We start from the raw sequence: 54,167 nt of genomic DNA, 5'->3' as shown, positions 1-54,167 counted from the left end.
CACGTATGGGGGCACAACTGGGGGCTGAGGGGGGTCTGTAGCAAGCGGCAACAGTGAGATACTTATTTCTGGAAAGGTGGATTTTTAGAAGTAGAAGCTCAAACTGTTTGGGCACAGACCTGGATCGTATGAAAGAGCTCTGCAGGCTATCTCTACAGTAGATTGCAACTCCGCCCCCTTTGGCAGTTCTATCTAGATGGAAAATGTTGTAGTTGGGGATGGACATTTCAGAGTTTTTGGTGGCCTTCCTAAGCCAGGATTCAGACACTGCTAGAAATAATAATAATAAAAAATATAATATGCCATTTAGCAGACGCTTTTATCCAAAGCGACTTACAGTCATGCGTGCATACATTTTTGTGTATTGGTGGTCCCGGGGATCGAACCCACTACCTTGGCGTTACAAGCGCCGTGCTCTACGGCGCTTATTTCCCTCCTTAGAACATCAGGGTTGGCAGAGTGTGCTAACGCAGTGAATAACTCAAACTTGGGGAGGAGGCTTCTGATGTTAACATGCAAGAAACCAAGGCTTTATGGTTACAGAAGTCAACAAATGATAGCGCCTGGGGAGTAGGAGTGATACTGGGGGCTACAGGGCCTGGGTTAACCTCTACATCACCAGAGGAACAGAGGAGTAGAATAAGGATACGGCTAAAGGCTTTAAGAACTGGTCTTCTAGTGCGTTGGGTACAGAGAATAAACGGGGCAGATTTCCGGGCATTGTAGAATAGATTCAGGGTATTATGTACAGACAAGGATATGGAAGGATATGAGTACAGTGGAGGTACACCTGAACATTGGGTAACGATGAAAGAGATAGCATCACTGGAGGTACCGATTGAGCCGGTCTCCGCGTGTATGGGGGGTGGGACAAAGAAGCTATCTGAGGCAGGTTTGAGCGGGACTGGGGGCTTTACAGTGAAATAGTACATTAACAACTAACCCAAACAGCAATAGGCTAGGCATATTGACATGGGAGAGAGGCATAACGCAATCACAGGTGTTATTCGAGAGGGCTAAGACAACAACTGGTAATGGCGACGAAAGTTTGGGCTGAGGCTAAACAGATAAACAGGATGGGGTACCGTGTAAAGGAACAGTCCAGCGGGCATCAGATGTGTAGCTGAGCTGAGTGATCATAAGATCACCGGTGGGATCGTCTGAGACTAGCCACCTGCACAGCTGATGAAACTGAATAGTATTTTTATCTGTAATAAAGCCCTTTTCTGGGGAAAAAATCATTCTGATTGGCTGGGCCTAGCTCCCCAGTGGGTGGGTCTATGCTCTCCCAGGCCCACCCATGGCTGTGCCCCTGCCCAGTCATGTGAAATCCATAGATTAGGGCCTAATTCATTTATTTCAATTGACTGACTTCCTTTTATGAACTGTAAAATCTTTGAAATTGTTGTTTGTTGCATTTATATTTTTGTTCAGTATAGTTGCGGTAATATGTACATGTAGGTAGGGGTAAAAGTGACTAGGCAATCAGGATAGATAATAAACAGAGTAGCAGCAGTGTGTGTGGCGTCAATATGCATGTGGGTGGGAGCGTATGTAATGTGTGTGTGTGTTGCGAGTGTCAGTGTAAGTATGTGTGTGGGTAGAGTCCAGCGAGTGTGCATAGAGTCAGTGTAAGAGTTGATGCAATAAAGGGTCAATGCAATAGTCCGGGTAGCCATTTGATTAGCTACAGTGAGGGTAAAAAGTATTTGATCCCCTGCTGATTTTGTATGTTTGCCCAAATAAATGATCAGTCTATAATTTTAATGGTAGGTTTATTTAAACAGTGAGAGACAGAATAACAACAACAAAATCCAGAAAAACGCATGTCATAAATGTTATAAATTGATTTGCAGTTTAATGAGGGAAATAAGTATTTGACCCCTCTGCAAAACATGACTTAGTACTTGGTGGCAAAACCCTTGTTGGCAATCACAGAGGTCAGACGTTTCTTGTAGTTGGCCACCAGGTTTGCACACATCTCAGGAGGGATTTTGTCCCACTCCTCTTTGCAGATCTTCTCCAAGTCATTAAGGTTTCGAGGCTGACGTTTGGCAACTCGAACCTTCAGCTCCCTCCACAGATTTTCTATGGGATTAAGGTCTGGAGACTGGCTAGGCCACTCCAGGACCATAATGTGCTTCTTCTTGAGCCACTCATTTGTTTTCTTGGCTGTGTGTTTTGGGTCATTGCCATGCTGGAATACCCATCCACAACCCATTTTCAATGCCCTGGTTGAGGGAAGGAGGTTCTCACCCAAGATTTGACGGTACATGGCCCCGTCCATCGTCCCTTTGATGCGGTGAAGTTGTCCTGTCCCATTAGCAGAAAAACACCCCCAAAGCATAATGTTTCCACCTCCATGTTTGACGGTGGGGATGGTGTTCTTGGGGTCATAGGCAGCATTCCTCCTCCTCCAAACACGGCGAGTTGAGTTGATGCCAAAGAGCTCCATTTTGGTCTCATCTGACACAACACAACACTTTCACCCAGTTCTCCTCTGAATCATTCAGATGTTCATTGGCAAACTTCAGACGGGCATGTATATGTGCTTTCTTGAGCAGGGGGACCTTGCGGGTGCTGCAGGATTTCAGTCCTTCACGGCGTAGTGTGTTACCAATTGTTTTCTTGGTGACTATGGTCCCAGCTGCCTTGAGATCATTGACAAGATCCTCCCGTGTAGTTCTGGGCTGATTCCTCACCGTTCTCATGATCATTGCAACTCCACGAGGTGAGATCTTGCATGGAGCCCCAGGCCGAGGGAGATTGACAGTTATTTTGTGTTTCTTCCATTTGCCATGGTGGAGATTTTGGAATCTGATTGATTGATTGCTTCTGTGGACAGGTGTCTTTTTATACAGGTAACAAGCTGAGATTAGGAGCACTCCCTTTAAGAGTGTGCTCCTACTCTCATCTCATTACCTGTATAAAAGACACCTGGCAGCCAGAAATCTTTCTGATTGAGAGGGGGTCAAATACTTATTTCCCTCCTTAAAATGCAAATCAATTTATAACATATTTGACATGCGTTTTTCTGGATTTTTTTGTTATTCTGTCTCTCACTGTTCAAATAAACCTACCATTAAAATTATAGACTGATCATTTCTTTGTCAGTGGGAAAATGTACAAAATCAGCAGGGGATCAAATACTTTTTTCCCTCACTATATTTAGCAGTCTTATGACTTGGGGGTAGAAGCTGTTCAGGTGCGTTTTGGTCCCAGAATTGGCGCTCCGGTACCGCTTGCCGTGCGATAGCAGAGTGAACAGTCTGTGGCTGGGGTCTCCTCTGACACCGCCTGGTATAGAGGTCCTGGATGGCAGGGAGCTCGGCCCCAGTGATGTACTGGGGCGTCCACACCACCCTCTGTTGCGCCTTGCGATCGGTGCAGTTGCCTTACCAAGCGGTGACGCAGCCAGTCAAGATGCTGTCAACTTTTTGAGGATCTGAAGGGCCATGCCAAATCTTTTTAACCTCCTGAGGGGGAAGAGGCGCTGTCGCACCTTCTTCATAACTGTGCTGTTGTGAGAGGACCATGTTAAGTCCTTGGTGATGTGGACACCGAGGAACTTGAAGCTCTCGACATGCTCCACTAAAGCCCAGTGGATCGGGCGTGCTCGCCCCGCCATCGCCTGTAGTCCACGATCAGCTCCTTTGTCTTGCTGACGTTGAGGGAGCGGTTGTTGTCCTGGCACCACACTGCCAGGTCTCTGTCCTCCTCCCTGTAGGCTGTCTCATCATCGTCGGTGATCAGGCCTACCACCGTCATGTCGTCAGCAAACTTGATGATGGCATTGGAGTCGTGCTTGGCCACAGTCGTGGGTGAACAGGGAGTAGAGGAGGGGACTAAGCACACACCCCTGAGCGGCCCTGTGTTGAGGGTCAGCGTGGCAGATGTTACCTACCCTTACCATCTGGGGGCGGCCCGTCAGGAAGTCCAGGACCCAGTTGCAAAGGGATGAGTTCAAGACCCTGAGCTTAGTGACGAGCTTGGAGGGCACTATGGTGTTGAAAGCTGAGCTGTAGTCGGTATTCCTCTTGTTCAGGTGGGATAGGGCGGTTTTTCTAGTGCGATGGCGATTGCGTCATCCGTGGATCTGTTGGGGCGGTAAGGTGGAGGTGAAATGGCCCTTGACTAGCCTCTCTAAGCACTTCATGGTGACAGAAGTGAGTGCTATGGGGCGATAGTCATTTACTTCAGTTACCTTAGCTTGCTTTGGTACAGGAACAATGGTGGACATCTTGAAGCATGTGGGGACGGCAGACTAGCATAAAAAGATTGGATATGTCCGTAAAGACTCCAGCCAGATGGTCTGCGCATGCTCTGAAGATGCGGCTTGGGATGCCGTCCGGGCCGGCAGCCATTTAAGAGTTAACAGTCCCTGCCATGTGCGTCTTGTGTCTGAGCCGTTGAATTGGGACTCCACTTTGTCCCTGTACTGACTTTTTGCCTCTTTGCGGTCATACGGAGGTCGTAGCTGGTCTGTTTGTACTTCTCCATGTTCCTGGTCACCTTGCTGTGGTTGAATGCGGTTGTTCGCGGTTTCAGTTTTGCGCAAATACTGCCATCTATCCCTAGCTTTTGGTTGGGGTATGTTGGAAATTCTTTGCTGTACACACAGAAACATGATATCATAAAATTTTAACCACGGTCAAGCCCAACACTGATTGAAGTACCTAACATTATGGCGCCATTGGCCATATGTGTTGATTCAAGAATTAAGTATAATGTTTTGGTTCGACTGAGATAAGGGAAACTCAGTCCCTGCAATGATACAAAAATAACCAAGTCAGTCAGCACAGAGTCAATTTTGTATTTCATTTCAACAAAATGGTCATACACTCACATAACGTGAAGTACAGTACTTTTATTGCACAAAACGATACATGACATGTAGAATAACTTTTCTCACTATGGTAACACTTTACATTTTCTGTAAATCTGGTATCCTCACTTTGATAAAATATGTTTGAATACTTTAGAAAAGGTACAACATTACATTACACACATCTTCACTACTTCTTGTCAAGTAAACATTAATTAAGGCACTATCATTATCTCACTATAAAACACCAGTATCAACCTAAAGGGACATGCAGTCAGGTTAGGGTTGGACCCATCAATGAAGCATTTTTACAGACGCCATCACACCAACCATCACGATATCATCTACTCTGCCTCATCATACTCATTCTTTCCTCAGTTCACCTCATCCAGTTCCCTACTACATCCAAAACCAACAGAATTAACTACAAACAAACTAACTAACTAGTACTACATTACATATCGCTATACTCTATACATGGGCCGTGTGCATTTTCTGTTGGTGTATCCTAAGGTTGCTCCTCTCTGAGAACCTCATCCCGCGGTGTGTGCAGGTGAACGGCCTCTCTCCCGTGTGGACCTTCAGGTACATCTTCTGCTGGTGGGAGAACTTCTTCTGACACTGGGGAAGCTGTAGGATTTCTCCTCTGTGTGGACCCTCTGGTGCCTTTTCAGGTTGAACGAGTGGGAGAAACTAGCCTGGCACAGGTGGCAGCTGAACGGTTTCTCCCCCGTGTGCATCCTCTGGTGCCTCTTCAGGTTAGAAGAGTCAGAGAAAGTGGCCCGGCACAGGTGGCAGCCGAATGGTTTCTCCCCCGTGTGCATCCTCTGGTGGATCTCCACCTGTTTGGGGAAACTGAAGGCCTTCCCACAGAATGAACACGGGAAGCGCTTCTCTTTGGCACTGCCACCTTTACTGATTCTGTCTCTCCTACTGTCATTTGTCAATGGGCTTGTGTTGCCATTTAGTGTTGAGGCACTGGCATTGTCTGAGGTCTGGTTTAACATTAGGAGAGTGTGAGGAGGATGAAGACCAGGGAGTGTCTGTGTTGTCGCAGGGTCCATGTTCCAGTTGATAGATCCTATAGAAGGCAGGCTGAAGGCAGCACCTGTTAGGGGGTTAACCTGAGGCGCCATCAGTCTCTCTGAATCACAACTATAGGAGCAGGACGGAGCATCGCTAGCCGAGTCTGTGTCTGTTGTTCTCTCCCGCCGCATACGGACACCTTCCTGTCCCCGCGGACCAAATCTACACCTCTCCCTGGTCTCAGCAAGTCTGTTGTCATGGAGACTAAGTTTGTTTGTTGTTTTGTGTTCGACTGTCTGTTTCTGGTTGTGGTTAACAGTGTTGTTCCCCAGCCCAGAGTTGAGGGCGCTGTCCCATCCACTGACCTCCACTATGTCGCCTCTGGTCCTGACCTGCTCAGTGATGATTTCCCCTGGGCCCTTGGCTACACCGGTCTGGGTCTGGAAATCTAAGATGGCTGCCCAGTCTCCTCTGTTAGCCTCTAGCCAACCACCTGCAAAAAAGACAACAAACATGGCAGAGAAAAAACTCCATATCTAGAGTTGAGTCAATTACCTGGTCAAGTTCATACTAAAACACACACATTATAATGTAACTAAACATACGTTGTATTCATTTCATTTTATGAATGAAGAAACTAAATAAATAATAATAGCCAGGTGCATCACTATTCCCATTGAAGATCTATTCCTGTATGTAGGCTATATGTATTTCTCCCTTACCTTGCTCCCCCATCTTTAGTCCACTCAGCAGATCAATGCTCTCTGGTCCATCTTCTATTGTCTCCTCTTTGACCAGCAGCAGATCAGGCTTCCCATCCTCCATGTCTACTGACTGTAAGAGGTACAGAGTGAGAGGATGTTGGATCAAGACATCTGATATGAGCACCCTGCTATGGAGCATCTTCTGATTGGGCAAAGAGGGATTGCTATGAGTACTATGCAAACATGTTAGTCGATTTGATTAATTGACACTCTTTAATGGTTTGATCATTCGAAAGGCATGGTCCCACACTTAAGACAAAACGAATCAAGACCTGGGTCAGTATCCACAAAGAGTCTCAGAGCAGGAGTGCTGATCTAGGATCAGTTTTCCCTTTTAGATAGTAATGAATAAGATGATATCCTAGATCAGCACTCCTGCTCTGAGAGGCTTTGTGGATACGGGCCCTGACCTAATACCATTCAGACAGTAGTTCACAGTGGGCTCACCTCAGTGAGACTGTGTGTGTTCCTGTGCTGCTCAGCTGGTTCCTCTGTGGGTTCAGGAGGAGGTGTAGTCTGGTTGTCCTCCATGACCATGGTCCCCTCAGGGTTCCCCAGACCCTCCTCACACCCCTCCACCTTCATCAGCAGCACCTCTGGACCCTCCTCCTCCTGGAAGAGACAGGTGATGCAGATTACACAGACATACACTCCCTCAGGTACGTACACACAGATAATAAACACACTTTTAACATGGAGTGTTTACCCATCCCACTATGTCTGAGTCCTATACAATTTGTAAGTCGCTCTGGATAAGAGCGTCTGCTAAATGACTTAAATGTAAATATACGATTTCACAGAGTCAAATTCCTGTACATGCAAATGTAACTGCAAAATCATTGGCAACCTTGATAAAGATCAGGGAAAAATACTATACTGAACAAAAAATCATTATTGTTCATCTTTATCAAGTGTGTCTAATTTAGGACCGCATTGTATATGCATTATATACAGTATATATAATTAAGTAGTTGAATGGAAGTAATTAAACGCATCATACATCCTACATACAGTTCAAACACTATGTAATACTTTTAAGGCTTATATATGCCTTATAAACTCAGCAAAAAAAGAAACGTCCTCTCACTGTCAACTGCGTTTCTTTTCAGCAAACTTAACATGTGCAAATATTTGTATGAACATAACCAGATTCAACAACTGAGACATAAACTGAACAAGTTCCACAGACATGTGACTAACATAAATTTAATAATGTGTCCCTGAACAAAGGGGGGGTCAAAATCAAAAGTAACAGTCAGTATCTGGTGTGGCCACCAGCTGCATTAAGTACTGCAGTGCATCTCCTCCTCATGGACTGCACCAGATTTGCCAGTTCTTGCTGTGAGATGTTACCCCACTCTTCCACCAAGGCACCTGCAAGTTCCCTGACATTTCTGGGGGGGAATGGCCCTAGGCCTCACCCTCCGATCCTACAGGTCCCAGACGTGCTCAATGGGATTGAGATCCGGGCTCTTCGCTGGCCATGGCAGAACACTGACATTCCTGTCTTGCGGAAATCACGCACAGAACGAGCAGTATGGCTGGTGGCATTGTCATGCTGGAGGGTCATGTCAGGATGAGCCTGCAGGAAGGGTACCACATGAGGGAGGAGGATGTCTTCCCTGTAATGCACAGCATTGAGATTGCCTGCAATGACAACAAGCTCAGTCCGATGATGCTGTGACACACCGCCCCAGACCATGACGGACCCTCCACCTCCAAATCGATCCTGCTCCAGAGTACAGGCCTCAGTGTAACGCTCATTCCATCGACGATAAACGCGAATCCGACCATCACCCCTGGTGAGACAAAACCGCGACTCGTCAGTGAAGAGCACTTTTTGCCAGTCCTGTCTGGTCCATCAACGGTGGGTTTGTGCCCATAGGCGACGTTGTTGCCGGTGATGTCTGGTGAGGACCTGCCTTACAACAGGCATTCAAGCCCTCAGTCCAGCCTCTCTCAGCCTATTGCGGACAGTCTGAGCACTGATGGAGGGTTTGTGCGTTCCTGGTGTAACTCGGGCAGTTGTTGTTGCCATCCTGTACCTGTCCCGCAGGTGTGATGTTCGGATGTACCGATCCTGTGCAGGTGTTGTTACACGTGGTCTGCCACTGCGAGGACGATCAGCTGTCCGTCCTGTCTCCCTGTAGCGCAGTCTTAGGCATCTCACAGTACGGACATTGCAATGTATTGCCCTGGCCACATCTAATGCACGTTCATGCAGATGAGCAGGGACCCTGGGCATCTTTCTTTTGGTGTTTTTCAGAGTCAGTAGAAAGGCCTCTTTAGTGTCCTAAGTTTTCATAACTTAATTGCCTACCGTCTGTAAGATGTTAGTGTCTTAACGACCATTCCACAGGTGGATGTTCATTAATTGTTTATGGTTCATTGAACAAGCATGGGAAACAGTGTTTAAACACTTTACAATGAAGATCTGTGAAGTTATTTGGATTTTTATGAATTATCTTTGAAAGACAGGGTCCTGAAAAAGGGACGTTTCTTTTTTTGCTGAGTTTATATCACACAATGTCTGGATGCAATATTCTACCCAGGAATTTTCAACACTGAAATATGTTACTCTCGTTATTCCAAATGTATCGGTGGATCTTTTCTGCTGACAACAATGAAAATAAATCTTAGTCTTTAACGTAGGGTTTGATCTAAACATAAGAAGCTATCGAGTGGAATGGTTACTTTCTATAGCTAGGTTTCCATTTAATTGACGACAGATTTTCAATCGAATATTCAAAAATCTACATAAAGTAAATATGTGCATTTTCCCACCAGTGGTGTGTTTCCACCAAACTGACTTGTTGCAGATACAAATCTGTGTGTGATGAGGTAGTGCACACGAAATGTACTTTTTCGCTTACGTTTTCATGTACCGAATAAAAATCTAAAGTTCAATGTGTTTCCATCACATTTTCAAATGTGCCTACTCTGGTCTTGGCACCTGCGCTCTAGCCAACAGTTTGCAGATACAGTGCAGGGAGGCTAGTCTACTTAATGAGATTATTATGGATAAGAGCGAGAATATTTTTATTTGTCAAACAGCAGTCAAGCATCGATCATCATGTCACCAGAATAAGACCTTTAATATTTCTTTAAAAATGAGCATCAAGATCACTGTGCACTTTCACCACCCTGTGAAGTTTATAAGTTATTTAATCTGTACCCTAATAAACTGCATGGTTTCCCCGAGTCGTACTGGGAGGACCACACACCATGTCATCGCGTGACTCCAAGTTTACTTCGATATGATGGTTACTATATCAACATTTGCACATAAAGGAGTTTCCACCACCCTTTCTCGCATAATTAATTTTACAGATGCAAAAAGATCCCACCATGTCGTACTAACAAATTATCTGTCGGCATTTATCAAATTGTACCGAAACTTCCTGTTTCCATCACAGCTGCCGTGATTTTTTTATTTATTCAGTATGACTTTACTCACATTAAAACTGTGGATGGAAACGTGGTTTATGTTATAGAGTGGAATGGTTTTTCTGCTGGTGTATCCTGAGCTCGCTCCTCTCTGAGATCCTCTTCCCGTACAGGAGAATGGCCTTTCTCCCGTGTGGAGCTAGAGTTACATATTCAGATGGTGCTGGTGGAAGAACCTCTTCTCACACTGGGGGCAGCTGTAAGGTTTCTCCTCTGAGTGGACCCCTGATGCCTCTTCAGGTGGCCAGTTTGGGCAAAGCGCATAAGACACTGGGTACAGCTGAAGGATTTTACCCCTGTGTGGATCCTATACACTACTACTATACTGGTTCCAGTCCTCTCCAGACAGATCAGTCTGTGTCTCTAAAACCAAGGGCAAGTTGCCCGGGTCCCGATGGGATTGAATCGTCCTCAGGCTCGGGTTAACGTAAAGTAAACACTGAGCTGGGAGCAGGAGGACAGCCCAGTGGCCCCCAGCACCAGTCTCTCTGGGTCTGATCTGTGGTCAGATCCTGTGTGTAAAAGCCTTTGTGTTACAGTTAAAGTCTCTGTGTCTGTCTCTGACTTGAAGACGGTGTTCGGCGTTCCACTGACCTCCGTGATGCTGCATCGGGGCTGGGGCGAGGTGGCGAGGTCCCCCGTGACTGAAGAGGGCGCCATTCCAGCCGCTGCTCCAGTCTGGATGTCTCTGCTGTGTCGTAGGTCCTCTCCTTCAGACCTCTCTTGCTTGACCCCAGGACCTCTAGCCTCGGCATCTGCAGACTGACACAAGAGGAGACAAGGTTATTATCGGTACATGAGTTAAATTGTACAACAATGTCGTAGGGAAGTCTCACAAACTCCCCTATGGCAGATAAATAAGGATGTACATGAGTGAATAGCTGAGGGGAGCCTTTCTGAAATAAACGGGCCACATTTGATGTACTATAATTTACTTTGTTACACTATGACACTAACCTCTATCACGATAACATGCTGGGTTGAGGTTCCACTCCCCTCATCTATAGCTATAGGTTGGTCATCTCTCCACGCGTTGTGTCCCGCTGGCTTCACAAAACTCCTGTGGCCTCCAGTGAGATGTCCTTCACCTAAGAGAGTGATTTGGGGAAAAGGGGTGGTTAAGTTAGGTACTACTGTCAAAGCTCAACACAATATTGTACACTATTGACACCGTCTACAATTGGCAAGGATGTAAGCCGGACTACCACATCTGGGGACCTGGGGCACCTACAGTGGGATCCGTAATTATTCACACCCTTGATAAAGATGAGCTAAAATATAAAGGTATACATTATATTATACTAATACAATTGCTCAGAGTAAGAGATTTTGTTTAACAAGTTTTTAAAAAATCTAAAAAAGGTAAGGGTCTAAATTATTGACACCCCTGTTTTCAATACCCCACCTTGCAAGGATAACAGCACGGAGCCTTTAAAAAAAATGTTTAATGAGTTGGAGAAGACATTTGGAGGGATCTTAGACCATTCCTCCATACAGAATCCTTCCAGATTCTTGATATCCTTTGTCTGTGCTTATGGACTGCCCTCTTCAATTCAAACCACAGGTTTTCAATGTGTTTCAAGTCCAGAGACTTGATTTTGTAGCCAATTAACCATTTCTTTGTGTATTTTGATGTGGGCTTGGAGTTATTGTCTTCCTCGAAGATCCACTTGCGGCCAAGTTTCAGCCTCCTGGCAGAGGCAATCAGGTTTTTGGCTCAAATATCCTGGTACTGGGTAAAGTCCATGATGCCATTGACCTTAAAGGGCCCCAGAACCAAAGATCCACCACCATATTTTACAGTAGGGTATGTGGTTCTTTTCTGGTCATGCATTGTCATTTCGACGCCAAACCCACCACTGGTGTGCGTGGCCATAGAGCTCTATTTCATGTCATCCAACAAATTAGGCTGATTAATTAGGCTGTAATTCACAATTAATTGGTATATACAGCCTGAAACTAATGCCTGCACAATTGTGTAAATGTACATACTATACATTTAAACTTACTCTAGCAGCTGTTTGTGCAGTTTGTCCGTCAGCTGCTCGAAATTTGAGACAAAATATAGACAGAAAAGTATTGTTTACACTACTTTCTAGAGAGCTGGTAGGTATATGGTTCAGTTTGGCACCGAGGTAAAATTAGTTTTATATTGGATATTCATTTTTCATCGTCAATAGCATTTGAACCAAATATGCCAGGACAATGAAAATGGTATATTCTGAATCAGGGGAAGGTGGAGAACAATCCAGTTACTACCCGTTGATATTACGGTTTCCATAAATTAATCTTAAATGGCGCTTGCTTTTTAAATGACTGAATGTGAGCAATTAGGATTTGTTATCTGTAATGGTTATGATAAATTAGGCATTGTTGCGATCTGTTGGCATATAGATAAATGCACACATTTTTTCCAGTGCGGGCCTTATGTTCTAAACATATATTTTTTCCCCCCTCATTTGAGTACTCAGAAAAAAATCATGGGAACACTCCAACAGTCAAATGTCAATGCCCATCCCTGTTAGTTTCAGGCTGTATATACCAATTAATTGTGTATTACAGCCTGATTAATCTGACTACCAACAAATGTAAATGCCTGGAGTTTGCTTAATGGCATTGGCACTTGGATTGGAACCTGTGCTTTGGTCAGATAAAATGAAAATAGAGCTCTTGCGTGCCAGTTAGGTAATCCAGCCCTGGATGTAAGGTAACACTTCTCATAGCTTGTTGATATTTATTTATTGATTATGTTCCATGCATTACTTTTTTTTTATTGAGTATGACAATGGGACATTCGGTAAATAATATTTGTGCAAGATTAATTTGTTCTTAATTGACCTGGCTGGTTAAATGAAAAAATATGTGCAAGATAGCCAAGTAATCAGGAGAAGTATGGTATACTATCCAAAAACTGACAAAGACCCAATGTTGTAACAAATCTGAACACATGCGCAGAGGGGAATGGGGCGACAGGCCCCGCAGCCTTCTGCAAAATGTACCTCTTGTCATTCCTCTGTATCGGTCCAGGATGTTGACACTACTAGAACGACTGGCGAGAACGCGTTCTCTCGTTGTCCTCTCTGCGCGCTCCCGTGCCACCTTCAGTTCCAGTAGCTGTAGTTTCCTCCTCAATGCCCTGTTTTCTTTCTGGCTTTGAGTTATTTCCAAACGAAACACTGCATAGTCGTCGTCTACGAGTTTACAGAGCTCTGCCACGGCTGCATTCGCTAGCACCTCCATGACAGAGGCTATTTGAGTGTGAAAAACCATTTCGTTAGCCATTGTTAGCAGCTAACTAGCTAGCGTTATCTAGCAAGATAACATAAATTAACCAATTCCTGTCTCCAGCGCGAATTAAAGACTACCTGAGGTAAGTATTTGATGCTGTGCAGTTAAATGAGTCATATTTTGAGTTCCAGTGTGTTAATAAACGTCTAGATAATAAAACGCTAACGTCGAAATCGTTCTTGGTCCCCGTTCCCTTCCGTTTACCTAAGAGAAAGGATCTTATTGGTTGGCGTCATAGATGGAAGGGTGTAACGTTCGTTAAATGAAAAAGGTGTGCGTGCTGTTCTTTGAAATATGGTACTGCTTATTACATAACACATCAAATACCTATGATCAGTATCTTTTAAGCTGAGCAGACGTGTTTATAAAGAACAGTGTGTTAGCAAGAATAGAGTAGAAAATAACATCAGTAAGGTAAATATTCAACTGTCCTTGTTATAGTCTGACCGACTCAGTGGCCTTGTGGTTAGTGTCTGCCCTGAGATTAGGTTGTGAGTCAATCCCTGGCCGAGTCATGCCAAAGACTGTAAAAATGGGCCCTGATGCGTCTCCGCTTGGCACTCAGCATTAAGGAGATAGATTTGGGGTAAGGCCCTGCAATAGACTAGCGTCTTGTCCAGGTGGTGTACTTGTACATCAAGCTGCCTCAAGCTACAGAAACAGGAGATGAGGTTTGTGCAAGGCTACTTACTTGTTATAGCCTATGTTTACTGTCTCTATAAAAACAGTTATTTACAAATGACAAGTTAACAAAGGGTTACCCCAAAACACTTCACATGATAACTATATATATAACAGCTAAAGAATGGTTCCCAGATATCCCCTGCGTACATCTCAAGCCACACTGCTACGATTTATTCCCATTGTGGACACTCCATGTCTGATAAGGTTACTCAGGAAGGAGAGACTCTTTTAAACATAGTTTGCACTTGAAAAGCCTCTCCTTGAGGCAGCTGAGGAAGGTTAGACCCAGGTCCAGGCCCTTCTATGAACTCTCAGTAGGTGACTGGATCCTGAAGGAGAAGACAGACTTCCTGATAGACTACCACCAGAGGGGTCTCCCGCCACTCCCTGTGAAGGCTAAAGCCCAGGGTGACCTGCTGTGTGCATCATGGATACTGTGGTGTTTGTATCATAGGAACAGGAGGGTCTATCTCTATCAGCCCCAGGCCCTGCTTCATCCCTGCACTGAGACTGTGAAGAGAAGGGTCTGGGCTGCAGACTGGATCCCTGACTGGAGCCTCTGTCTCTCTGATGACCACCAGGACTGAGGTTGTTCTGTCCGCTGGTTGTGTTCTATGTAGTGGTTGTGGTGAAGTCGCTGTCCCTCGCGGTTGGGTCCTGGTTCCGACTCGGGAAGGAAGAGCGATGGCTCATGATCCACGGTTCTGATCCAGGACCAGGGTTTGCGACTAGCTGCTTCTGAGGTCCAGTCTCTCCCACCAGCAGGTCTTCATTGACTGCAGACTGCAAACAAAGATTGTACAGAAAAGCATAAAGGTTTATATAAGAAACTCTTTACGGTACGCAGAAACATGACATATTATAAAATGTTAACCATAGTCAAGCCCATCTCTAACACTGATTGAAGTACCTAACAATATGGAGCCATTGGATTTTTTTTAAATGTCAAAACTCTGTCCCTGCAATGATAAAAAAATAACCAAGTCAGTCAGCACAGAGTCAATCTCGTATTTAATTAAAACAAAATGGCATTACAATGACATTTATTGCACAAAATGATGTGACAAGTAGAATAACATTTCTCACTATGGTAACACTTTTTCTGTCAATCTGGTACCATCACTTTGATAAAATGAATTTAAGGTTTAACATTAAATTACACACAGCTTCACTACTTAATGTCAAGGAAACATTAATTAAGGCACTATCATTAATGCATTATAAAACACCAGCATCAACCTAAAGGGACATGCAGTTAGGTTAGGGTTGGACCCATCAATTAAGCATTTTCACAGACGCCATCACACCAACCATCACGATATCATCTACTCTGCCTCAACATACTCATTCTTTCCTCAGTTCACCTCATCCAGTTCCCTAGAACATCTAAAACTAACAGAATTAACTACAAACTAACTAGTACTACATTACATATCACTACACTCTATACATGGACTTTGTGCATTTTTCTGCTGGTGTATCCTGAGGTAGCTCCTCTCTGAGAACCTCTTGCCGTACAGGCGAACGGCCTCTCTCCCATTTGGACCTTCAGGTGCATCTTCAGCTGGTGCTGGTGGGAGAACCTCTTTGTGGACCCTGTGGTGCCTCTTCAGGTGCCCAGACTGGGCAAAGCGCATGTGACCCTGGGTACAGCTTTAGGATTTCACCCCTGTGTGCACTCTCTGGTGGATCTCCACCTTTTTGGGGAAACTGAAGGCTTTCCCCCAGAACAAGCACTGCCACTGATTCCATCTCTACTACTCTCATTTGACAATGGGCTTGTGTTGACATTTAGTGTTGACACTGTCACTGTCTGAGGTCTAGTTTAACATAAAGAGAATATGAGGAGGACGAAGGCCAGGGAGTTTGTTGTGGCAGGGTCCATGTTCCAGTTGATAGATCCTATAGAAGGCAGGCTGAAGGCAGCACCTGTTAGTGGGTTAACCTGAGGCGCCGTCAGTCTCTGAATCACAACTATAGGAGCAGGACAGAGCATTGCTAGCCGAGTCTGTGTCTGTTGTTCTCTCCCACCACATACCCCGTCCCCGCGGACCAAATCTACACCTACCCTTGGTCTCAGCCAGTCTGTTGTCATGGAGACTAAATTCGGATGTTGTTTTGTGTTCCACTGTCTGTTTCTGGTGCTGGCCTGCTCAGTGACGACGTCCCCTCATCTGTTAGCCTCCAGCCAACCACCTGCAGGAAGAGGTTACAAAATAGACTTTACAAACATGGCAGAGAAAACTCTACATATGGAGTTTTTTGGTCAATTACCTGGTCAAGTTCATACATTATAATGTGTGTTTTAGTATGTAAACATAAGTTGTATTGATTTGATGAATGAAGAGAAAATAATAGCCAGGTGCATCACTATTCCCATTGAAGTATATATATTATGTTCTGTATATGTATGTCTCCCTTACCTTGCTCCGCCATCTTTAGTCCACTCAGTAGGTCAATGCTTACTTGACACTTTAATGGTTTGATAATTCATACAGTTAAGACAAAATTCATCAAGATCTGGGCCCGTATCCACAAGGCCTTTCAGAGTAGGATTGCTGATCTAGGATCTTTCCAAATAATCTTATTCATTATGATCTAAAAGGCAAAACTGATCCTAGATCAGCACTCCTACTCTGAGATGCTTTGTGGATACGGGCCCTGACCTAATACCATTCAGACAGTAGTTTACAGTGGGCTCACCTCAGTGAGACTGTGTGTGGTCCTGTGCTGCTCAGCTGGTTCCTCTGTGGGTTCAGGAGGAGGTGTAGTCTGGTTGTCCTCCATGACCATGGTCCCCTCAGGATTCCCCAGACCCTCCTCACACCCCTCCTCCTTCACCAGCAGCACCTCTGGACCTTCCTCCTCCTGGAATAGAGAGGTGATACAGATTACACAGACATACACTCCCTCAGGTACGTACACACACACAGATACTAAACACACTTTCAACATGGAGTGTTTACCCATCCCCACTACAGTATACTAGAGTCCTATACTGTAGTTACATAATTACTTCATTGTTGTTAAACCCATCATGGTGGACATTTAATATGATATGGGTAAAAACAAGTCAGGTATGATAAGTCAAAAGTAATTATCGGGCAAACCTGACTAAACTATTTTGACGTGTACATTAGGTGTTTGTTAGTGTGTGGGTATGTGTAGGTATATTTAGTGTGTGTATTGTAAAAACTGCTAGCTGCCTCATCCGCTAGTAACTTAATGCTGACTCTACTTAGGTCTGTCCCCCTACAGGCGGTCCGGCAACAACCAGGCAGACATGTCCATATCCAGTGTTTTATTCTCTTGCTTACCACCACACAGTTAAACACACACACATTTTACATCAGATGTGATCTTGTGGTTTATTGCAGATGAACGCACAACACTTTTAGAATAAACACTGAAAACTTGGTCTTCTGTCAACGACTAAAACACTGAGCTAGAGTGGGTGGAGCCAGAGTCCAAATGTCCACTCAAGCACTCTAATTGGCTGGAAGGCATATTGGTTATAAAGCACTGCCTGGTGTTTTCAGAATAGGGTGAGATCAGATGTGATACACTAAACATAATCTCAATTAATGAAAAGTCCTATTTTGTGTTTAGTAAACAAACATTGAATCCAAGATGGCATAGCAGTGCGGTCGTGTTCTTTGTTGTGTGTCTGTGTAAATAGCCAGTTCTCTGTATTTTTTGTACATATTTCCCTATCACACTTTTCATCCTTCTACAAAATATACTTTCCTGCAACCCGCCTCACTCAATGTGGAACGGATTCTATTATTGACTTACCTTTTATCTAGAATCTCCAGTTGATACCAGCTAGCCAGCTAACTAGCTACTTGCTATTAGCCACCGTTAGCGGTTTTCACCCAGAATATCGGATTTTCTGCCGGAATAACTGAATCACTGGACATTAACACCGGATCGCAACTAGCTAGCCGCAACCGAATTGGATGTTGCTGTTTGGCTAATCACCACTGCCCCTGAAGCAAGCACCAGTTAGCCTTGAGCCAGGGCCATATCCCGGCTATCTACCTCTCTGTCTACCGGACGGGAGTAGCCAGCTAACTAGCTACTTGCCATTAGCCCCTGCTAGCGGTTTCTCACCATTGTCCTGCACTACCTACCAGCCAGCTCTAGCCTGGACTATTATCCGCCAATCTGCACTGTCTGCACAGCGCGTTATCGACCCAGAACATATAGGTTTTTCTGCCAGAATCACTGATTCACTGGACCTTTAACACTGGATTATCGTAGCTAGATAGCTGCAATCAAATGGACGTTGTTGTTGGCTAATCAGCCTCGAGCTAGCCGCGAGCCAGGCCATCTACCTCTGTCAACCGGACGGGACCTCCTAGTGTTGACACGGAGCCCCGCCGATCCAACACGACTGGTCTGCCGACAAAATCGTCTGATTTGATTACAACAGGTTTCCCGTTACGACGTCGACCTCGAAGATCCATCTGCTAGCCCCGGCCCGCTAGCACACGCTAGCCGTGGTCTCTTGCTCGCTAGTGCTATAGCAGCCCCCGAACTACCTCCGAACTCTCCTATTGCTGTTCACCGGACCTTATGATAACTCAGCTATACAGCTGATGCCTGCTGGACTGTTCCTTTATACGGTACCGCATCCTGTTTATGTTTAGCCTCAGCCCAAACTTTGTCGCCATTACCAGCTGTTGTCTTAGCTCTCGAATAACACCTGTGATTGCTTTATGCCTCTCTCCCATTTCAATATGCCTTGCTTATTGCTGTTTTGGTTATTTCTTATTGTACTATTTCACTGGCATAGATGGCTCCTTTGTCCCACCCCCCATACACACGGAGACCGACTCGATCGGTGCCTCCAGTGGTGCTATCTCTTTCATCGTTACCCAACGCTTAGGTTTACCTCCACTGTACTCATATCCTTCCATATCCTTTTCTGTATATAATGCCCTGAATGTATTCTACAACGCCCGGAAACCTGCCCCTATTTTTCTCTGTACCCAACGCACTAGAAGACCAGTACTTAAAGCCTTTAGCCGTATCCTTATTCTACTCCTCCTCTGTTCCTCTGGTGATGTAGAGGTTAACCCCTGTAGCCCCCAGTATCACTCCTACTCCCCAGGCGTTATCATTTGTTTACTTCTGTAACCGTAAAAGCATTGGTTTCTTGCACGTTAACATCCGAAGCCTCCTCCCTAAATTGGAGTTATTCACTGCGTTAGCACACTCCGCCAACCCTGATGTCCTAGCAGTGTCTGAATCCTGGCTTAGGAAGGCCGCCAAAAATTCAGAAATGTCCATCCCCAACTACAACATTTTCCGTCTCGATAGAACTGCCAAAGGGGGTGGGGTTGCAATCTACTGTAGAGAGAGCCTGCAGAGCTCTTTCATACTATCCAGGTCTGTGCCCAAACAGTTTGAGCTGATTGCCCCCCATTTATCCTCAGAGTTCGTACTGCTTGGTGACCTAAACTGGGATATGCTTAACACCCCGGCCAACCTACAATCTTAACTAGATGCCCTCAATCTCACACAAATTATCAACGAACCTACCAGGTACAACCCTAAATCTGTAAACATGGGCACCCTCATAGATATCATCCTGACAAATTTACCCTCTAAATACACCTCCGCTGTCTTCAACCAGGATCTCAGCGATCACTGCCTTATTGCCTGCGTCCGTAATGGGTCCGTGGTCAAACGACCACCCCTCATCACTGTCAAATGCTCCCTAAAACACTTTAGCGAGCAGGCCTTTCTAATTGACCTGGCCCGGGTATCCTGGATGGATATTGACTTCATTCCGTCAGTAGAGGATGCCTGGATGTTCTTCAAAAGTGCTTTCCTCTCAATCTTAAATAAGCATGCACCATTCAAAAAATTCAGAACTAAGAACAGATATAGCCCCTGGTTCTCCTCAGACTTGACTGCCCTTGACCAGCACAAAAACATCCTGTGGCGTACTGCATTAGCATCGAACAGCCCCCGCGATATGCAACTTTTCAGGGAAGTCAGGAACCAATATACACAATCAGTTAGGAAAGCAAAGGCTAGCTTTTTCAAATAGAAATTTGCATCCTGTAGCACTAACTCCAAAAAGTTTTGGGACACTAAAGTCCATTGAAAATAAGAGCACCTCCTCCCAACTGCACTGAGGCTAGGAAACACTGTCACCACTGATAAATCTACAATAATCGAGAATTTCAACAAGCAATTTGCTACTGCTGGCCATGCTTTCCACCTGGCTACCACTACCCCGGCCACCAGCTCTGCACCCTCCGCTGCAACTTGCCCATGCCCCTCCCCCCCGCTTCTCCTTCACACATTCAGACAACTGATGTTCTGAAAGAGCTGAAAAATCTGGACCCCTACAAATCAGCTGGGCTAGACAATGTGGACCCTTTCTTTCTAAAATTAGCTGCCAAAATTGTCGCAACCCCTATTTCTAGCCTGTTCAAGCTCTCTTTCGTAACGTCTGAGATCCCCAGAGATTGGAAAGCTGCCGCGGTCATCCCCCTCTTCAAAGGGGGTGACACTCTAGATCCAAACTGTTACAGACCTATATCCATCCTGTCCTGCCTTTCGAAAGTATTTGAAAGCCAAGTTAACAAACAGATCACCGACCATTTCGAATCCCACCGTACCTTCTCCGCTATGCAATCCGGTTTCCGAGCTGGTCATGGGTGCACCTCAGCCACGCTCAAGGTCCTAAACGATATTATAACCGCGATCGATAAAAAGACAATACTGCGCAGCCGTCTTCATCGACCTGGCCAAGGCTTTCGACTCTGTCAACCACCGCATTCTTATTGGCAGACTAAATAGCCTTGGTTTCACTAATGACTGCCTCACCTGGTTCACCAACTACTTCTCAGATAGAGTTCAATGTGTCAAATCGGAGGGCCTGTTGTCTGGACCTCTGGCCGTCTCTATGGGGGTGCCACAGGGTTCAATTCTCGGGCCGACTATTCTCTGTGTATATCAATGTTGTTGCTCTTGCTGCTGGTGAAGCTTGGATCCACCTCTATGCGGACGACACCATTTTGTATACATCTGGCCCTTCATTGGACACTGTGTTAACAAACCTCCAAACGAGCTTCAACGCCATACAACACTCCTTCCGTAGCCACCAACAGCTCTTAAAACACTAGTAAAACTAAATGCATGCTCTTCAACCGAACGCTGCTTGCACCCGCCCACCCGACTAGAATCACTACTCTCGGCGGGTCTGACCTAGAGTATGTGGACAACTACAAATACCTAGGTGTCTGGTTAGACTGTAAACTCTCCTTCCAGACTCACATTAAGCATCTCCAATCAAAAGTTACATCTAGAATCGGCTTCCTATTTCGCAAACAAAGCATCCTTCACTCATGCTGCCAAACATGCCCTCGTAAAACTGACTATCCTACCGATCCTTGACTTCGGCGATGTCATTTACAAAATAGCCTCCAACACTCTACTCAGCAAATTGGATGTACTCTATCACAGTGCCATCCGTTTTGTCACCAAAGCCCCATATACTACCCACCATTGTGACCTGTACGCTCTCGTTGGCTGGCCCTCACTACATATTCGTTGCCAAACCCACTGGCTCCAGGTCATCTATAAATCACTGCTAGGCAAATCCCAGTCTTACCTTAGCTCACTGGTCACCATAGCAACACCCACCCGTAGTCTGCGCTCCAGCAGGTATATCTCACTGGTCATCCCCAAAGCCAACACCACCTTTGGCCGCCATTCCTTCCAGTTCTCTGCTGCCAATGACTGAAACGAACTGCAAAAATCTCTGAAGCTGGAGACTTATCTCCCTCACTAACTTTAAGCGTCAGTTGTCAGAGCATCTTACCGATCACTGCACCTGTACACATCCATTCTGAAATTAGCCCACCCAACTACCTCATCCCCATATCGTTATTTATTTTTGCTAATTTGCACCCCAGTATCTCTATTTGCACATCATCTTTTGCACATCTATCATTCCAGTGTTAATACGAAATTGTAACTATTTTGCACTATGGCCTATTTATTGCCTTACATTTACGTCATTTAGCAGACGCTCTTATCCAGAGCGACTTACAAATATAACTTACTACCTCCATAACTTACTACATTCGCACACACTGTATATATATTTTCTATTTTTGACTTTGTTTGGTTTACCCTATATGTAACTGCGTTGTTGTTTTTATCACACTGCTTTGCTTTATCTTGGCCATGTCGCAGTTGTAAATGAGAACTTGTTCTCAACTGGCTTACCTGGTTAAATAAAGGTGAAAAAAATAAATTTAATTATTTTTTTTAAATACACCATATAAAACCCACACACACGTCTCAACAAAATATCTGCATGAAAAAATTAAAGAAATAGGTATTTGTGAACATCATATAGCCTACACAGTACAAACACAATATGTAACAGACTTTTTAGGCTTATATAGCACACGTCTGAATGCAATATTCTACACTAATCTGTTACTCTCGTTATTCCAAAAGCATCTGTGGATCTTTTCTGCTGACAACAATTAACATGTATCTTTGTCTTTAATGCAGGGTTTGATTTAAACGCCAGAAGCAATCGAGTGGAATGGTTAATTTCTAGGTCATTGCGTGGAATGTTTTTTCTGCTAGTGTATCCTCTGAGAACCTCTTCCCGTAGTGCGTACTGGCGAACAGCCTTTCTCCCATATGGACTTTCAGGTGCATGTTCAGTTGGTGCAAGTGGGAGAACTTCTTCTCACACTGGGGGGTTGCTGTAGGATTTCTCCCCTGTGTGGACCCTCTGGTGCCTCTTCAGGTTGCCAGCCTGGGCAAAGCTCATGTGACACTGGGTACAGCTGAAGGGTTTCACTCCTGTGTGGACCCTCTGGTGCCTCTTCAGGTCACCAGCCTGGGTGAAGCGCATATGACACTGGGTACAGCTGAAGGGTTTCACCCCTGTGTGGACCCTCTGGTGGATCTCCACCTTCTGGGAGCTGCTGAAGCCTTTGTTACAGAACATGCAGAGGAACCGTTTCTCTTTAGTATTTCCTGATGTGGCTCCCCCTCCCTGTGCCTTGGCCCTTTGATCCTTTGAGTTCAATACCTGATTGAAAAGGTATTGTGAATCCGAAGGTGCCATCGGCGTGGACAGTGGGTTGCGATCCCTGAGCGTGTGTAAAGGGGAGTGGGTTGCGACAGCTAGATTGGTCTTTAAGCTTTCCCTGTAGTCTAAGAAGTCACTGGTGTTGCCCTGAGAGTGTCCTTCTCCTAAGTGAGTCTCGTCTGTATTCCATGTCAGAGGAGCGTCACCCTCCAGTTTCACAGTCAACTCATCTACCACTATAACCTCCCCTTTCTTATCTATGCACCCTTCAGGGTATACACTACTGTACTGGTTCCAGTCCCCTCTAGACAGATCAGTCTGTGTTTCTAAGCCGACAGGCTTGTCACCAGGTATCATCTCTATAGTGTATGAACAGGACGGATCATTGCCAGTCTTTAACATGTCACCTGAGTCCTGATGGGACAAATCCGTCTTTGGGCTTGGGTTACCATAAAGTAAATATTCTGAGTGGGGAGCAGGTGGATAGCCCAGTCGCCCCAGACCCGTTAAATTATTGGTGTCTGTCTCTGACTTGAGGACGGCATTCAGCGTTCCACCGACCTCCGTGATGCTGCGTCGGGTCCTGGGCGGCGCTGGGGCGGTGGTGGGGTCCTCCTCTCCTTCAGACCTCTCCAGCTTGACCCCAGGACCTGCAACCTCTGCATCTACAGACTGACAAGAAGAGGGGAGGTTATTGACGGTATTGAGTATAATTGGGTAACGATGTCATAAAGAAGTCACACAAGCTCCCCTATGGCAGATAAATGAGGATGTACATGTAAGCAAGTGAATAGCTGAGGAGAGCCTTTCTGAAATAAACTGGCCACATTTTATGTACTGTAATTTTGATGTAATACTATTACACTAACCTCTATCACGATAATGTGCTGGGTTGAGGTTCCACTCTCCTCATCAACAGTGATTGGTTGGTCATCTCTCCATGTATTGTGTCCCGCCGGCTTCACAAAGCTCCCTTGACCTCCAGTGAGATGTAATTCATCCAAGAGAGTGATTGGGGGAAAATAAGGTGGTTAGGTTAACTACTGTCAAGATAGCTAAGTAATCAAGGGAATTAGGCTATTGCATACTATCCAAAAACTGACCAAGACCCAATTCTGGTTAACACATCTAAAGTCACATGTGCAGAGGATGACAGGCCCCGCAGCCTTCTGCAAATGTACCTCTTGCCATTCCTCTGTATCGGTCGAGGATCTTGACACTACTGGGACGACTGGCGATGGCGCGCTCTCGCATTGTCCTCTCTGCGCGCTCCCGTGCCACCTTCTTCAGTTCCAGTAGCTGTAGTTTCCTCCGCAATGCCCAGTTTTCTTTCTTGCTTTGAGAAATTTCCAAACGAAACACTGCATAGTCGTCGTCTACGAGTTTACAAATCTCTGCCACGGCTGCATTCGCTAATACCTCCATAATGGAGGCTATTTGAGTGTGAAAAACCATGTCCATTGTTAGGTAACTTTAGCAGCTAGCTAGCTAGCATTACCTTGATAACATTTATCAACCAAGTCTCCAACGCGAATTAAAGAATACCTGGGGTAAGTGTGTGATCCTGTGTCGTTAGATTAGTCATATTTTGAGTTCCAGGGTGTTAATAAACGTCTAAATGACAACAATAAAAACGCAAACGTGGAAATAGTTTTTGGTCACGGTTCACTTCTGTTTACGTCTTCTTCTTTGAGGTTTTATCGACGGACTACACCAAAAAGCCGCCACCTACTGGGTGGGGTCAAAACTGGGAGATTTTAAAGGGATAGTAAATGCCAAATCTATATTTGGGTCACATTACCCTTAAATACCTTGAGTTGTCTGAAGGCCCATGGTGACAGAGTCAACAATAATCCATTATTAACATATGGCTACAGCCTGGAGTTATAGTCCTTATGTTATAAAATACGTTTTACCAAGACAAATATGATTCTTCATATTCTAACTCGCTCAGTGGGGTCTCTAACATATCAGTAACATATATCCAAAAAGTCAGATTTCGTAACCTAATACATCCGATAATACGCAGCGCGCTCTGTTGACAGAGCAGTGCCCCTTCTTGCAGTGACTTTTGAGGATTTTACATCTTCTGCAAAGTTGTTTCTGCCGGTCGTAAAAAGCTAAATTAACATGACACGAGCAGAATTGAATGTAAAAAGCTTTTGAAAATAAAATGGTTGCCGTGTGCTCCGTTGACATTTCACAGAGATACGCTGGTTTTTCTGAGCAATCTACGGAAAAATAACGAATTTCGCATTCATATGAAAGGCTTATACTAAAATATGAAAATGTGATGTCTGAAAATCGATATCACCTCTATTGTTTTATGTCCTCCGGATTCGAAAAGAAAGATGAGTTCAACAGGAGAGCCTGTCATTTTGTCTTAATTCTTGCACTGCATCCAGCCTCGCTCACACAATGCTATTTCCAATATCTTTTTAGCACTTTTTTTTCTCTGGCATCTTGATTTAGTCACCCTAATCTTGGCCATCCTACAAGGGTAAAAACTCCAATAACTTTTAAACGGATTACGATAGAGACGTTAGGTTTTCTTAGAGGAGAATCTACACAATTGGTCAAAATATGCGTTTTTGATTGGACACCAGCATCGTCAGTTTTCATGTGTGGAAACAGCCGAACTAAAGTTAGCAAAGCTTCACAAAAACACTTCAAACTAAATTCGGTAGTTGGTGGAGTTAGCAGGGATTTTTTTTTACGTGCATACTGCTGGAATTGTTAGAACTGGAGCTATTTCCTTATCTGGCCACAGCATCTCTATTTTCCAGTGATGACGTCATCCACATTCGGCAGGCATTACGGCACGGATTGCTTTCCAGATGTCAAAAAACTGACCGGTAAACATAGGAAGTATCAGAGCATTCCACAATTATAATTTTATTGCAAAAAAATAACTACCTTCAAGTATTGACGCTACCAAACTTATTTTGAAGTGTTAGAAGAAGTTGTGGCTAGCAGTGCAGCTTTGCTAACATCGGTTTGGCTGTTTCCAAACTGAAATATATTGTGTGTGTGCATCAGGGTAGAAGGCCGCCTGCCTGCGGGTCGCGACAGAGATCATTGTGGCACGGTCGGCATTTTTCATGCTGCGGGTGGGAGCCGGTGGTCATAAATCAACTTTGGGATGGAAAAATGTTTTTGTCCCGCAGATTATTTGTGAACAGTCGTCTTTCTGCTTTGCAATGCGTTAGCCTAGTCCTACCTATTGTATTAAAAGCACATCTTTGTCGCATTATTCACACTCGGAATTCGCTGCTTCAAGTTCAATAGCCTACCTGTCCTAGTTGGGCGTGCGAGATAAGGTGTGCCTAGTATACTGAACAAAAATATAAATACAAAATGTAATGTGTTGTCCCAAATATTCCATATGCACAAAAAGCTTATTTTTCTCAAATATTGTGCACAAATTTGTTTACATCCCTGTTAGTAAGCATTTCTCCTTTGCCAATAGAATCCATCCACCTGACAGGTGTGGCATACCAAGAAACTGATTAAACAGCATGATCATTACACAGGTGCACCTTGTGCTGGGGACAATAAAAGGCCACTCTAAAATGTGCAGTTGTCATGCAACACAATGCCACATATGTCTCAAGTTTTGAGGGAGCGTGCAATTGGCATGCTGACTGCTGGAATGTCCAACAGAGCTGTTGCCAGAGAATCGAATGATCCTTTCTCTACCATAAGCCGCATCCAACATAATTTTAGAGAATTTGGCAGTATGTCCAATGTGCCTCAACCCCAGACCACGTGCAACTGTGCCAGCCGGGGGTTAGGAGTATTTCTGTCTGTAATAAAGCCCTTTCCTGCGGAAAAACAAATTCTGATTGGTTGGGCCTGGCTCCCCAGTGGGTGGGCCTATGCCCTCCCAGGCCCGCCCATGGCTGCGCCCCTGCCCAATAATGTGAAATCCATAGATTAAGGCCTAATTTATTTATTTCAATTGACTGATTTCCTTCTATGAACCGTAAAATCTTTGAAATTGTTGCATGTTGCGTTTTTGTTTTTGTTCAGTATAGATGTGTAGTCTCATTGAAATAGAGTAGGCTGCCTATGCATGGGCGGGGGAATTATGTGGCAGTCATCTTTCCAAGGAAATTAACTTAAATATGATTAGACTATAGTTTACTACGGTGTCTGTAAATAAATATTGATAATGGGAAATAAGTGGAGGGCGTTCAACCAACGTGAGTCGAGGTGCAATCAAAAAACGTCATCTTAATTGAAAAGGAAAAGACGCAACACGAGCACAGGCTACCATGGTGAGTGAGTGTTGCACATTTTAGTTTTCAATAAATATTTATTAGGCTGCCCATTTATTTGTCTCTGCCTGCAAATCGTCCTCCTAAAAGGTAGGCTATAACCTATATGCAAAACCTAGCTCAAGAGAAAGTGCAAGTGTCCGCTGTCATCATTCTTGCTGCTGCTTGAAGTTCAGTAGCCATACATGCGAGAACAGGTGTGCATGTAATTAAATAGAGAGGTCTATAGCCTATTGGCGGAGCAGCTATCTTTCCAAGGAAATGTACTTCCTAAATATGATTAGGCTATAGTTTACTACATTGCCTAGAAATTAATATTGATTACCCATATGTCTCCGTTTGAAATCCGTCCCACTCCTAAAAGTTATGCTATAAAACGTACCTCGAGAAATGTTAAGTCTCTCCAACTCTGCTCTCTTCCAACTACGTTTGGATGGAAGTTCAACATGTAGAGTTGAAGTCGGAAGTTTACGTATACCTTAGCCAAATACATTTAAACTCAGTTTTTCACAATTCCTGACATTTAATCCTAGTAAAAAATCCCTGTTTTAGGTCAGTTAGGATCACCACTTTATTTTAAGAATGTGAAATGTCAGAATAATAGTAGAGAGAATGATTATTTTTGCTTTTATTTCTTTCATCACATTCCCAGTGGGTCAGAAGTTTACATACACTGAATTAGTATTTGGTAGCATTGCCTTTAAATTGTTTAACTTGGGTCAAACGTTTCAGGTAGCCTTCAACAAGCTTCCCACAATAAGTTGGGTGAATTTTGGCCCGTTCCTCCTGACAGAGCTGGTGTAACTGAGTCAGGTTTGTAGGCCTCCTTGCTCGCACACGCTTTTTCAGTTCTGCCCACACATTTTCTATAGGATTGAGGTCAGGGCTTTGTGATGGCCACTCCAATACCTTGACTTTGTTGTACTTAAGCCATTTTGCCACAACTTTGGAATTATGCATTGTCCATTTGGAAGACCCATTTGCGACCAAGCTTTAACTTCCTGACTGATGTCTTGAGATGTTGCTTCAATATATCCACATAATTTTCCTTCCTCATGATGCCATCTATTTTGTGAAATGCACCAGTCCCTCCTGCAGCAAAGCAACCCCACAGCATGATGCTGCCACCCCCGTGCTTCACGGTTGGGATGGTGTTCTTCGGCTTGCAAGCCACCCCTTTTTCCTCCAAACATAACAATGGTCATTATGGCCAAACAGTTCTATTTTTGTTTCATCAGACCAGAGGACATTTCTCCAAAAAGTAAGATCTTTGTCCCCATGTGCAGTTGCAAACCATAGTCTGGCTTTTTTATGGCAGTTTTGGAGCAGTGGCTTCTTCCTTGCTGAGCGGCCTTTCAGGTTATGTCGATATGGGACTCGTTTTACTGTGGATATAGATACTTTTGTACCTGTTTCCTCCAGCATCTTCACAAGGTCCTTTGCTGTTGTTCTGGGATTGATTTGCAAAGTACGTTCATCTCTAGGAGACAGAACGCGTCTCCTTCCTGAGCGGTATGATGGCTGCGTGGTCCCATGGTGTTTATACTTGCGTACTATTGTTTGTACAGATGAACGTGGTACCTTCAGGCGTTTGGAAATTGCTCTCAAGGATGAACCAGACTTGTGGAGGTCTACAATTTTTTTTCTGAGGTCTTGGCTGATTTGTTTTGATTTTCCCATGATGTCAAGCAAAGAGGCACTGAGTTTGAAGGTAGGCCTTGAAATACATCCACAGGTACACCTCCAATTGACTCAAATTATGTCAATTAGCCTATCAGAAGCTTCTAAAGCCATGACATTTTCTGGAATTTTCCAAGCTGTTTAAAGGCACAGTCAACTTAGTGTATGTAAACTTCTGACCCACTGGAATTGTGATACAGTGAATTATAAGTGAAATAATCTGTCTGTAAACAATTGTTGGAAAAATTACTTGTGTCATGCACAAAGTAGATGTCCAAACCGACTTGCCAAAACTATAGTTTGTTAACAAGAAATTTGTGGAGTGGTTGAAAAACGAGTTTTAATGACTCCAACCTAAGTGTATGTAAACTTCCGACTTCAACTGTAGCTAGATGTAGTAGGCTAATGTTAACTAACTGGCCTAGTGAATCGTCTCCCATGAAAGGAAGTTAGGCTAGTTAGCAAGAATTTTAGCCAGGTAGCCTAGGACAACAAAAACTAAAACCTTGTACTGTATGACAGAGTCATAGACTGTTTAGGCAACATGAAAGTGGAGGATGGCATTGGTGTTTCTCTACAAGTAGGGTGAGTCAACATGTTTTTTCTACTTGCACGCACACATAGAAATCAGTACCATGGACAGCTACATCATATTTAGCTTACGTTGATTGGACTAAATAGTTTTTGGTATCTTTTAGTTGGCTCTGTATAAGACTAAGCATAGGTGATTAGATGATGTTGAAGCTTAAAATGTAAGTTTAAATGATGCTGGAATAGTGGAGGCAGCACCTGTTTTCTTTGCGACTTGAAGTAACTCTCCGTGGTTCTAAATCAAGAGTTGTTTTATAGTCCGATAATGTCAGAAACATTTACTTGCTTGACCATGCTGTAGGTCAACTCTGGACCTTGAAGCTAGTTCCACAGCATGTTTTCATTGATCCCCTCTAATCAGGAACTGATTTAGACCTGTGACACCAGGAATGTGCAATTAATGATCAGGTAGAACAGAACCAGCAGGCTCCGGACCTTGAAGGGTAAGAGTTGAGTACCCCTGCTGTAGGGGATGTATGTTTTGTTGACTTTACCAGACAGATGTTCCTCTCCGGTTTTGTGATGAAACAAAGGTGTGGTTGAATTTATTCTGCCACTGTGTCTTCTTGTCTCGGCCTTAGGCCTATATATCACGGTGTCAAGGCATATGAACTAACAAGTTATAGAGCAAACAATGCAATTATCACAACACATAGATTGTAATATGGCTTTTTATCCCTGGCTTGGCTTCCCCAGTGATTTTACCCACGCACCGCTAATGCAATTCAGGAAGTGATTCGAATTTAAAAGCAATTTCTCCTTTTCAGTTTATTGAGAAGTCTGTATATAAAGGCTCTCACAAGATAGTACACATATCCAGCTGCACTTGGGTAGGGAGACACTCCACATCAAATAACACAAGAACAGACAAACTCTTCTCCTTCATGCCATTTACCACGCGATTCATCCTTTGTGCATCGACCACTCCAGGAACATTCTTCAGTAGAGCAATGTTGACTTCTTCCAAGACTCCAGAAATGACTCCTTTGACAGGTGGCAGATCAAAGCAAGACACAATAAAATCATCAATTTGGGTGAGAACCAACACGCCTTTTCTGATCAGCAGAAACACACAAAATGAAAACAAGCCCAATTCTTGTGATCTTCACATATTTCACTTTACCCAAAGCTTTCTCCACCATTTTAGATGCTTCAAACGGATTCACAAAGTCTGGCATACATTGTTTTTCCAAAAACCGCAGTCCTACCAGATACGATGGGTTATGATCAGAACTAGACATATTTTCCACAGCAATTTTGCTCCCTTTCCCATACAGGAAGAGTAGGTGATGCCTTGGCAGCAGCTAATGGGGATCCATAATAAATACAAATACAAACGAGACATTCTTCTGGACAAAAGTCCACTCATTCTTTTATCCACCACCATCTGATTCAAGTTCCACATCCGCTTCCATCATGTCGCCAAGCCACACCCACTTCCGTTTAAACTGAAGAGAAAGTATCTTATTAGTTGGCGTCATAGCTCAAATGGTGTGGTTAAATGAAAAAGGTATGCATGCTGTTCTTTGAAATACGGTACTGCTTATTACATTACACATCAAATCTCCTGTTTATGATCACCATCGTTCAAGCTCAGAACAGATTTGTTTAGAAAGAACAGTGTGTTAGCAACAATAGAGTAGAAAAGTATAGAATTACTTTATTCCATCTACATCACCTCAGTAAGGTAAATATTCAACTGTCCTTATTCTAGCCTCTCTAAAAACAGGTCCACAAATCTATTTTAAATGACAAGTTAATAAAGGGTTAATGAATGGTATGTGGTTAATTACCCTCTTACCCCAAGTCACTTCACATGATAACTATAATATGTCAGCTGAAGAATGGTTCCCAGATATTCTCTGTGTACATCTCAAGCCACACTGCTACGATCTTTTCCCCATTGTGGACACTCCTATGTCTGATGAGGTAACTCCGGAAGGAGAAGCTCTTGTAACATACTTTGCACTTGAAGGGCCTCTCCTTGGTGTGAACGGTCTGGTGCTGCTTCATATATTTTGTCTTAGCAAAGCGCTTCCCACACGTGTGGCAGGCTTACGGCTAATTGGCGTCCGTCCTAATGCTCGGCCTCCCACGTTGTGACCCAATGACACCAGAGGAGGTAGAAGCAGGAGCCACCCTCAGGTGGTTAGTCTTTGAGCTCCCTCCTTGACCTCTAGCCATTGTTTGGGTGTTGTTGGGATTGTGTACTGTGTTATAGGCTAGGTACCTCTTGTAGTGAACGCCCATCCTGACCCTGTCTGTATTGGTGGGGTAACCCTGAGGTAACTGAGGAAGGCTAGACCCAGGCCTTCTATGAACCCAGTCACCAGACGAGATCCTGAAGGAGAAGACAGACTTTATTTGTTTGAGTCAGTTTTTAAAAAAGTGACAGATTCTGTATGAAAAGTAAAATGTAAAAAATATTATTATTATTACTTATCACTCACTATACACTATACATGGGCCGTGTGCACTTTCTGCTGGTGTATCCTGAGGTAGCTCCTCTCCGAGAACCGCTTCCCGCAGTGCGTACAGGCCTTTCCCCCGTGTGGACCTTCAGGTGTATCTTCAGATGATGCTGGTGGGAGAACCTCTTCTCACACTGGGGGCAGCTGTAAGGTTTCTCCCCTGTGTGGACCCTCTGGTGCCTCTTCAGGTTGGACAACTGGGAGAAACTGGCCCGGCAAAGATTGCAGCCGAACGGTTTCTCCCCCGTGTGCATCCTCTGGTGGATCTCCACCTGTTTGGGGAAACTGAAGGCTTTCCCACAGAACGAACACGGGAAGCGCTTCTCTTTGCTACCAGATCTGCTGATAGCGTTACTGCTATTGTCATTTGTCAATGGGCTTGTGTAGCCATTTAGTGTTGAGGCACTGGCATTGTCTGAGGTCTGGTTTAACATAAGGAGACTGTGAGGAGGACGAATGCCAGGGAGAGTCTGTGTTGTCGTAGGGTCCATGTTCCAGTTGATAGATCCTATAGAAGGCAGGCTGAAGGCAGCATCTGTTAGGGGGTTAACCTGAGGCGCCATCAGTCTCTCGGAATCACAACTATAGGAGCAGGACGGAGCATCGCTAGCCGAGTCTGTGTCTGTCCTCTCCTGCCGCATATGGACAACTCCCAGTCCCTGCAAACCAAATCTACACCTCGCCCTGGTCTCAGCCAGTCTGTTGTCATGGAGACTAAGTTCGGTTGTTGTTTTGTGTTCGACTGTCTGTTTCTGGTTGTGGTTAACGGTGTTGTTCCCCAGCCCAGAGTTGAGGACGCTGTCCCATCCACTGACCTCCACTATGTCACCTCTGGTCCTGACCTGCTCAGTGATGTTGTCCCCTGGGCCCTTGGCTGCACCGGTCTGGGTCTGGGAATCCAAGATTGCCGCCCAGTCTCCTCTGTTAGCCTCCAGCCAACCACCTGCAGGAAGAGGTTACAAAATAGACTTTACAAACATGGCAGAGAAGTCTATATATGGAGTTTTCTTTCTTCTTCTTTGTTTGGTGAAGTTCATACATTATAATGTGTGTGTTTGTATGTAAACATAAGTTGTATTGATTTCATTTTACATCAAATTATAGCCAGGTGCATCACCATTCCCATGGAAGATCTATTACTGAATGTAGGCTATATGTATTTCTCCTTTACCTTGCTCCCCCATCTTTAGTCCACTCAGCAGGTCAATGCTCTCTGGTCCATCTTCTCTTGTCTCCTCTTTGACCAGCAGCAGATCAGGCTTCCCATCCTCCATGTCTACTGACTGTAAGAGATACAGAGTGAGAGGATGTTAGATCAAGACATCTGATATGAGCACCCAGCTATGGAGCATCTTCTGATTGGGCAATGAGGGATTGCTATGAGTACTATGCAAGAATGTTAGTTGATGTGATACTATGCAAACATGTTAATTGATTTGACTACCTGACACTCTTTAATGGTTTGATAATTCAAAGGCATGATCCCACTTAAGACAAAATGTATCAAGACCTGGGGCCATATCCACCAAGTCTCAGAGTAGAAAATTGGTCATTAGTGCTGAGAAGCTACATTTTACTCCTACTCTTATGGGTAAAAATAAAAGCTATGCATGAAACCTCTTTAGTCATAAGAGTCCCACCTAGTCGACATATATTTAGGAGACCTCATGAGCTGTCCTTACCAGTTAAGAGTTACCAGCAGGTGTCTTGATGATAGGAAAATGCAGCGAGTCAGTGGTTCCTGCACCATCGACAGGCAATTGCTTTGGAGTTGTTGAAAGAATCTTTCTATATTTCTATATGATCAACCCATAAATAATCTAGACCTACATGCAATAGTATCTCTTGTGCTTTTGACAATGATTTCACGAGGCCTAATTCACATGATATGCCTAAATACCTACAACCACTAGGCTAATAAATAATCATACACTGAGTGTACAAAACATTATGAACACTTGCTCTTTCCTTGACAGACTGACCAGGTGAATCCAGGTGAAAGCTATGATCCCTTATTGATGTCACTTGTTAAATCCACTTCAATCAGTGTAGATGAAGGGGAGGAGACAGGTTAAAGAAGGTTTTTTAAGCCTGGAGACAATTGAGACATGGTTTGTGTATGTGTGCCATTCAGAGGGTGAATGGCCAAGACAAAAGATGTAAGTGCCTTTGAAGGGGTATGGTAGTAGGTGCCAGGCGCACCAGTTTGTGTCAAGAACTGCAATGCTGCTGGGTTTTTCACGCTCAACAGTTTCCTGTGTGTATCAAGAATGGTCCACCACCCAAAGGACATCCAGCCAACTTGACACAACTGAGGGAAGCATTGGAGTCAACATGGGCCAGCATCCCTGTGGAATGCTTTCGACACTTTGTAGAGTCCATTGCCCTGACAAATTGAGGCTGTTCTGAAGGCAAAACTCAATATTAGGAAGTTGTTCTTAATGTTTTGTACACTCCGTGTATTTTTAATTCGATTATTTCATGAACCTACTAGTTCATGTTATTTCAAGCAGAATAACACGTTGTAAAAAAAAAAGATGCCTAAATTGGTTATAGCTATATATTGAGCAATTGAAAGCGTCACATGTTAACTTGAATTGTGTTCGGTAAAGATTAGACCTTTCAAACATTTTATGCAACATTATCGGCAAGTAACTTGATGCCTACTGTGCCAAAGCGATTTAGAGTTGTTAAACGCGAGTGACGAGTGTGTGGATATAATGGTAATATCACAATTCTGCTTTTAACAACCATTATACTGCATGATTCAGTGTAATATGTCTATCACATTACTACAAATATCAGATTTTTTATTTTAAAAAATTGTTATGCATGCCAACATATTAGCCAATAATTAAGATTAAGCAAAGTGATTGTGTCAGGCGAAAATTATATCAAACGTTTTTACCACTGCAACATTTGATGTACAGTCACATTCACCGTGGTTGTATGAAGCGTGCTATAGAGTTCAAAGCTGGCGATGCCTCATCACGGTTGGTTATTCCCCATCATTTGCAACATGTCAATCAATGAGCGTCATCAATATCTTTCCTTTGCAGTACCTCAAACTGTCATGATTACCAGCTGAGAAACTTTTCTGAGTTGATTTTACTCCTGGCTCAGTTTGTCTGTGCAGTGTTTTAACATCATCGTAAAACCTACTCTGAGATGGGAGGTTTTTAGTGTCTGAAAACAGGTTAACAGGATTCCTAGGACCTTTTCTGAGATGCTTTGTGGATACGGGCCCAGAGTGTCAGAGTAGAAGTGCTAATCGAGGATCAGGCCCGGTTATCAAGCGTCTCTGAATTACTCATAGAAATCGCGCTAGAAGTACGACCGTGACCTAATTTACTCACTGCTCAGAATAGCACCTAAAAGGTAGTTATTAAGCGTCTCTCCCCTAGTCTCAGCGATGAGGAGGAGTTAGTCTAATGAGTTGATCTCAGCACGTTTTTACCACATGAGAAGAGCCGTTAAGTGAAAGTGGATGACATTTTTTAAAATTATTATTAGAAAAAGGGCAGAGTGGATTCCACATTTCCAAAAACAAGACATACATTTAAGCAACAATATCAAACCAATAATAGGCCTAGCAACATAACGTTATGTTTCTTTTATAGGCTATTAGATATCTTGTTTTTGTTATATTCAAACGTAATCATCATAAAATATAATCATAATAGTGTCGGCCAATTGTAACATTGGATATTAGGCCAATTTAGGTTAAATAATACTCCCAGGTACACCGGCGCATGAAAGGCTAATCTAACTCACCCAATTAGTTTGAGAGAACATTATGAACAGCTGGCTCACATTACCCTATTTACATAGAACTACAAATCCCTTTTCGGTTTCTTGCCCTTTTAAACACCACATGTCATTAGTCGGCATGCGATCATGGAAATAAAAATAAAACCAAACTGGCGGGAGGAGGAAAGTATTTTACTTGAGGAGTAAGTTGAGAAATACAAAAGTATTATCAAGAGCTAATTTCGTCCTACATTGACCAGCCAACCTAGGACGCGTGGAGGGCCATCTCCGAAACAATAAACCGCACACGTCATTTGTCTATAAGAACTCCTGAAGAATGTGAACAACACGGGTACACCATCCTATCAAAATGTCGGTTGGAGATTGCCAACTTCTGCAGGGAAACGGAAAAAACAGGTAGGCTTAAGTTCAGTTGCTATGTTATGTAGACTGTTTTGTTGTCTAATGGGTATTCTATGCATTCAGGAGGTGGCCCTCCACGTAAACCCCTCAGTGCCATAGCTGAATGTGTTTAACTAACTGTGGCGCTCAAATTTGACCATCTCAGGCATTGGAGAGGACCAAAACGCTGCGCTGTTGAGGGTCACCGAGCAGCACAATAACCTGGATTTAAGCTTACTGTTTAACACTTTTATTCACATGATATTTTGAATAACAAATTATAATTTTTATTGGCCATAAGTAAGCTAAACTGAAAACAATAATTATCTTGTTGCAGCGCATCTCTTGCTCCAGCGTCTGAGGGGACCTCCACCTCTTCTATTGGAATATTGGGGCGGCAGTTAATCCACTGTTCCCAGGGCGCCGATGACGTAGATGTCGATTAAAGGCAGCGCCCCGCACCTCTCTGATTCAGAGGGGTTGGGTTAAATGCGTTAGACACATTTCAGTTGAATGCATTCAGTTGTACAACTGACAAGGTATCCCCCTTTCGCACAATTTAATGTGCATCCCGCCACCTACTGTGCAGGATGGAAACAGGATTCCCCAAAATGGAACAAAATACCCCCCCTCCAAAAAAAAAAAAAAACAACTAACAAAAAAAAAACGCTAAAAAATCAAACAACTTTTCTGTAAAGAAAATACAACTGTTCTGATCCCTACACAGGCTCAAGGGGAACCTGGGAAGGCGGGTCTTCCAGCGCCAGTACCCTTTGCAAGTCTTCAGATGTAAAATCCTTAAGTCCCCAAAACCTTTCTGCCGCAGCCACAATAATGTCTAGTTTCTTAGACTTCTTTGAGACCTGTGCCGTACTGTTTATATCTGTGGCAATGAACGCCACAAAATCCACCTTTTTAACACACAGGGTACATTTTGACTGACCGCAAAAATGTACTACAGGCTGTGGTGCGTCCACTACCATATCTTCACTAGCATCACTTGTTTTCTCAATTCTTTTAATCACATCCTCATAAGAGATTTGATTGAACACTAACTTTTGCCACGTCAATCTCCTTCACCCTTACAGGGCACTCCAGGAACTCAGGATCATGATCCCCACCACAACTGCAACACCGTCGTCCTTCTACACACCGTTCTTCAGTATACTCCATCTGGCTGCACACACTTGAAACATGGCCAAATCCTTTACAATTCTTACACTGCAATGGTTTGGGGACGAAAGCTCTTACAGCATATCTTACATAACCAAGCTTCACATGATAAGTATTTGCTCTTTATAAAAAAACAACAGGACTGACAGACTTTCTTATTTTTCTCCATTCACCCAGCGGGTCAGACGGTGGGCACCAACCACACCAGGAATTTTCTTCAGGTATTCAACCTGAACATCCGTCGTCACCCCTGAGATGACTCCTTTGACGGATGCTCTACTCCGAAGTTCAAAACACAAAACTTCTGTTGTTCGGATTCTTTTGAGGTTCACTGCAATCTTCCTCTGTTCTTCAGAAATACAATTAATCAAAGTTAAATCCTCCACTCCAATTTTAGACAATTTCCTTTTTGTTCCAGTTTTCGATACTACTGTTGTCTATTCAGAACATTCGTCTTCACCAACTTTGCTCAACCCGCTGCTTGGTTCGAACTCAGCATCCACTTCCGCCATCTTTTTCCTCACTTTCACCTCGCTGTTGCTGCAGGACTGCCATCCACCAGCAGCTCCCCGGAAGTAAAAAAATATAAGTTTTGCGTTTGCAGTAGGAATATTACTTATTTACAATAAAAAAGCTTAAGACATAATATGGTGTGTTTAATTGTTCACAGTAATCTAGCCTACAGTGCATTCGGAAAATATGAAAACCCCTTCCCTTATTCCACATTTTGTTAGGGTACAGCCTTATTCTAAAATGGATTAAGTAAATGTTTTTACTCATCAATCTACACCCAATACCCCATAATGACAAAGCGAAAACAGGTTTTTAGAAATGTATGCAAATGTGAACAAAAAACACATACCTTATTTACTTAAGTATTCAGACCCTTTTCTATGAGACTCGAAATTGAGCTCAGGTGCATCCTGTTTCCATTGATCATCCTTGAGGTTTCTGCAACTTGATTGGAGTCCACCTGTGGTAAATTCAATTGATTGGACATGATTTGGAAAGGCACACACCTGTCTATATATAAGGTCCCACAGTTGGCAGTGCATGTCAGAGCAAAAACCAAGCCATGAGGTCGAAGGAATTGTCCGTAGAGCTCCGAGACAGGATTGTGTCGAGGCACAGATCTGGGGAAGGGTACCAAAACATTTTTGCAGCATTGAAGGTCCCCAAGAACACAGTGGCCTCCATCATTCTTAAACGGAAGAAGTTTGGAACCACCAAGACTCTTCATAGAGCTGGCTGCCCGGCCAACCTGAGCAATCGGGGGAGAAGGGCCATGGTCAGGGAGATGACCAAGAACCCAATGGTCACTGAGCTCCAGAGTTCCTCTGTGGAGATGGGAGAACCTTCCAGAAGGACAACCATCTCTGCAGTACTCTACCAATCAGACCTTTATGGTAGAGTGGCCAGACGGAAGCCACTCCTCAGTAAAAGGCACATGACAGCCCGCTTGGAGTTTGCCAAAAGGCACCTGAATGACTCTCAGACCATGAGAAACAAGATTCTCTGGTCTGATGAAACCAAGATTGAACTCTTTCGCCTGAATGCCAAGCGTCACGTCTGGAGGAAACCTGGCACAATCCCTACGGTGAAGCATGGTGGTGGCAGCATCATGCTGTGGGGATGTTTTTTAGCGGCAGGGTCTGGGAGACTAGTCAAGATCGAGAGAAAGATGAACAGAGCAATGTACAGAGAGAACCTTGATGAAAATCTGCTCAGGACCTCAGACTGGGGCAAAGGTTCACCTTCCAACAGGACAACGCAGGAGTAGCTTAGGGACAAGTCTCAATGTCCTTGAGTGGCCCAGCCATTGAACATCTCTGGAGAGACCTGAAAATAGCTGTGCAGCAACGCTCCCCATCCAACCTGACAGAGCTTGAGAGGATCTGCAGAGAAGAATGGGAGAAACTCCCCAAATACAGGTGTGCCAAGCTTGTAGCGTCATACCCAAGAAGACTCAAGGCTGTAATCGCTGTCAAAGGTGCTTCAACAAAATACTGAGTAAAGAGCCTGAATACTTATGTAAATGTAATATTTCCGTTTTTTCATTTGTAATACATTTGCCAAAATGACTAAAAACCTGTTTTTGCTTTGTCATTATGGGGTATTGTGTGTAGATTGATGAGGGGGAAAAATGTATTTAATCAATTTTAGAATAAAGGCTGTAACGTAACAAAATGTGGAAAAAGTCAACGGGTCTGAATACTTTCCGAATGCACTGTATATCTAAATGTTAGCCCACCATGGCATATCTCGATAATGCTCTATAATGCTCTCCAACTCCTTAATGTTTGATGTTCTGTAGCTAGATATTGGGTTCTACGAGACACAGCGCCAAAACAAAGTGTGGAGATTGCTATGCGAGCCTACCTAAAGGGAAGGTTGGCAACGTGCTGGTGGAAAAGCGTTCCCTGTTCACCTATGGCACTGGCTCATCGTCATCGTTTCCATCACTGTCGTCATCGTCAGTTTCCCGCGTTTCCATCGTCGGGAGGTAGAGGGATCAGCCGTAGTTTGCAGATGTCGCGCAATATTCCACAAGCCATTATTATGCGTCAGACCATCCTTGCTTGGGCTGTGACGTACCTCTCCATGGAGCACATGAAATCTCCTCTTCCACTGGCCTATTCCCCCTTTCTACCACACTCTTTGTGATCTTGTGAGCCCTTCAGGTAAAACAATGTTTACATGTCATTTTATGTGGATAAATATTGTAATTATGCTCAAATAAAATCCCCTATATACTGTAGCCCAGTAAATCAAATGTTTGGCCTATTGCCTCACCTGTTATAATTGAGCTGAGCGCCGGGAAGAGGTTGTAGGAAAGGGGTCAGCAGCCACCTTATCTGGGGGTACCCCTTGTCACCAAGCAGGTGACATCCAGAGGGAACAACATTGTGCTCAAACAGCATGTTGAGGCCACTCTCACTGAGCACTCTGGAGTCATGTGTAGAGCCAGGCCAGTTGGCTACAACATCAAGAATCATATAGTCTGCATAAAAAAAAAAAACTTGGGTTTTAATGCTGTGGTACCGCTTTCGATTGATGAATGAGTCCTCATCCGTGTGGGGCAATGATTTTGATGTGGGCACAATCAATGCGATTTGGATGAAGGCAGCTTATTTTTGAATAATTTGAATAATCTGGCGTTGAGTGGTGGGAAAATCAATGAACCTTTGGATGATTCAAGGTGCTGTAAATGCCATCTGGGTTTGACGGATCTTTCTCTGCTGATGGTCTGTTATGGACCCAAATCATCGCTGTTACACTGTAGCATTTTTCCTGTTGCCAAGAAGTGTAAAGTGGCGATAACTTTGATCTCTGCTGAGAGAGCACATTATCATCCCGTAGATGGAGAAATAGCATCACGGACAAGGTCAGTCACAAAGTATACCATCCCTATCTAACCGGTATCTTTTGATTAAAATGTCATTACCAAATGTTTGTAAAAAATCCCTCCTCTCCCTAAATATGCGTGCTCGCCATTGTCTCAATGCAGCCATCTTCTGGCAACTCGTAACCGGTTAGGACACCTCTTGAGCGCTCATAAATACACCTTGAGATATGAGTACTTTTTTATGTCATAGGAATGTTGATAACATGCTGTTACTCCTATGCGTAAAAGTAGGACCAAATTTGCGACACAGAGAATTTTCGGGCTGTTAGATAACTACGGGCCCTGGTCCCCACCTGTCTACATGGTCTTATTCATTATGATCTAAAAGGCAAAACAGTTCGTAGATCAGCACTCCTACTCTGAGAGCCTTTGTGGATACGGGCCCTGACCTAATACCATACAGACAGTAGTTCACAGTGGGCTCACCTCATTGAGACTGTGTGTGGTCCTGTGTTGCTCAGATGGTTCCTCTGTGGGTTCAGGAGGAGGTGTAGTCTGGTTGTCCTCCATAACTATGGTCCCCTCAGGGTTCCCCAGACCCTCCTCACACCCCTCCTCCTTCACCAGCAGCACCTCTGGATCATCCTCCTCCTGGAAGTGACAGGTGATACAGATTACACAGACATACAGTACCAGTCAAAAGTTTGGACACACCTACTCATTCAAGGGTTTTTCTTTATTTTTTACTACAATTTACATTGTAGAATAATAGTGAAGACATCACAACTATGAAATATCACATATGGAATCATGTAGCAACCAAAAAAGTGTTAAACAAATCAAAATATATTTTATATTTGACATTCTTTAAATAGCCACCCTTTGCCTTTATGACAGCTTTGCACACTCTTGGCATTCTCTCAACCAGCTTCACCTGGAATAATTTTCCAACAGTCTTGAAGGAGTTCCCACATATGCTGAGCACTTGTTGGCTGCTTTTCCTTTACTCTGCCGTCCGAATCATCCCAAACCCTCTCAATTGGTTTGAGGTCGGGGGATTGTGGAGGCCAGGTTATCTGATGCAGCACTCCATCACTCTCCTTCTTGGTCAAATAGCCCTTACACAGCCTGGAGGTGTGTTGGATCATTGTCCTGTTGAAAAACAAATGATAGTCCCACTAAGCCCAAACCAGATGGGATGGCGTATCGCTGTAGAATGCTGTGGTAGCCATGCTGGTTAAGTGTGAATAAATCACAGACAGTGTCACCAACAAAGCACCCCCACATCATAACACCTCCTCCTCCATGCTTTATGGTGGAAACTACACATGCGGAGATAATCGCCAATTTGGACTCTAATGTCCATTGCTCTTGTTTCTTGGCCCAAGCAGGTCTCTTCTTCTTATTGGTGTCCTTTATTGGTGGTTTCTTTGCAGCAATTCGACCATGAAGGCCTGATTCACACAGTCCCCTCTGAACAGTTGATGTTGAGATGTGTCTGTGACATGAACTCTTTGAAGCATTTATTTGGGCTGCAATTTCTGAGGCTGGTAACTCTAATGAACTTATTCTCTGCAGCAGAGGTAACTCTGGGTCTTCCATTCCTGTGGCGGTCCTCATGAGAGCCAGTTTCATCATAGCGCTTGATGGTTTTTGTGACTGCACTTGAAGAAACTTTCTTGAGATTTTCCGTATTGACTGACCTTCATGTCTTAAAGTAATGATGGATTGTCATTTCTCTTTGCTTATTTGAGCTGTTCTTGCCATAATATGGACTTGGTCTTTTACCAAATAGGGCTATCTTCTGTATAACCCCCTACCTTGTCACTACACAAATGATTGGCTCAAACGCATTAAGAAGGAAATAAATTCCACAAATTAACTTTTAACAAGGCACCCCTGTTAATTGAAATGCATTCCAGGTGACTACCTCATGAAGCTGGTTGAGAGAATGCCAAGTGTGCAAAGCTGTCATCAAGGCAAAAGGTGGCTATTTTGAAGAATCTCAAATATATTTTTATTTGTTTAACACTTTTCTGGTTACTACATGATTCCATATGTGTTATTTCATAGTTTTGATGTCTTCACTATTATTCTACAATGTAAAAAGAAAGAATGTACATACCTGAGGGAGTGTACACTACCAGCCAAAAGTTTGGACACACCTACCCTTGAATGAGTAGGTGTGTCCAAACTTTTAGCTGGTAGTGTACACTCCCTCAGGTATGTACATTCGCACATACGTATAATAAACAGACTTTCAACATGTGGGGGCCATACTTGCGAACATTTAGAAAAAGTTTAAGTTCAAGGGTAAGTTTAAGCATCAGCCAAATAAAATCCTTGATGTACTGGAACATGAGCCAAGGCTACTTGTTAGCTGTTCCCATTACATAAGCTTGCACATTTAGCCCTATGCTAACTTCATCAGGTGGCCACTTAACCTTGAACTTTTTTTATAATTTTTGCAAGTATGGCCCGGAGAGTTTACCCATCCCCACTATGTTTGAGTCCTATACTGTAGTTACAGAATTACTTCATTGTTGTTAAACCCATCATGGTGGACATAAATATGATGTTGTGGGTAAAAAGAAGTCAGCTATGATAAGTCAAAAGTCATCATCAGTAGGTGTTTGTTAGTGTAATAGACTAAGGTAATATGTGTAGGTGTATATATATTTAGTAAGTGTATATTGGTTATAAAGCTCTGTTGGGTGTATGCAGAATAGGGTGAGATCAGATGTGATGTATACTAAAGAGAGTCTCAATGAAAGTCTTAGAATGAAAAGTCCCATTTTGTGTTTATTAAACAAACAAGTTTTAAATACACCTTATGAAAACCACACATACACGTCTCAACTAAAAATCTGCATTAACTTGATAAACTGCATTAATTTTCTCATTAAAAGCGTCTTGGGGAAAAAAGTTTACTAGTTGAATGGAAGTAATGAAATAGGCATTTGTGAACATCATTATAGCCTACACAGTACAAACACAATATGTAACAGACTTTTTAGGCTTATATATGCCTTATATATCACACAATGTCTGGATACAATATTCTACCCAGGAATCTTCAACACTGAAGTCTGTTACTCTCGTTATTCCAAATGCATCTATGAATATTTTCTGCTGACAACAATTAAAATTCATCTTTCTTTAATGCAGGGTTTGTTCTAAACTTAATAAGCTATAAATTGGAATGGTTTTTATTTTGTGGAATGGGAATGGTTTTTCTGCTGGTGTATCCTGAGGTAGCTCCTCTCTGAGAACCTCTTCCCGCAGTGCGTACAGGCGAACGGTCTTTCTCCCGTGTGGCCCTTCACGTGCCTCTTCAGGCTGCTAGCCTGGGTGAAGCGCATGTGACACTGGGGGCAGCTGTAGGGTTTCTCCCCTGTGTGGACCCTCAAGTGCCTCTTTAGGTCACCAGCCTGTGTGAAGCGCATGTGACACTGGGGGCAGCTGTAGGGTTTCACCCCTGTATGGACCCTCTGGTGGATCTCCAGCGTCTGGGGGCACCTGAAGCCTTTTTTACAGGACATGCAGAGGAACCGTTTCTCTTTACTATTGGCTGATGTGGCTCCCCCTCCATGAACCTGGGCTCTAGCATTGTCGTTTGAGTTCAATACCTGATCGAAAAGGACGCGGCCGTGTGAATCGGAAGGCTCCATTGACGTGGACACTGGGTCGCGATCCCAGAGCGCATGAAAAGGGGAGTGGGTCGTGACATTTAGATTTTTCTCCAAGCTTTCCCTGTAACCTAAGAAATCTCTGCCCTGTGAGTGTCTGTCTCCTAGGTGACTATCTGCATTCCATGTGGGAGGAACGTGGCCCTCCACTTTCACAGTCACTTCATCTACTACTATAACCTCCTCTTTCTTATCTAAGCACCCTTCAGAGTATACACTACTACTGTACCGGTTCCAGTCCCCTCTAGACAGATCAGTCTGTGTCTCTAAACCCAAGGATATGTTGCCAGGGTCCATCTCTGTAGTGTAAGAACAAGACGGATCATTTCCATTCTCTAACGCGTCACCTGAGTCCGGATGGGAATGAACCGTCCTTGGGCTCGGGTTACCGTAAAGTAAATACTCTGAGCCGGGAGCAGGAGGACAGCCCAGTGGCCCCACCAACAGTCTCTCTGGGTCTGACCTGTGGTCAGGTCCTGTGTCTAAAAGCCTTTGTGTTAAAGTCTCTGTGTCTGTCTCTGACTTGAGGACGGCGTTCGGCGTTCCACTGACCTCCGTGATGCTGCATCGGGTCCTGGTCTGGGGCGCGGTGGCTACAGGGGACACCACTCCAGCCGCTGCTCCAGTCTGGATGTCTCTGCTGTGCCTTGGGTTCTCCTCTCCTTCAGACCTCTCCTCCTTGACCAGAGATGATCCTCCAGGACCTGCAGACTCTGCATCTGCAGACTGACACAAGTAGAGAGGAGGTTATTACCGGTTCATGAGTAGAATTGGTAGGGATGTAACTATTCACCGATACGCATCGGTCCCAATTAAAATGTTTAAGATACAACTGCATTGGTCCGCAGACCCCAAACCGATCCAAATGTCGATTCAAACATTACGAGTAGCTGATTCACTAACGTATTACTTTCTTTCTACTTACCATACCTCATCTTTTGTCACAACTGATGCGTCCTCTCTTCAGTGTCGAACTAAGAATGTACCAGTGTTGACAGTCATTGATCTACAAGTCATCTTGCATGCCGAACAACCCCAGGAAATATCAGTAGCCTAGTTAAGCTGCTGAACGGGGCTTACAATAGATTTGAGTTTCGATTGTTCAGGTTCACCATCAGCAATAGTTTTGCTTCAAACAATGAGTGTATATGGTCATTTTTAGATATACAGGGTAAAGTTAATAATTTCAGAATAAGGACGGCAATCTGGCGCACTGCATGGCCAAAGCGGGAGGAGAAAAGAAGCTCACTAAACTTCCAAATGGTCAAAACCATTTGATTTTGAGATGGGGGTGAAATCAAAAGTTGTGCTATATATTCATTGGCTATGTCATAGCTAATTTGTAAACGATCAATATTGATACATTATGAGCTCAAACACTGAATCTGCAAACATGACAAGTTAATTAGTGGGTGATGGTGTTTTCAGAACCAAAGTGGGGAGACAAAACACCCCCCTAATCTGATAGTGGTAGATACCTAGTCTCCCTTATGGCTTAGATCAGGGGCCTAGTACATACATAATAGACATACATCATTTACACACACTAGTGATGCTGGGGTTGACTCATAATTCGCAGTCCCCACGGTTATATCCACAGGGCGGTCGGGTTGAATAATGAGAAAACAATACCTAGAAAAAAATCATAAATGTATAATTATTTTGCTATTTATATCTGTAGGCTACATCAGCCTGGTCTCAGACTATACGTAACATAGTAAATGTAAATCCGGGAAACTCAAATTAGTATGATATGTTACGTTTGGTATGGTTACATAAGACATGGTTACTTAAGGAAAAAAATAAAGTAGGGTAGTTGGTCGGGGTGGATCGGTGGCCTTAACTCGAACATCTAGCAACTCAAAGGTTGCGAGTTTGAATCTCATCACGGACAACTTTAGCATTTTAGCTAATTAGCAACTACTTACTACTGTTTAGCTACTTTGCAACTACTTAGCATGTTAGCTAACCCTTCCCCTAAACTAAACCCTTTCAGCTAACCCTTCCACTAACCCTTTAACCTAACTCCTAAACGTAACCTTAACCCCTAGCCTAGCTAGAATTCATAACATACACACAAGTATGTGGACACCTGCTTGTCAAACATCTCATTCCAAAATCATGGCCATTAATATGGAGTTGGTCTCCCCTTTGCTGCTATAACAGCCTCCACTCTTCCGGGAAGGCTTTCCACTAGGTGTTGAAACATTGCTGTGGGTACTTGCTTTCCTTCAGCCACAAGCATTAGTGAGGACGGGCACTGATGTTGGGCGATTTGGCCTGGCTCGCAGTCAGCGTTCCAATTCATCCCAAAGGTGTTTGATGGGGTTGAGGTCAGGGCTCTGTGCAGGCCAGTCATGTTCTTCCAAACCATTTCTGTATGGACCTTGCTTTGTGCACTATGCTGTAGCGTTAAGATTTCCCTTCACTGGAACTAAGGAGCCAGAACCATGAAAAACAGCCCCAGACCATTATTCCTCATCCACCAAACTTACAGTTGACACTATGCATTCAGGCAGGTAGCGTTCTCCTGGCATCCGCCAAACCCAGATTCGTCCGTCGGACTGCCAGATGGTGAAGCGTGATTCATCCCTCCAGAGAATGCATTTCTACTGCTACAGAGTCCAATGGCGGCAAGCTTTACACCACTCCAGCTGACGCTTGGCATTGCGCATGGTGATCTTAGGCTTGTGTGCGGCTGCTCGGCCATGGAAACCCATTTCATGAAGCTCCTGACGAACAGTTATTGTGCTGACATTGCTTCCAGAGGCAATTTGGAACTCGGTAGTGAGTGTTGCAACCAAGGACAGACACATTTCAGCACTCTGCGGTCCTGTTCTGTGAGCTTGTGTGGCCTACCACTTGGTGACTGAGCCGTTGTTGCTCCTAGACGTTTCCACTTAACAGCACTTACAGTTGACCGGGGCAGCTCTAGAAGGGCAGAAATTTGACGAACTGACTTGTTGGAAAGGTGGCATCCTATGACGGTGCCCCGCTGAAAGTCACTGAGCTCTTCAGTACGGGCCATTCTACTGCCAATGTTTGTCTATGGAGATTGCATTGCTATGTGTTCAATTTTATACACCTGTCAGCAACGGGGTGTGGCTGAAATGGCCATATCCACACATTTGAAGAGGTGTCCACATCCTTTTGGCCATGTAGTGTTTCATACATTTTGCAAATTCGTAACATATCATACGAAATGGGTGATGGACATCCACAAATTAATACAAACTATACGATACGTAACATACAGAATAATACGAAATGCTCTGAAACCAGGTTGGCTACATTGAGGTTTTTCTTTAATAATTGTTTGTCTATCTGGCATTAGTTCATAAACTTAAGCTTCAGGGCCTAACTTTACGTGTGCCAAATAGCCTACACCAATCGGCAAGCACTTTTGGGAACAGGAAGTCGATCCACTGAAGCAAAAAGGCCGATGTCGGAGTTTAATTCCATAAGAGAAAATCTGCGAAATGGAGAGTTGACAATAATGAGAAGGGAGTGCCAGAAAAGTAATGTTTGGGAAATATTTGGTGAAGTGGTAAAACAGAATGATGTTATGTGTGATGATTGTGAGGTGCTGTACAAATTCGAGTCACAAGACGGGGACTTCAAATAGGCCTATGGCACATCAACGGAACTGTAGCCTACTGTTCAGATGGGTTAAATGGAAACTTAAATCTGGACACTGACTGTAGGGCTATAACCTCTCACATAGTCTTAGTATGAACTCCTGCAGAATTAAGCATTTCTTGCAGCAAAATTAGAGAAATATGATTTATTTCTTTCAGCATCTTGAGAGAATGCGAATGCGCAGCTAGGGACCGTCTGTAGAGGTGCTATCTTTATCAGCATCATAAAAGCTGATAGTATTTCAACCACATAAAATATGCATCCAAGCCGAACTGAAATCTTATCAGAAACATGTTGGGTCGTTTTCACAGCTTTCTATTTCCTTACAAACTGTCATTTGGAAATTTTGCACAGAAAACCTTTCCCATTTTTTTTTTTTATTGCATTTTCTCCCAGGTCCCTATATGTCTTTCCTCCACGAAAGCAGCAGAGATGACAGAAAACTTTACCGATGTCAAATTGATTGATGCATTCTATCATTTATTGACATTATACTGGTGGGCAAGGGTTTATTTAGTATTCTAGGGTAGCATACAATGACAGAAGAGAAGCTGCATGTATCTAATTATAGACAAGTTGAAAAACAAATAGCCTACCATCTCTGACTGTAGCCTACTGCGCATTTTCTATATTAGCGGGTTAGGGTCGGGTGCGGGCCTCAGATTTTCACTTTATCACATATAGTTGGGCGGTTGCAGCAGGGTTATTAGCAATTGATGGCGGGTGAACAAACAGCTGACCCACGCACCACTAACACACACACACACACACACACACCATAGACATACATAATTTACACACACACACACACACACACACACACAAACAGTCAGCTCAGACAGATCCAGCTCAGAAAGGCCCAGCTCAGGAGCAGTAGATTTGAATTTGGAATGGAAAATGTATGTGTTTATGCAACAAATGTTAGTGAATCGAATCATATTGCATCGAAACCGAATCACATCGAATGGTTCTCTAATCAAACCGATTCGCACCGATTCTTTTTAAACTAAAACTAGGGCCGGGACGACACCAGTTGTTAGTATCATGGCAAGGAAACAAAACACAAAGCGGATTTCACTTCTTTAGCAAAACAGCCCTAATGTTGTCATCCAGAGTCACATTTATTTATTTGCCAAGCTATAGTACACAATATTTTATATACAGCAGGATTTTAAAAGACCAAAGAGTTTTGTCTGCTTTGTGTTTTCAATTTTGTCATGGAACATATCGTTCTTGTATCGAATCGGAGCCCATGTATCTACAGTACCGTGAAAAAGTATTTGCCCCCTTTCTGATATTCTCTATTTTTGCATATTTTTGATACTGAATGTTATCAGATCTTCAACCAAAACCTAATATTAGATAAAGGGAACCTGAGTTTATAAATATATTTATATATTTTTTAACTTATTTTATTTTATAAAAAAAGTTATGCAACACCCAATTCCCCTGTGTGAAAAAGTAATTGCCCCCTTACACTCTGGTTGTGCCACCTTTTAGCTGCAATGACTGCAACCAAATGGTTCCTGTAGTTGTTGATCAGTCTCTCACATCGCTGTGGAGGAATTTTGGCCCACTCTTGCATGCAGAACTGCTTTAACTCAGAGACATTTGTGGGTTTTCAAGCATGAACTGCTCGTTTCAAGTCCTGCCACAACATCTCAATTGGGATTAGGTATGGCCTTTGACTAGGCCATTCCTAAACTTCAAATGTGTTGCTTTTTAACCATTTTCATGTAGACTTGATTGTGTGTTTTGGATCATTATCTTACTGCATGACCCAGCTGCGCTTCAGCTTCAGCTCACAGACGGATGGCCTGGCATTCTCCTGTAGAATTCTCTGATACAGAGCAGAATTCATGGTTCCTTCTATTAAGGCAAGTCATACAGGTCCTGAGGCAGCAAAGAATCCCCAAACCATCACAGTACCACCACCATGCTTGACCGTTGGTGTAAGGTTCTTACTGTGGAATGCAGTGTTAGGTTTTCGCCAGGCATAATGGGACCCATGTCGTTCATAAAGTTGACTCAAGTTTGCCAAAAATCACCTGGAAGCACCTGGATGATCATCAAGACTCTTGGAAGAATGTTCTATGGACAGATAAGTCAAACGTATAACTTTTGGACGACATTTCATCCAAGCTGCTTGCGCGCGTCAACGAGTATCTGTGTAGCCAGGCGCTAAAATAGAACTTGGTTCTATTTTAGACGCTTGACGCGCTGCAAATCCTGCCTCTCCCATCTCCTCATTGGTTTTTAGGGGCATATACCCAGGTGGGTGATTTGAAAGATGAACAAGGTCCACACTCCAGTCCAGTTGGTTGCAGTAATGCACCTTAAAGCTGGTTGCCAACCGCCATATAAAATCCACAGAAGAAGAAGCAGAAGACGACTGAACAAGGAGAGATTACTAGAAAATAACTAGATTTTCCCTTGTATCTGTGGATTTATTGTTAGAGTAGAGAACACACGATTTTGTGTTACTCAAAATGGGTCAATATTCTACAAAGATCCAGCAAAAAAAAGGACCTTGTACATTTCAGGTAAAATAACAACCCAATGTTTATATCCCAGGTCAAATTAGCTAGCAACAGCAAGCTAGTTAGCTAAATGTCCATAAATGTTTCATATATGTTTCGACCTGTCCCCAAATGAATTTAGTTGGTTCAGAGTTCGTTTTGATATATCAACATGCGCACTCGCCTGGCCGGTGTAGTCAGCATGTAAGAATTGGATAACAATGGATAACAACTCCCCTTTGGCAGATAAATAAGGATGTACATGTAAGCAAGTGAATTGCTGAGAGGAGCCTTTCTGAAATAAACGTGACACATTTGATTTAAAAAGTAACTATAATTTATCATGCAACACTGTTACACTAACCTCTATCACAATAACGTGCTGGGTTGAGGTTCCACTCCCCTCATCAACAGTGATTGGTTGGTCATCTCTCCATGTATCGTGCCCCGCTGGCTTAGCAAAGCTCCTGTGTCCTCCAGTGAGATGTCGTTCACCTGAGAGTGATTGGGGGAAAAGAGGTGGTTAGGTTAGGTACTGGCACTATATTGTACATTATGGACACTGTCTAGAAATAGCAAGGATGTAAGGTAACACTTCTCATAACTTATTGATATACTATTTATTGATCAATGTATTATGTTCGATGCATCACATTATTTTCAATGAAGAAATGCAGTAAATCAAGAAACTGGTTAGAATATGATAGTGTCTTTGCACAAGACAGCTAAGTAATCAGGGGAATTATTACATACTATCCAAAAACTGACCAACACCCAATTCTGGTTAACCATATACAGTACGTGGTTAACAAATCTAAAGTCACACATGCGCAGAGATCGGAACGGGGCGACAGGCCCCGCAGCCTCGGCCTTCTGCAAAATGTACCTCTTGCCATTCCTCTGTATTGGTCAAGGATCTTGACACTTTTGGGACGACTGACGAGGACGCGCTCTCGCATTGTCCTCTCTGCGCGCTCCCGTGACACCTTCAGTTCCAGTAGCTGTAGTTTCCTCCGCAAAGCCCTGCTTTCTTTCTGGCTTTGAGTTATTTCTAAACGAAACACTGCATAGTCGTCGTCTACGAGTTTACAGATCTCTGCCACGGCTGCATTCGCTAGCACCTCCATGATGGAGGCTATTTGAGTGTGGAAAACCATACAGTTAGCCATTGTTAGCTAACATTAGCAGCTAGCTAGCGTTACCTAGATAACATCTATCAATCAAGTCCTGTCTCAAACGCGAATTAAACACTACATGGGGTATGTATGTTATATTTTACTGTTAAATTGTTCATATTTTGAGTTCCAGGATGTTAATTAACGTCTGAACTAAAACGCTAACGTTGAAATTGTTCTTGGTCACTGTTTACACCAGCGCCTTGTCCCAACACAAAAAAAGTACTTCCGGGTCACAGATTTTCGGAAATTTTCAAAATAAAGGTCCCCCACGTAATAATAGAAAAGTGTCAATAACATGTATTTCTTTATTGATGATATATTAAAAGTGATTGTCTAAACATTATGAAAAGTGATTGTCTAAACATTAACAATGATTCATATTTAAGTGATATTTTCATTAAATTGGGGTTTCAAGGTCAAATAAAATCTCCCAAAACATATTGGCTTTTAGAGAGAACTATTCTAGGTGCCGAAGTAAAAGTGGGGTTGGGATTACTCACTAGGGTCTGTAGAAGCTATATGGTGTTATTTCATGGGGGACTGAGGTCTATATGCTCAGCAGCACGTTCTACTCCACCCACTCCATTGGTCCCAATGCAATACACTATAGGACTATACTGCATCCAAAATAAATAAAAATGTCCGCAGTAATTTTGCAGTGTAACTGCAGTTACAGTTTAGTATAACTGCAGTTCAACCGCAGCACACTGCTATTATTCTACAATTACTGCCTCCAAAATACCACAGTTGACTGCAGTTTCGAAACGGCCATATTTGTTTTGTAAGGGAATTACTAATTAGGGTGAAAATGATGGAAAATGTGCACAATTATCAATATATTTTATACTAGTTATCATACAAAGAATAAATAAAAGTATTTATATGAGATATTATATGATTTTCAAGTCTAAATGGTCAACAATGTTTTTTGTGTTTGTACTCCTATCATTTATTGCAGAATTGCCTGTACGTTGTGTCGCAGTTAAAGGGGCACTTCTTGTTTCCAAATCCCCAGTTTACACCCAGAGGAAAGTTGCTGCTCATTTTGCGGCCCTTAAAGAGTGGCCAATCAGTTTAAAACGAATCGTTTTTTCATATTGGACATACATATTCCACCGGTTGTGTACGGTTTAATATGTATTTTCAATATGAAAAAAATATTGGATTTAAGCTGATTGGCCACATTGTTTTAAAATGACAAGTTAACAAAAGGTTAATGAGGGATTCGTGGTTAATTACCCTCCTAAACAGAAGGGTCGTTCCATTTGATTTTAATCACTTTTTGACCACACCCCTTTTGATTTGAATGAAACTTTCTATACATATTTGCCCATGGTAGAAGTGGTCAGAAAGTGGCTTTTTGGACCTGAATGCCAAAACATAGGAGATAGAGGTGATCCATTTTGCATACCCTACCATACCATGAGACATCCATATCTTCATCACTGGGAAATATTATTGTTGAGTTTGATATTATTTAAAAGCTTAAAAGCAGGGTTGTCAAACTATTTAATAATTTCTTGAAATAAACGTTTTTTAAATAAAAAAATCTAAGGTACAGTATCTAAAAAAGCATAAACTCAGATTTGTTTTATTTATTTTTTGCATATGTTGAAGTTTAGACACAGCATGCTCTTGAATACAGGGTAGGTGTCATTTCAATCATATAAATATAATTCATAGAATGGGCCTATCCCTTCAGATCACTGCAATTTAGCTGGTACTCCATTGATATTGAAATTGAAATTTTAACTTCCAATTACTACTTACAGAGATGGCCGCCGGTCCACCCACCATTGAATATCAACTTAAATGGGAATGTCTATTCTATTATCTATATTCCTATGATATCAATAGGTTTCATATGGAAGACTGACAGTAATTTAACTGATATCTCATTCAAGTCAACAATCTCTGATGTGTGGACCTCCAACCATCTTTGTTGTACCATTTGAAAGTTGAAATGTCAATGTTATTCCCATTTTAGTACATTAATCAGCCAAAACATGACACCCACCCTCTTTTCAAGAGCATGCTGTGTCTCAACCGAAGACGGGTACAACATAAGCATCTCAGATTATGTAAAATATGGTCAAAGCTGCAACATATGCAAAAAATAAAAGTTTTATTTGTTTTTAGATCATTGACATTAAAGGTAGAAACATTTTTTAAAACATTTATTCAAGAAATTATCAAATAGTTTGACAACCCTATTTGCAAGTTTTTAAAATATCAAATTCAACAGTAAAAAGGTTGTACACTCTGACCCAGTTTGTAAAGACCAGTCAGTCTGGAATATCAACTACAGGTTCAATTTAGTTCAGGTTAAATATTTC

General features: G+C 43.3%; 2 protein-coding genes and 1 pseudogene across 4 annotated transcripts; all 3 read right to left on the bottom strand.

The window, feature by feature from the left end:
- Window positions 1-4,800: 4,800 nt before the first annotated feature.
- LOC311110387 (uncharacterized protein) lies at window positions 4,801-13,565 on the bottom strand. The gene is made up of 6 exons (XM_084188933.1): window positions 13,062-13,565; window positions 11,020-11,150; window positions 10,657-10,824; window positions 7,063-7,227; window positions 6,574-6,685; window positions 4,801-6,344 (listed from the first exon to the last, which is right to left on the bottom strand). The coding sequence occupies exons 1-6, from the start codon at window positions 13,342-13,344 to the stop codon at window positions 5,407-5,409; spliced, it is 1,797 nt and encodes a 598-aa protein (XP_084045059.1). The 5' UTR covers window positions 13,345-13,565; the 3' UTR covers window positions 4,801-5,406.
- A 460-nt stretch (window positions 13,566-14,025) lies between these two features.
- LOC311110396 (uncharacterized protein) lies at window positions 14,026-24,804 on the bottom strand. Of its 2 annotated transcripts, XM_084188945.1 has the most exons (6): window positions 24,295-24,804; window positions 23,983-24,092; window positions 23,675-23,785; window positions 16,738-16,902; window positions 16,103-16,230; window positions 14,026-14,817 (listed from the first exon to the last, which is right to left on the bottom strand). In XM_084188945.1, the coding sequence occupies exons 1-5, from the start codon at window positions 24,572-24,574 to the stop codon at window positions 16,135-16,137; spliced, it is 762 nt and encodes a 253-aa protein (XP_084045071.1). In that variant the 5' UTR covers window positions 24,575-24,804; the 3' UTR covers window positions 14,026-14,817; window positions 16,103-16,134. The 2 variants fall into 2 exon arrangements, with proteins under 2 accessions (XP_084045071.1, XP_084045070.1); XM_084188944.1 differs by lacking the exons at window positions 14,026-14,817; window positions 16,103-16,230; window positions 16,738-16,902 and having other exon boundaries at window positions 22,041-23,785.
- Window positions 24,805-30,412: 5,608 nt separating this feature from the next.
- On the bottom strand, window positions 30,413-52,058 carry LOC311110386 (annotated as a pseudogene). The gene is made up of 7 exons (XR_014615953.1): window positions 51,540-52,058; window positions 51,018-51,148; window positions 45,048-45,221; window positions 41,293-41,457; window positions 33,307-33,418; window positions 32,115-33,078; window positions 30,413-32,005 (listed from the first exon to the last, which is right to left on the bottom strand). The product of XR_014615953.1 is annotated as an uncharacterized misc_RNA (transcript).
- Window positions 52,059-54,167: the final 2,109 nt, after the last annotated feature.

The sequence above is a fragment of the Coregonus lavaretus genome, assembly GCF_964263955.1.
Source record: "Coregonus lavaretus genome assembly, contig: SUPER_35_unloc_5, whole genome shotgun sequence".
NCBI lineage: Eukaryota > Metazoa > Chordata > Actinopteri > Salmoniformes > Salmonidae > Coregonus > Coregonus lavaretus.
This window is presented reverse-complemented; position numbering and strand designations above follow the sequence as displayed.

Coding starts and splice junctions, on each gene's coding strand:
- LOC311110387 (XM_084188933.1), bottom strand. CDS start 13,344: ATGGCTAACGAAATGGTTTTTCACACTCAAATAGCCTCTGTCATGGAG. Junction 11,151..13,061: donor ATACAGAGGAATGACAAGAG/GTACATTTTGCA, acceptor TCACTCTCTTAG/GTGAAGGACATCTCACTGGA. Junction 10,825..11,019: donor AGCATGTTATCGTGATAGAG/GTTAGTGTCATA, acceptor CTCTTGTGTCAG/TCTGCAGATGCCGAGGCTAG.
- LOC311110396 (XM_084188944.1), bottom strand. CDS start 24,574: ATGGACATGGTTTTTCACACTCAAATAGCCTCCATTATGGAGGTATTA. Junction 24,093..24,294: donor ATACAGAGGAATGGCAAGAG/GTACATTTGCAG, acceptor ATCTCACTGGAG/GTCAAGGGAGCTTTGTGAAG. Junction 23,786..23,982: donor AGCACATTATCGTGATAGAG/GTTAGTGTAATA, acceptor TCTTCTTGTCAG/TCTGTAGATGCAGAGGTTGC.